This window comes from Mytilus trossulus, chromosome 7 (genome assembly GCF_036588685.1).
Source record: "Mytilus trossulus isolate FHL-02 chromosome 7, PNRI_Mtr1.1.1.hap1, whole genome shotgun sequence".
NCBI lineage: Eukaryota > Metazoa > Mollusca > Bivalvia > Mytilida > Mytilidae > Mytilus > Mytilus trossulus.
Genome location: NC_086379.1, coordinates 38,480,961 through 38,552,085, shown reverse-complemented (window position 1 = coordinate 38,552,085; position 71,125 = coordinate 38,480,961). Strand labels below are relative to the sequence as shown.

Genomic DNA, 71,125 nt, shown 5'->3' with positions numbered 1-71,125 from the left:
GTTCTGCCTTGTAGCGGCATTAGTCTACTCTTTTTCGAAATCTACACGGGTGTCTTTAACGTGCAAGAGATATGGCTCTCTCTTCACACGGGTCAGCCATGTATCGTCCCCTTCCGACGGACTATCATTGTGTCCTCGAGACCATACTCGCAAATGGTGTCGAGGGAGAGCCAAAAATTGAGCTCCTGAAATTTTCATCCCAAACGGGAATCGAACCAGGAACCTTTGTGTTAGTAGACCGATGCACTAACCACTACACCACGGCTCTCTTAACTCATGCAATAACTCATGCAATAAATGAAAATAACACCATATAAATTTAATGAGTTCAAAGTATTTTCTAGAGTTATCTTCATCAGCATCACTCAAAGCCGAAAACATGAAGACAATGATGTTTAAGTGAAAAACACGTTAAGATCGATACGACCAAAATATATCTACACAGCCGAGCCAAATTAATCTAAGGTCAACTTTTCACGACGGAGTTGGAACCATAGTTTCATAATAATAATGATCATCACTGGAAAATTTAATAAAAGTATAAATAGTATGTTATAAATCAGGTCCGTACCTCAAGTACTTACTACTGATCAGAGCTGATTATAAAAAAAAAGGTAATTAAGAAAGGGAATCAATTGAATAAGTATTGGTAAAATACATTAATCCATAATGCGCTCCATAACAGTGGTATATTCATCTCTTGAAGTTTACCAAAGCACCTTACCTGATTGTTGTTTGGGGTTTGTCCGAACAAAGGGGCAAACAGATTTATAAGAACTAATTAACAGGTCAATTGACTTGCTTCATGAACATACAAACATTTAAATATTCTTTCGCACTTTATATCTATATTTCCTCCTCAGCGACTGTAGAACAGATGTATTATCGAAAATGCGCATATTTCCATGGACGAAATGTACATCGTCTTATTTGACCTATCGAATAGTCAATGGAAATGCAATCATATTGTCCAGTATTAGCCAATCAAACTTTGAAGATTTTTATCACTTTTTCCTATAACAATACATGTACGTGAAGTGTGGTAATACGAAAATTATCAATTCATGCAAGAAACAGAAAACAGGCCAAACCCATAAGAGAAAATATAATTAGGATTACTATTTGTATTTCAATGAAAACTACTGCTTGTCGTTATCATACATTTACAGTTTAAATTTGTTTGTTTTTTACATAAACTAATGCAATATTTATGACGTAAGAATAAATATTGAACGTAAAACAACTTAAGAAAAAAAGAAAAAAAATCTATATTATCTTATTGTGATCAGATCTGCAATAGAAATGAGACAGATTTATCAGATCTGAAGTGAAAATACGCCTTCAATTTATGGATTGTAAAATAAAAAGAATCCATTCAAGAAAATACAAAGGCAATGTTTGTCATACAGTTCAAAACTTCCGTACAAAGTATTGTTAATGGATAAATGGGATGTTAATTAATTTATCAATTATCCTAAATACATAAAAAAAAAAAAAAAAAAATGACAGAAATTATTAAATTATTAAATACCGGTTTTACTGACACTCCATCAACGGGCCTAACCAAAAACGTGCAACCACCAACAACTGAATCCTTAAGACTTAATGATTCAGGAAATCAAAACTAAAATGACCACCTTTCCCCATTGCCTCTGAGCGGCAGCCAATTTTAAAACTTTAAACAGTTGATAAAATTGAGAATTGAAATGGGGAATGTGTCAAAGAGACAACAACCCGGGCAAAGAGCAGATAACAGCAGAAGCCCACCAATGGGTCTTCGATGCACCTAGAAACTCCCTCCCCCGGAGGCGAATACACACATATAAGTTTAATATACATCTTTCTGTAAATTTTCAGAACATTTAGAGAATTTGGATTTTCTCACATTTCTGGTATTTCTATAGAAACAGCAGGCATTTAACAATCATATAAAGCTTCATCAAGTTGGAAGCATTTTGAAATTTTGGAATATGTCTTAAACATGAAAATAAAAATGTGCACCATCCAGCTATAACCACCTGATAAAAAATCACTTAAACAATGATATAAAAGACAATTCAGTTTTGAAATCAGGGTCAAAATATGCTGGAAACTGCAGGACGCTTGCTTTGTTAAATAGGCAAATAATGTAGCCCAATGAAAATAAAATGCAAAAATAAAAAAAAAAACACTCCTTGATAATTTCATAGTCTCATTTAAAAAAAAACTGAAATAGGCAATATTTGAGAGTATTCAAAACGTCAGATAATTGATAGAAAGGACCCCATTAGTTAGTGTATTATATATGATGTGACTGTCGATGAGACAAACCTCCACATAAGCAAGCATTCTGAGAGTATTGCATGTTAATACATACATTTGTAGTTTCCTACCGGTTAAAAATTCATTGTACTGGAACAAAATGATAACTTGACCTGTACCTTGTCATGGTGTAAACTATATAACAAACAACAAGTTATAAATTAATACGTTCAAACATAATGAAAAAATGTATGGAAAACTGATTATTTGATTGGATATTTTCAAGTCCAAGGACCACAATTTGGCACAAAATCATTTAGACCGGAACAAAATTCTATCCGTTGACCTGTTACTTACCATGATAAAACTATATACTACTTATTAAAATCAATATCTTCAAGCATGAAGAACGATCGAAATGTGGAAAACTCATTTTCTGGACTGATGGACAGACAAATAGACGGACGGAGTGCATACCTAAAGATCCCTTCGGCATCGTCGGTAGTGGACTAATAATCTAAATTTTCAATGTGATAGTTTTATCTACGACATTACAATAGGTCGCTGGATGAGAAATGCTGTCTGTGTGGATTTTTTTTTAAATCAATTAGATTTACATCACTCTACGGACTATAAACTTCATTATCAATGGTATTTTATTAAACGCCTATTGTATTTTCGTTAACCTTAAGTACTTGTTCGCATTATATATCAAAGACATTTCTACCTAAAACTGCATCCGTGAAATTGCATATAATAATCTTTTAAATCGGTAATCTCTGATTGTGCATCTTATGCTATTATTTTGTTTCAAATGTGTTTATTAATTACATTTTTGACAGAAAAACTAATTTATTGTGTGTTGGGATGATAGAAACATAAGATACTGATTTTTATTAGATCATATTTAGTAATTTGCAATGTTTTATAGGGATTTGTCATGCACATATGTGAAACAATGCAGATATGTTGTAATTTAGATGGAAGGAGATAGACTTACAATAAAAATGTGTTATTTATGAGGGTTTAGATGGGGTTTGCAGAATAGAGAATAATAGACCAAATATGCAGAACAAATGTAAAAAAAAATAAAGCATACAGGAAAACAGGACAAAAATGAAAAAAAGAGAAGAAAAGGATGCTTGAATATAACGAATAGAGAACACAAAGGTTCTCAAATTTAAAAAAAGTAAAGAATACTGGACAAGACATATAAGGAATTAAAAACGTGACCTAACAAAATAAAGAATGCAGAACTGAAGGACCCCAAAAGTCCAGACCCTCGTTTATACGGTGCATTGTATAAGTCAGTCAAATTTTCAAGGTATCGTGATTTTTAATTGAAGGGTCTTAACAAATTTATATCCAAACATTATTTTTTTTGTCTCAGGAAAACAAAAATTGAAACATCTTAAAGTGCGGCGATAGATACCAGAGGGACTGTCAAACTTTTAGATCAAAAATAAACTGGTAACGCCATGGCTAAAAACTAAAAAGACGAAGACTAATAGACAAATAATAGTTAACCAGACACAAAATAGAAAACTAAAGACTAAGCAACGTAAACTCCACCATATGCGATTTAATTATTTTTTATTCGGATTTTAATTGTGGATGGGCTAAAAGCTTGAACTTGCAAAAACGAATAATAATATATATACTGTCATTTATTATTCTTAAGCACAAAAGGGGGGTGCATGTATCAATCTACTCTAAGAGACAAAACCAGGACATGCACACGAAAAAAAGGCAAAGGAACAGCTACAGTATGGGAACAACTACCGTATGCAGCTGTTCAATTCCGCAACCCAACCTCTTCATGATCATTTAATATACCCATAACATATGTACAACTTGCTAACGGAAGAGGTCAAACATGAACAATAGAACACGATTTAATATTGTATTGGCATATATGGGCGTTTTTCAATAAAAGCGTAAATTTCAGAAATTTTCTTTTAAAATGATGTTATTTTCATAATTTGTGAACTGTTTCGTAGGGGACTTTTGACCCCTACGAAACTTCTTCTAAACACACATATTTTTTGCAATTTTAAATGTTTCCTATAGACATTCCAGTTTGTTTACTTTAAATACTAGAAAAATATTAATTTTTTTCTGAATTGGAAAACCGTTTTTATCGATAAAGTAAATACAGTACCTCACATATGAAGTTTCAACTCATGTTACGTAGTGGACATTTTGATGCGTTTCGTAGTGGACAAAACCGTTTCGAAGTGGACAAAAAGTTTCGTAGTTGACATTAACCCTATCATATGTTAATAAAAATATAATAAAAATTACATGAAACTAACCCTTGTTATTTGTTTTGCACGAATATGATTAAAAAAAGATTTTAAAAAGACTGCATGGTAGTGGTAGTGTCCACTACGAAACGTTTTCTCCCATACTTGTTTCGTAGGGGACCGTTTCGTAAGGGACGTATTCGCATGTTTTATTTTTTTCCCACAATCCCTATATTGCAATAGTAACAAGACTGATTGTATTTATCAAAGTATTTATCAAGCTGTACACTGATATTTTTTTCATAATTTTAAAACCAGATACTGAAGGAGATTTGACCCGTTTCGTAGTGGACATTAATTATCAAAATACGGTATCACTGAGCTCAGTAACGCTGATTTCAAGCAAACAAACCACAGATGACTAATACACAACTAAGGAGCGTCGCCTTTGGTAACAATATAAATTATGACGTCCCTTGACAGGAGACATATGATCGCGGTGCCCAAGGCCAAGTATAACCTTTGTAAATCAATTGACATCGGTGATGAAGAGCACTACATCATGTCGTGTAGTAACTTCTTAACTGTGTGTAGTCTGGGTTCCTGACACAATACTCTCAATTCCGTAAGCCTGAGAAATCGAAAATATCAAGAAAAATCCAGCACTCCAGGTTAAAATATGCTTTGGATATGTTGTCATAAAAATGAAAAACAATTATGAAGGAACACATTTCTTTATTGCTGGTTTTTTTCCAAACGTATGATAGCCTATAAATTAAGTTGCTTTATTCTATGTCATTTGATGTCTGGTGGACAGTTGTTCCATCTACAGCCCTACCACATTTTCTCATTTTGTATGAATTAACAAGATGTTAATATCTAAGCTTTATTAAATGAATTTCGTTCCTCCTTAGACAATTGATTTTTTGTATCTTTGTAACATTTTTGTCTAAGAGAATAAAAAAAGATGCAGAAGACACCAAGTGGATATTGTTAACTATTATTCGAAGAAAATAGCACAACACCATATATGGGCGTTTTTCAATAAAAACGTATTTTCTTGTCCCAGCCACTTTAAAATAAAAATGTGTTTGATCTTTGCAAGTATATTTTTGTGCAGTCAGTACATTGAATTAGATTTTACATTTTCAGCAAAGAAACAGTTTATTTTTAGAGGGATTGATAAGATATTGGCTCCTGAATGGTCCAAAACAACCAAAATGGCATGTCCATAGACCGCCTGTTCAACATTCATCCTCTAAAATATCGTAAAAAAATGAAAAAAATAAATGTTTTTTTTTTATTTTACATAAATTCTTTAATAATTCAAAAGTATGTTCAGAGCCAAAATATTTTAATAAACAGCTTTCAATATAGGTTTTTGAATTTCAGAAGGTGTGTCCTTCACAAAATGTCCACTACGAAACGAAGTCATTAAAATTTGCCAATAAGCAGTTTTATAAAATCAATGTAATTTTTGTTTGCAAGAGATATAAACATTAGGGTCTTACAAAAGAAGTGATGCTTTTATAACGACAATTAAATAGTTGGTAGGAAAAATTGAGCACATCAAATGGACCAGAGTGATACCGTATTTTGATAATTAATGTCCACTACGAAACGGGTCAAATCTCCTTCAGTATCTGGTTTTAAAATTATGAAAAAAATATCAGTGTACAGCTTGATAAATACTTTGATAAATACAATCAGTCTTGTTACTATTGCAATATAGGGATTGTGGGAAAAAAATAAAACATGCGAATACGTCCCTTACGAAACGGTCCCCTACGAAACAAGTATGGGAGAAAACATTTCGTAGTGGACACTACCACTACCATGCAGTCTTTTTAAAATCTTTTTTCAATCATATTCGTGCAAAACAAATAACAAGGGTTAGTTTCATGTAATTTTTATTATATTTTTATTAACATATGATAGGGTTAATGTCAACTACGAAACTTTTTGTCCACTTCGAAACGGTTTTGTTATATCTTTGTTCCAGAGTTTGCTACTATTTCTTAAACGAAATTTCGTCAACGTGAGTATAGTTTTTCGATGCAGTTCATAATATAAAATCAAATTAATAACTGCATAAAAATAAAATTAACGCGCAAACAATTATTTTCTTCTAAGACTAAGTACAGAAATGTATAAAGTCATGAGAAAAACGTGGTTTATGCCTTTGTGTGACTGAACCTTTTCAATACTGAAACCAATGATTTTACTTTTGAATTGTCACTTTTACAAAAATCATGAATGTTGTTAATGTTTATGTCATTAGGTTCTGGTTTTTTTCTTCTTCAAAAACGGGAAAAATTTGTCATATTTCAATATTGCTGGTTAATGCTTATTACTAGTTTAAGTAAGGGAGAACAGTTACATGTATAGATTACTGTAGATACAATTTATATTCCTGTCCTTGAATTTCTATGGTTGGAAAGTCAAATTATGTTTTTATTTTCAGATGATTGTACTTGCTATGCAGATTTTCGTAGGAGCTATGGAGATGTTCAAATGGCTTAACACAGAAGGTATTTAAAAATGTTATCTTTTTTTTTATAATCAAATTGTTAGTATAACCAGGAAAGACAAAAATTAGACACGTTTGATTCCGAGTGAGAGGAAAAATACACTCAGAGTATCGTACAGTCAAGAGAGATAGTTTTGCCTTATAAGAATTTAAAACCGCTATATTTAATTTGTCCAATTTGTTAATATTTCAATTGATGTGGTATATCACTGATGTTTAACTGATCACCGTAATTGCAGTTACGGTGATCCCAACATATATAGAGTTCCAAAAATCTTTTTGATTTTTGAGGTTTTACAAATTTCAGGACAGGCGATGGCAACTTTTACGGTAACCTCATATTCATATACGTATATATGTTGTGGTCTAATACGAACCAATATAACTTCAGAAATAAAAAAAATGTTCAAGAATCCAATCATTTTTCAGTGTAGACGACAACTAATTAGCCAATTTTTTTTCCAGAACCAGCTACCGTTGGTAATAAGACGAAAGATGAGAATCATAACACAACTACCATCAGCACTGAAGCCGAGCAGAACCTTCTTTCGACATCCAGGGACACGAATGACACGGGTGTCAAATCTAATTAAGAGAAGGCCAATAAATCTGCACCGAAAACCAATCAAAGTAACGGCTTTGGTGGAATGAAGAAAGGGTTTCTTCTATAAAATTAAGGTATGATCGGTAAAATTCGAATATTCTTTAAAAATTTAAAATATTTTGCCATAATATGTTTTTTCAACATGATGATATTTAATTGCAAAGCGTTAAATTGTGAATACATTAAAAACTCTATCATGATAGTAACCGTAAGGTATTTTCTTAATAGTTTGCTCAAAGCGTATTTGTGAATTTAAAATTTTCAGCAAAAGTGTACTTGAAAAGATTTGTGTGTTTTTTTTTGTGTTTTAATATATTCTTATTTTATGTTCAACAGGTCTCAGATTTGATACACATAATGTATCGAGTTGCTTGATGTGAAAGCATATATACATGGTGAACAGACATTTCCAGTGATTGTGTTGTACAGGCGCCAGGCAGTAGAATGAAGCTACTTTATGAACGAGTTTACATGGAACCGGTTACTTAGTTATCTAGACTGTCACTTCTCTTTAAGGTGTAGATAAATAATAATTTGATTTTTAAAAATAAAAGATAACAAAATATGATTTCTTGTAATTTATCTGTATTGATTACAATTTATTTAAGTATGTAAGATTGTTATTCAATTTGGGTTTTTTTTTGCCTGAGTATGTTTCCTCTACTTTGTCGCTAAAATTTTATCTGCTGGAATCAGCCAATTAAATACATTACGACTTAATGTAAATATCTCTGTCGTGGTATTTTAAAAATGAAGATTCTATTTCATTCCAAGATCTTCTGCCTGCAAGAACAATACATAATTTATATACTAGTACACCTTTGTTTTAAGAAACTTGATTAATTAGTCAAAGTACTGACGTACTGTTAACTCGAATGAACACAAGATCTGATAGCTGGCGAATAAATCATAGATTCAAATCAGCCTAAATACTACCAAAATGAAATTGCTGTTGCTTTCTCAAGTCGATTAGACGAAGGTTGTTTTAGCTTTTCAAGTCGAGTACCAAACATTTTAGTCGCATTTAAAAAAAAATTAGCATATATTAGTATTTTACATCAAATCAAATGGCGATGTTTTGCGTATAGAGGATAAAAAGGGACATCTGAAAAAAAGTTAAATGTGTTTTACACTGTCTGAATATTGGGTAATGCATTCAATGAATGTTTGCGTTTCGATCAGACGTAATTGTGTATTAAACAGACACCATATATACTGTAGCTATTTAATACAAGATTAGTAGTTTAAGTGATAAGTATTATATAGTCACTAGTCCCTTGCTTGTGTTAACGGAATACGTTGGTTGTCAACATTACAGCATAGACCTTTCTTATGTTCAGCATCGTACATTTTTTATTTTGGTTTCGTTTAAAATTGTTAAATTTTTATAAACAAAACCTCTTTTATTTTCATACCCATGCAATGATCGCACAAATGCATAACTATTAGATTCATGTAGTTTATACAGTATTTACTATAACAATTGTTTTATTTGTCTTGGTGAATTTTTCTAACGGGAGAGGTTAATTACATAAGTCTACTTAGGTTTTTTTTAGAGAATCAAGGATCTACTGAAAAGGGAGAGGTGGTTACAATTTAATAAACAGAGGAGGAAGGAGCCAACATTATTTTATACTCACTTTCTCAAGATATGAATGAGGATAGCATCAGTAAAAGACAGCTAGTCAGCTACCAAACACAAAAAAGAAGACATGCAGATTGGCGCCAACAATCATTTTTACCCTGCCATGCATATTGTATATGAGCTTGACCAAGTCACAATCATGTAGCTCAGTGGTTGCATGTCGTTTGTTCATGTCTGTCATATTTGTTTTTCTTCAATTTTTCTTGTTATGAAGTTTCCTCGATTGAATTGTTTCATATTTTTCATGTCGGTGCCTTTTACATCCGCGGTATTTGGTTTTCTCATTGTCGAAGACAGTACGATTGCCTGTAATTAGCTAACATTCACTTCATTTGAACTTTGGAGGGCAGTTGTCTCATTTGGCAATCATACCACACCTCCTTATTTCTATGGACATCTATTGACTTTTTACGATATTCAAATTAAAAGTCAAAAGGGAGCATTGTTTTGAATACTTGAAATCAGAAATTTGAATAACGTGCCCGCTAAAATTCAGAGACATAGGAAACGGTGACAACAAATGACGTATTGTCAGTCTTATCCTTCGATAGGAAATTGAAAATGTTCACAAACACTCGATTGCACGAAAATGTATATGACCTACCCTTTTTTTATATTAAGTTACTAAAAAATAAAAATTCAAAAAAAAAAGTCCAAAATCAAAAGGCAAAATCAAAATTCCAAACACATCAAACGAATCAGTGGATAAAAACTGTCATAATCCTGACTTGGTACAGGCATTTTCAAATGTAGAAAATTGTGGATTGAACCTGGTTTAATAGCTAGCTAACCCTCTCACTTGTATGACAGTCGCATTAAATTCCATTACATTGTCAACGATGCGTGAACAAAACAAACATACTCAAAGAGTAAAAATGTCAAAAATAGGGGTACAGCAGTCAACATTGTGTTATCATCTTAATCACTATTAAAACAACAAATGTAACGAAGAAGCACAAAAAGGCATACATCAAATTTAACATCCACAAAGTATTATTGGTTAGCATCTACATCATGTGGTATGGCATTAATATCCCACGGCTGAACTGAACCCATTTCAATGTTTCGGCCTCTTTTTTGTTTATTTTTGATGAATTAAATTAAAGAAAAGTCATATATATATCTATTAACAGATACGGAAGATACCATTGCTACATTCAAAACTCATAAGACTGAGAGAAAATGACAAAGTAATGGTTAAAAAAACTAAAAGACTCAGAAAACCAAGTTCCTCTTCCGACTAAGCAACGCTAATCCATCCGAAAATGCATGAGCTCATGTGTTTTGTAATTGTGAACAAATCGTTCTACACTATATGCTTAACAATCTTTGATGTATTGAGAACTAAAATTTACATTTTAGTTTATAGCATAGTTCTTTATCACAATGGTCGTTTCCAAGTAGTTGCCTACGTTGGGAGCGGTGATCAAATGACTCTTTTCAAAGGACGTCACAATTCCTTATTGTTACCAAGGACGACGTTTCTTAGTTCTGAGAGTCATTTGGATATAGTTTGCTTGACATCAGCGTGACTGAGCTTTAATTGTTGTATCTTTGCCTAACACTTGTTTATATTTTTAAACTAGAATTACGTCAAAGTAAGTACCGTCTCGAATACTCAAAGCATCACTTTTTTAAATTACTGTCAACTACTTAGTATAAATTTTTTAAAGATTTTAATGCTGCAGTAGATTACTCCATTAAGATCCTATGTTCTTGGTTTTCTTTTAGGTTTTAGATTTTTTTATGTCAGTAGGCAATTTCCATAAAGGTGAAATGTATGCTGTTTTGATATATTTCACCTTTAACTTGTCCACCAATTGGTGGACAAGAGTTTAAAAAGGAGGAAACATACATGTATAATAGTCCATCACTCTTTTATTTCTATGGTTTGAATGTCTTATGTTTTCTTTGTTTTCAGATGATTGTACTTGCTATGCAGATGTTTGCTGGAGCCATGGAGATATATAAATGGCTCAACACAGAAGGTATTAAAATGTCTGGGTTTTTTTTATCAATATCAAAAATTCAATAACTTAAAGTAAATAATATGATAATTTTGATTAAAACATATTGATTCCTTTATTTTTTTTAAGAGATAAGGCCATTCTATCGTACAGTCACAGAGGTAACTAGGTCTGCCTCAAATGAGTTGAAGCATTGTTCAACTTGTCAATCATTTTTGTGCTCCATTTACGGGCTTATGTTTTCTGGTCTGTGCGTCCGTTCGTCTATCCCGCCGGAAAGTAAACGACAGTACGTTGATGGTTTTCTGTAACAAAAGAAGAAGAAGAGATTTCTTGTTTATTTATCACATAATCCAACAATTTCAAGACGAGGTAAAGAAAATTTCTACAGAGGCAGACTGAATGATTTAAACGGTGGCAAACCCTATGTAGTTACAAATATTCTGATGTTATTACTTTTAATAAAGATAACAAAATTTAAAAAAAAAATCATATTCCGGTGTAAATAACAACGGTGAATTTTACCAATACATTTTTTTTTGCAGAACCAGTTACCGTTGTAAACGAAACAAAAGCTGGAAATCATGACACAAAAGCTGAAAATCATGACATAAAAGCTGAGAATCATGACACAAAAGCTGATAATCATGACACAAAAGCTGAGAATCATAACACAAAAGCTGATAATCATATAAATTCTAACAGCACCAAAGAGCTAAATGTTCCTTCTACATCCACGACTGGCACGGAGAAGGCCAATAAAGCTGACCCTAAAAGTAATGGTTTTGGTGGGATGAAGAAAGGATTTCTTCTTTAAAGTTTAGGTATGCATGGGTTTTAATTCTAACTTCTTTTTTTAAACAGTATTGTTAATAAGAGTTTCAGTAAAATTCTTTTGAAACAATTTATTATTTATTTGAATAGAGTTTTATCTAGAGCTGTAAAGAAATATAAAACTGTATACAGATCTGTAACAATGAGAGTAACGATACTACAAAGGACTGTAATTTGAGGTGCGGTTTTTTTCAAAGCGTATTTCTGAATTTAAAATGTTTAGTAATGGTGTACTTTAATACATTTGTTTGCTTCTTTAGTATATTCCTATTTTTATGTTCAACAGGTCTTAGCTTTGATGTAATGTACCAAGTTGGCATGTGTGAATGCTTACATGATGAACGGACATTTCCTGCGATTGTTTTGGGGAACAGACACCAAAAGAATAAAGCTATTTGTGGCTGCGGGCTTGCCAAGTTGATGCATAGAAATGGTTAATGGCATCTGTGTTTTAAGTATATATATTATATTATCTTATTTATTTGAATAAAAGACGTAACCCAATATGATTTCTTGTAATTTGTCTGTAATATATGTATATAATGTTTTGTTCTTTTGGGTTTTTCTTCTGTATGGTGTATTGTAAAATTATTATGTTGATTTAAGTACAAATGATAAAATTGAGAATGGAAATGGGGAATGTGTCAAAGAGACAACAACCCGACCAAATAAAAAAACAACAGCAGAAGGTCACCAACAGGTCTTCAATGTAGCGAGAAATTCCCGCACCCGCAGGCGTCCTTCAGCTGGCCCCTAAACAAATATACACTAGTTCAGTGATAATGAACGCCATACTAATTTCCAAATTGTACACAAGAAACTAAAATTAAAATAATACAAAACTAACAAAGGCCAGAGGCTCCTGACTTGTGACAGGGATGTATGCCTTCAACCCATATGGGTAAAATTGTGCATTTATATTCAATAAAGTATGTAATATGTGTATGCCTGATTATTATTGGTTGGTGGTTGGTATATATATTTTTTAATTTTGACGTTTTTATTTAGTGCTACTCAATCAGGCATGTTTTTGCACGGCTTTCTCTGAATATGTCTGAAACTATTTTGTTGCATCATTCGTTTCCTTAATCAGTGTAAGACAGACAAAAGATATCCCTATTCAAACGCATAAGTCAAAAATAAACTGACAACACCAAACAAGTGAAACTGCGAACTGATGATACTCCCGTCGCAAGTGGATAATATTAATAGTGTAAAAATATGCAAGTGTTCGGTAAACAGGAAGTTGTCGAGTGATGAATCTGAAAACGCATCACACGGTATAGCTGACTTATATAAATCCTGAAACCAAATTTCAGAAATCCTTGTATTGTAGTTCCTGAGAAAAATGCGACGAAAAATATTCATGGGACGGACGGACTGACTGACGGACTGACGGACTGACGGAAGGACAGACAGAGGTAAAACAGTATACCCCCCTTTTTTTAAAGCGGGGGTATAAAAATACCAAAATACAAACAACAGTATACTATTCACAACATGGAAAACTTAAGACTGAGCAACCCAAACCAATTAAAGAGGGTTTGGATGAGGATAAATGATTAAAGAGTAATGCCCTTAAAAATGAAGATTAGAGAATAACGGGCAAAAAAATGAAGAATAGAGAAAAAAAGGGGTTAATTTTTTGAAGATTAGAGAAAAAAGGGGTGAAAAATAAATGTTTATAGAATAACAGACCCAAAAAAATCAAATGAATGAATAGAAACGGTTAATGGCATCTGTGTTTTAAGTATATATATTATGTTATGGGCCCCATCCAGACCCTCATTAAAAAATCGGTGTTGATCTTAGTTGCTCCTGTAAGGTAAAAATATCCTACTCCACATACTCCACATTAGGCAGCTGTCGTATGGCTCATGTAAGAAAAAATCCAATGATTTGTCTAATTTAGTATAGGTAACATTCAGGGACAAGAAGACGGGCTTCTATTTACGACAATTGGGTCATATATAGATATAGGAAGATGTGGTGTGAGTGCCAATGAGACAACTCTCCATCCAAATATACATGAATGTCGTCATCTGTGAAACAGATACTCTAAATGGTTGTAACTTGAACTTGTACCAAAACTGTAACTTGGCATAAACATATAAAAAGAAGATGTGGTATGATTGCCAATGAGACAACTCTCCACAAGTCTGAGACCAAAATGACAAATAAATTAACAACTTTAGGTCACCGTACGGCCTTCAAAAATGAGCAAAGCCCATATCACAAAGTCAGCTATAAAAGGCCCCGAAATGAAAAGTTCTTTGTATTTTGTAAAAAATATTGCTGCCACTATTTCTTTTTATTGTAATATTGAATATATATAATGAGGCCCTCTGCTCTAGTTTTGCGCAAAATGAAGTTATTCAACTTTCATATCTTTTGCATATAACCGCACCCTTACGTTTAGGTACTTAACAACGATCTTTTATTTGAAAAGTGTTCCTGCTGTTGATGAGAAAAAAGTGCTGGTGAGGAAAAAATTGTCATGGTTCTACGCTTTGAGTAAAAATGGTACATATTCGAGATCATTTTGATAAGGAATGATGAATGACCACGTGCAACTTTATAAAGTTTTGCATGCAACTGAACTGATGTATACGTCGAAAATGGATTAATTTTTTTAAAACTTTCTCAAATATGACAAATTCAATTTCCGAAAAAGAGAATACACAAGTATATATAATAAGTATCACAAAAAGGTTTAGTTTCTTGTGTACAATTTTGAGTTTAGTATGGAGTTCATTATCACTGAACTAGTATATATTTGTTTAGAGGCCAGCTGAAGGATGCGGGAATTTCTCGTTACATTGAAGACCTGTTGGTGACCTTCCGCTATTGTTTTTTTCTATGGTGGGTTTGATGTCTCTTTGATACATTCCCCATTTCCATTCTTAATTATTAGAAGTATTAGAAGTTTTGATTTCTTATTGCTACTGAAATCACCAGCACAGCATTTGTTTTCGAAGTTAAATATACTGAGCCAACAAAGTTTAGACTTATTTCCAATGAGTGCCTTCTTATCCTTTTAGATTCGTTTTTGTTTTTTGGCTACATAATCTTGAAAAATATTAATTAAAATTGAGAATGGAAATATGGAAAGTGTCAAAGAGACAGCAACCCGACCATGGAAAAAAACAACAGCAGAAGGTCACCAACAGGTCTTCAATGTAGCGAGAAATTCCCGCACACGGAGGGCTCAGGCGTCCTTCAACTGGCCCTAAACAAATATTTACTAGTTTAATGATAATGAACGCCATACTTAACTCCAAATTGTACACAAGAAACTTAAATTAAAATAATACAAGACTAACAAAGACCAGAGGCTCCTGACTTGGGACAGGCGCAAAAACGCGGCGGGGTTAATCATCTTTTATGAGATCTCAACCCTCCCCCTATATCTCTAGCCAATGTAGAAAAGTAATCGCACAACAATACGCACATTATAATTCAGTTCAAGAGAAGTCCGAGTTTGATGTCAGAAGATGTAACCAAAGAAAATAAACAAAATGACATTCTAATATGACGTCCTTATTACGCTTTGTAATCAAAGCCGTGTTCTAACGAGAACAAAATATGTTTGAAGCATGCGCACAAATTTATGTTTATATTAAAGTTATTTCCATCGTTATCCTATAAAACATATACATTCAAGTAGCATACATAAACTTTTATAATAAATGTTATATCGAACAACATATATTTACCCTGCTCGTATTTTTTAAACTTATCAAATATGGAATGTAATGTACAGAGTCCTCGGGGAGGAAACGGGAACAGCAAAACATTTTTACGTTTTTTTCGTACGCTTCTACCTATAAAAATGCTGTATTTGTCCTATTAGAATCGAAATAGTCCCTTCATGTCATGCTCTATGCTCATTTTAACATGGGTATGCATTATATTTGATCACATTTTACACCTCGCTAACGCTCAGTGTAAAATATCGACAAATATAATGCCTACCCATATTAAAATGTGTAAAATATCGACAAATATAATGCCTACCCATGTTAAAATGAGCATAGAGCATGACATGAAGGAATTATTTCTTAAATAATACATAAAAACCAACAGACTGCTAGCAGTTAACTGCCATGCCAGCTCCAGATTTCAATTAAACTGACTGAAAGATTATGATTTCATCATAATTATGAATATCAGGCACAATCCTTCCCGTTAGGGGTTTAGTATCATACCATCATAACATGTATAAAAAGTACTTAACCCGTGTCATGCCAACAACTGGTTTTTGAATAAATGTGTTTAGATCCGATGCAAAGTGAGTCAATATTAACGCCAAAATATGCAATCTTTAATAACCTGACAACAGTATCGTGACTATATCCCTTCTTCATAAGTCTATTTAAAGGTTTTGTTAGTTTTGAGATGAGTACTGACATTTTTGTGCTTTATAAAGAACAATATTGGACGTATAAGAATGAATTATCTAGAAACAGCAAAAACAAATTATGAGTAAGACAGTGTCAAGATCTACAAATAAGCCAATATGTCCAAAAATCATTAGTCTACTCCCTTTGACGTGAATGATAGACCGAAAACTTCATATTCCTTGTGGTTACTTTTCAACTGTGATGCTTGGGTGGGTGATCAAATGACTCTTGTCAAAGAACGTCACAATTTCTTATTGTTACCAAGGACGACGTTTCTTAGTTTTGAGAGTCATTTGGATTGTTTGCTTGACACCAACGTGACTAAGCTCAGTTAATTGCTGTATCTTTGTTCCAGAATTTTCTGCTATCTTTAACCGGAATTACGTCAATGTAAGTAAAAGCTTGACAAAACATCATGACAAAATTTCAGAAATACTGTAGGAGTTTGGGAACATCAACTTTTTCATTTCCAAAGTTCTTCAATGCCTGCATATGCCAATCTATTATATTCCTACAGTTTTGGTTGTATATATCGGTTCGGATTTTAATTTATATGTTTCTTTTAAAACAACAGGAATGTGGTCTGTTGTATGAAATTCAGTATTAATATAGTGGGGTCAGTAGGCTGCGATTTTTTTCTTTAAAAACGGTATCATAAATTTTATTTCAGTATATTTGGTAAACAATATAAGAAAAGACGACTTCTATAGTTTTATCTTTCTATTTCTTAGGTTGTAATGTTTTATGTTTTCAGATGATTATTTTTGCTATGCAGCTTTTTGCAGGAGCAATTGAGATGTATAATTGGCTCAGTACAGAAGGTAATTTTTTTTCTTTTATTGTTGAAAGGGTCAAAGTTTTAACGTAAAAAAAAATCTTATTCAGAATGATTTTCAATTCCTATCAAGTTTTAAGAATGTAATTCGTCAAAAGAAAGCTGATAGTCCCCGGCATACTAGAATAAGTTTAAACTTTACTTAATCACGTCGAACTATTCATGTATTGCAGATGGTTTTGGGGCGTCTGTTTGGGTGTTGGGTTCTCATTCTTAAATCTTATTAAATAGGAAAACATTAACAACCATTTCCAGAGATTTAAAAAAAAATCAAGAATTATATGCCTGTGTGGACAACTTATAAAACATCGTTATCCATTTTTTAAGAACCAGTTGTCGTGGTGAATGACAGCAAAGATGAGCATCATGCCGCTTCCAACAGCCCTGAAGAGCAGAACCTTCCATCAACATCCACAGCTGATGCGGTTGTCAAATCAGACACTGAAAATTCTAACAAAACTGCACCTAAAACCAATCAAAACAATGGATTTGGTGGAATGAAGAAAGGGTTTCTTCTTTAAAATTGAGGTATGGACTCTAATATTCTTTAAATGGTGTCATATGAATTTCGTTTTTAACATTTCCATATGAAAGTTTTTGATTCAGTAGAGTAAAGATTTGAAGAAATAGAATTTGCATACCAATGATAATTACTATAATCTTAAGGTTTTAACATTTTTATTCGAAGCGTATTCAAATTTGTGTTAGGCAAGTGTATAATTAAATGGATTTGAATTGTGTTTTAATATATTTCTATTTAATGTTCAACAGGTCTGATAGTTGATTTATATAACGAACCAAGTTGCCATATGTGTAAGCATGTAGAATGAAGAGACATTTCCTGTTCCTGTGATTTGTTTGGGTAAACAGGGGCCAGTAGATTGAAGCTACTCCATGACAGGGCATACCAAGTTTTGGTGTACAGGCGCCAGTAAATTAAAGTTACTTCGCGACAGGGCTTGCCAAGTGGAACTGGTTAATCTAGACTGTCATTTTTCTACAAAGTCTAAGAGTGTAAATATCTTTTAAATAAATGATGAAAACAACTATGATTTCTTATATATAATATGTTATACCGACAACCGTGCAGATGTCTATTATTATTCCAACTTGTATGGTTATGCTAAATTGTTACTGGTTGATGTCCAGTGTATTTCTCTTACAATTTTAACGTTCGTCTAAAAGTTCTGTTCCAATGTGACTTGGGACAGGCATATACGCAGAATGTGTTGGGGTTTAAAAAGGTATGTGCTACCTCAGTCAACCTTCCACAACTTAGGACCGTGGTTGAACAGCTTACCATAAGAACAAACTATAAAAAGCAGTTGCAATTGGCTTAGTCCAAGCGATCGGTAAAAGGAACAAAAACAACGAATATAAAAACAATAGACACAAAGCACCAATATGAAAGTCTTTGTAGTTAGTTTACTTAAAGCTATTTCATGCAAAGCCAATAAAATCTTATAAAAAAGATGTTCTCCCAGACTAATGAACCATTTGTACTGGAGTTGTGGGACTATTACCATTTCATTCAATATTTCAATATGGTATCACAGTGTGACACACACATTAATTCTTCATTTATATATGCAGCGGTGACCGACTTATCAGTCTTGTTGAATCAATATCTTCTGAAATGACAAAGTTATACATATTTGGATATGGCCACGCCAAATTTTTCAGAATTAGACTGTTCTTATACCTGAACTGCAAATATCTGTTATGAAAACCCCAATATAATATATGTATTTTTAAAATATTATTCAAAATTGGAAATATGTAAAAGAAGATCATGTGGTATGATTGCCAATGAGACAACTAGCCACAACAGACCAAAATGACACAGACATTAACAACTATAGGTCACCGTACGGCCTTCAACAATAAGCAAAGCCCATACTGCATATTCAGCTATAAAAGGCCCCGATAAGACAATCATCTTCCACAAATAAATTAAAGCAAAACCTAAGTCAGGAACCTGATGTTGAGTGGTTGTCGTTTGTAGATGTGGTTCAAAAGTTGTTCTTTTTTTTTTATAAATTAGACCGGCGGGTTTCCCGTTTGAATGGTCAGTTTACACTAGTATTTTTTTGGGGTCCTTTATAGCTCGATATGCGGTGTGAGTCGATGCTCCATGTGAAAGACAGAAAATTGACCGATACTGGTTTACTTTTTACTAATTGTGACTTGGAAGGAGAGTTGTCTCATTGGCACTCATACCACATCTTCTTTTATCTATTGAACCAAAGAAAGTGGTAAACAAATCTGTCACATGTGTCCTCTTTTCCGCGATTGTGACATAACTGCGTGGGGCTTATAGTCAAATTTGTATAATTTCCGTGACTGAGCAACATGAAGAATGTCACCAGTGGCGTAGGATCTTCTTATCCGAAGCCGTGTTAGAATGGACACATTACATATGATGCTTTGTGTAGAGAGTACTACACTTCCTACACATTAACCGCAGTCCTTGTAACCACTATTTGAGGGGTCGGTAGGTAACCTGTTGCAAGGCCAAATTTATGTCCATATCCAATATAAAAATGGCAGTCCAAATTTCCCGACGTCTATTACAGAATTTAACTATTGTATATATTGTCAATTTTTATCATCCCGAACATTCATAAAATATTTGCCATTGGACCTCTAGCAATAATCAATCTTTTTTTTTGGTCCTCAGTTTTGTGTTCTTGTTGCTCAGTCTCAAGTTTTCTAGATCATATCGTATGTATAATAATTTTGTAGACTGTTTCGTCTATTTATTGTCTATCTGTTTTGTTGTCTCAACTGCCATATTAGTAGTAGAATGCGATTCATCGGGAATAAATCCGGCAGGCGCGTAAACTATTTGTATATTAAGCCACAGTAGGTATAAAAGACCTAGATGCTGTATACAAGGTATGCAGATACCTTATAAGTACTACGAAGTTGTCAATTGTAGTCCTTGGACCTCATTTTCATTCCAACAGGGACTGTTTGCATGAAAAAATTTAATATGTGTTAGCTATGAGAAATATTACATGTAGGAGTAGGACAACTATGGGTTCCCGACATGTCTGTAAGAAAGGGTCAACCTGAACTGTCTCATTTTATGGAAAAGTGATCGTTGTCAAGTCCTTATTTCAGATTTTATTACAAATAGGTAAACTATAATTGGTATATGGAATGATTGTAAGATGTACATGTCTGACAGTCAGATTTCATCTGCCCTTGACGTCAATTTGATGGTTTATTAGACACTGTTTCGTTTTTATTGGTAGGTCTATTTCTCAAATAATTTACTGAATATAAGAACCACTGTATTGTGTGTACATGTATGTGGTAGATGTTACTTGACAGTGACCTAATTTAGATAGTTCATTTGTCAATGATAAGTTTTCTTGGGTTTATCAGTTCATCAGTCAAGGTTCACTGGTATAAAGCTAATATTTTTTCATTTGATCTGTGCCTCAGGAACTATAAGCGACAGGACCTCTTTATTTGTTGAATGGAATGATAGTTAGGTGTGCATGTCTGTCAGGCAAAGTTCATTTGTTTTTGTGAATCGCTGACATTGTTCAAGATTATGTAAAACCTTCATATTAAAACTTTCAACACAAATTCTATCATACGTAAAGCAGGAGAGACAATTCAGGATGTGCACTCTGATTTACTATGGTGTTATCAATTTCCTTTTGACTTGTGAGTTTTGAATATCTCTTTGATAGTATCAGAGATGGCTTATTCTGTTGTTTTTTTTTTTTTTTTTTTTTTTTTTTAATTCAATCTAGAATTTTCTGTACATTATTATCCATTGTTCTTGTGACTTAAGACTTTCTTGTTTTGTTTTTGACAATGATGTTTCAAACAAGTGTCTTTGAAATAAGCTCTGTGGTCTATTTCTATCATTATGATGCCTACAACCCTTTGATGTCATACAATGGAAGATGTCTTGTATTGCTGTTGACCTTAAACCATATTGAACCAGATGCTCCGCAGGGCGTAGCTTTATACGACCGCAGAGGTTGAACCCTGAACCATTGGGGCAAGTATGGACACAACATTCAAGCTGGATTCAGCTCTAAATTTGGATTGTGTTTAAATAGTTGACACAGCATAGGTTTCTGACACAGAATGAATGTGTTCTAATGAACTTAAAATTTTTGTTTTCTCTTAGAGCAATTCACTATGCTGTTGAATATTAATCCTTTCAAAAAAATGTTTGAAGAAATTTTCTTTTTATTTATGAAATTTAAAATGAGAAAAATTGAACCCAATTTTTTTAATCACATCCCCCTTTCCCTTATTCCAAAACTAATCTCAATTAAAATTTCTAATGGAGTTTGCAAAAAAACTGCTTGTTATCACTGAATGGTAAAGATTATTTTAATTTATCAGTTGGAAGTAAAAAGTGAATATACATTGTAAATTGTATATAACAAAGACTTAAGTTGATTCTGGACAAAGAAAGATAACTCCAATTAAAAAAAAAAATCTTGCTATTGCACAATATTGTGTAATTAGATATTTCTTGCTTACCATTCTGGACAAAGAAAGATAACCCTTATTAAAAAAAAATTGCTATTTCACAATATTGTGCAATTAGATATTTCTTGCCATTGCGCAATACTGTGCAATTGAAAAGACTTGCTATTGCACAATACTTAATATAATAATTTTAGATCCTGATTTGGACCAACTTGAAAACTGGGTCCATAATCAAAAATCTAAGTACATGTTTGGATTCAGCATATCAAAGAACCCCAAGATTTCAATTTTTGTTAAAATCAAACTAAGTTTAATTTTGGACCCTTTGGACTTTAATGTAGACCAATTTGAAAACAGGACCAAAAATGAAGAATCTACATACACAGTTAGATTTGGCATATCAAAGAACCCCATTTATTCAATTTTTGATGAAATCAAACAAAGTTTAATTTTGGACCCCGATTTGGACCAACTTGAAAACTGGGCCAATAATCAAGAATCTAAGTACATTTCTAGATTCAGCATATCAAAGAACCCAACCGATTCATTTTTTGTCAAAATCAAACTAAGTTTAATTTTGGATCCTTTGGACCTTAGCACTCCACAGTTAGGTGTGTAGTTTCGCATTTTGGCCCCTGTGGATTTTTTAAATATGAGAGCTAGTGTGCAATAAAATTCATTTTTGGATAGCTGAGTATTAAAATAGCCTTTGTATTGGGTTTATATGAACATCAAGGTTATGTAATGTATGTAATATAGGCTGTTTTCTGTATGACAGTCCGTATTTGCATGTCCATACCATACATTGGTCCGGCAATTATTGTAATGTTTTTTTCCAACTTTTTATCGCACGAACTTTGTGAATGGATTTTACGAAAAAATGAGGCGAAAGACACCCATTTTTTATTTGATCATTAGGAAGATTTAAGAAAACAGTTTCTAAAAAGGTATCACTCAAAGGCATTGAAATTCTAGTTTGATCCAAATTTTGGGGGGATATATGACAGGTTCACCCCCCTTTTTGCAATATTTTATAGTAAATGAATGCTGAATGTTGCCATGGATACACATAAAAGGAATTAATTTTCACCCTTTTAACTTTGGAAAATTGAATCTATGGAAGATACTGATTACATACATATGCACATGTACAACACAAACAGTAAGGTTAATGTATTAGAAATCCAGGAATAGGAGATGATAAAACATTTTGGGGCTCATTTTTAATTTTATTTTCTAACTGTGGAGTGCTACCTTAAGGTAGACCAATTTGAAAACCGGACCAAAAGTTAAGAATCTACATACACAGTTAGATTGGGCATATCAAAGAACCCCAATTATTCAATTTTGATGAAATCAAACAAAGTTTAATTGTGGACCCTTTGGGCCCCTTATTCCTAAACTGTTGGGACCAAAACTCCCAAAATCAATACCAACCTTCCTTTTATGGTCATAAATCTTGTGTTTAACTTTCATAGATTTCTATTTACTTATACTAACGTTATGGTGCGAAAACCAAGAAAATGCTTATTTGGGTCCCTTTTTGGCCCCTTATTCCTAAACTGTTGGGACATAAACTCCCAAAATCAATACCAACCTTCCTTTTGTGGTCATAAACATTGTGTTTAAATTTCATTTATTTCTATTCACTTAAACTAAAGTTATTGTGCGAAAACCAAGAATAATGCTTATTTGGACCCTTTTTTGGCCTCTAATTCCTAAACTGTTAAAACCAAAACTCCCAAAATCAATACCAACCTTCCTTTTATGGTCATAAACCTTGTGTTAAAATTTCATAGATTTCTATTCTCTTTTACTAAAGTAAGAGTGCTAAAACTAAAAGTATTCGGACGACGACTACGATGCAGACGACGACGCCAACGTGATAGCAAAATACGACGAAAATTTTTTCAAATTTTGCGATCGTATAAAAAGCAAATGCAAATAAAAGAACCTTGTATGTTCGACTTATTTCCCTAAAAAATCACAGCAGTAAAATAAAATAACCGATGCAAGAATTGAAATTTTAAAAACAAATTCAAAAATAAAATACTTTAGAAAAAAACAACTTTATTTTGTTGGTCACCTTCTCACTGTTGGATTATTATTCCTGAGAGATAAATTAGATTGGTTTTGTCGATTTTTCATTTCATCTTGAAATACTAAAAATCCAAGCTGCGGATGTGATGCTTCTGATAATGCTTTTGATCTAATACATCCCTCATAATGTTCCGTAGGCAACTTAGGGTCACAATATTTTTCATGCCACAAATGGAAAATGCCTGGATCTGTGGCTCGCATTACCATGTAGTGGCTGCGGACATATTTTTTATATAAGGCGACATCTTCACCACCCCATCCATTAAAAGTTTCATCAAATCCTTTGGTCGTGAGAAAATCAGATCTATACTGGCAAGTCATTCCATAACCGAAATCTCGCCAAAATCCAGTTTGTTTTGAAATAACAAGTTGGTCTTTTTCTTGTGGAATAGGATATCCCTGCAATGTGTAAACTACTTTTGGGTTATATAGACTGAACACAATTGGGTAATAAACTTTTTTTGTTCTTTCTGTGTTGAGACGGCAACGTTCTAAAAATTCTAATGAGAAAACAATGTCAACATCACAAAGGAATAATATTACATCCCCATTCTTCCAGTTCTGAACACCAACTTGCAATCCCCGACCTCTGGAGAAATCTTCATTTAAATTTACCAGTCGTAAATGTTTATATCCTGTTTTTTTTGCTGTCGCAGACATGATATTTTTAGCTCCCATTAATCCTTCATTCCCAAAATATACAACAGTTAAGAAAACTCTTTTATCTTTTGCAATAACTGTTTCTTCAAATCTTGTCATGAATTGCATAAAAGAATCTAGGCGATTTTTAAGCGGCAAAATTAAATTTATCCATTCTTGTCCAGTATTAACTTGCGTTGTGGAAACCGAAAACAGTGGTCCAAATGGTCTCATTATAACAACTTTTGTATATCTACTTTTATCAGTCAAAAAATCTAAATTTCGGAAAAATAACTCATAATGAGTCCCTGAGGTCGAATGTGTCCTATAAATACCCTCAACAAAATCACTAAAGCTAAATTGTTTAGACTCCATTGGTCTCTGTTTGTTTAAAATATTTATAGCAAATGTCAAGACTTCATGTAAATCCCTCCTTTTTAGACCTATGGGTTTTTCCACGACCCTTTTTCCTAATCCTGGGTCAACAAGATAAATACGGTTTATAGTAAATCTATTAAATGCTGTTATTTCATATTCTGATTTCATTTCAACGCCATGTAAAATCTCAGCTGCTTTTAATTTTCCTTCAAAATACTGTTGCATTTCATTTGAAACATTCACCTGATTAAAGGTCACATCGCTAACACCTTCAATTATTATTTCGGACGGACTAGGTTTCGGACTTGAGACATTTTGCATTTTTGTAGTTTGATCTTTGATAGATTTTTCCAATGCAGTTATTTTTTCTTGAAGTTCATCAATTTTATTTTGGTACTTTTTTTCAGTTTCGTCTATAATGTCACTAAATAATCCCCTAGATTTGATATGATCGTGGTCAGGTATTGGCAGACCAGTTTGACTCGATTCTAGGTCAATATGTAGGCCACACTTGGCAACAAATAACATGGTCAGTGCTGATAGCAAAAATAGCAGAAGTAGAAATCTTGGCATTAACTTCATCTCATAAGCTGTAGATATTTAACTCGTCTTTTAATATCTTCACAATCATCTTTTATATACATGTACCATTGTAAAGTCTGAAATAAAAGAAAAATTGATGATTAATTTTAACATCCTGCCTGAAATGATTTCGCCCATATATTTTACAGATAAAATCTCAAAACATATTAGGTTTGCTATTTTATTTTGCCTAGGTTCACCAAAGTCATCCTGGCATAAAGGAAGGATAGGGTTTAACCATCAAAGGACTAAAATATAACAGAATTAAAACAACTTCTAACTTTTCTTGAAGATAGTGTTGTCTTAAAAAGTTAGAACTTATCATTATACACCAGGGCGGATCCAGGATTTATTACAGGAGGGGGAAGGATGTAATTCAAGAAATTAGTTGATAAATAATGAATTTTTTTTGGGGGGGAGGGACAATTTTATCATATCAATTGTGAGAAACAGGAGATTTTGTTTGGTCATGAATAGTGGGAATATACTCTCCACACCCTTCCCTTGATCAACCACAGATACACTTTCTAAAATTCAGCTTCAGATATACATAGATACATTGTGTATAAGAAGATGTGGTATGAGTGCCAATGAGACAAATCTGCATCCAAGTCACATTTCAACAAAACAATTAGACATGCAGGTACAATTCTTATGTAATTTGCAAGTCCAAACAAAACATCGAACCATATGTTAGTCATAAGCACTATTGTACAAAAATTCAGATCTATTATCTACAGTGATTAAGGAAACAACCTAGACAACTGTTTGATTTCAGAGGAATGGTATGACATAAGAAACAATGACATATGGTCAGATCATGTTTTTCCTACGTCATATGAATTAGTACTATGCATGCTTTTAATTTTCAAAGGAAATTGTAACGTCACAATGCATATTTAAAAGCATGAAATCCCATGAGAAGAAGATACATGAGTTACACCAGAAGTCCATTTCTAGAATATAATCATTTTAACAAATTTTCCACAAAAAGTCTTTATTATCATGGTAGATATAACATAGATATACATACAAATATTTTATAATTCAAATGAAAGGTTAAAGAATAATATAAGTATTCCTGTTTTACACATTGTAATTTCAGACATTTCATTTTGTAGAATAAAGTAAAGGAAAAAAAATGCATAAGAAATATAATTTTTTTCCATGACAATGGCAATGCTTTCAAAAAACTCAAAGTATTTTTTGTCTCTCTCAAAACTCATGGAATTGTAATCTAATCAAAATTCAGAAAAAACAATCAGTGAAGCATTACATATAGGTCCCAGCAGTGAGTAGAAGAATCCTAACAGTAGACCATAAGCACTTGTCTCAAAAAAATATTAAGGTATATAGGAATTTATTTTCTGAGACAAGTGCCTGAGCGGTTGACCACCTGAATGACCAAAATTATAGTTTTATTTCAACAAAAGGGGAAATGAAGAACTGAATAAGATAGAGAAATGATCTTTTTATTGTCTCAGAAAGCTTATTGAATTAATGATCATTAATGTATACATCCAAAAAAAATTTGATCCAATAGATCTACAGGTGTGAGTTCAATATCAAAGCAGCTTGAAGTACGTAGCTGCTATCAATATCTATGTAGTAGCTATAGTCTATAGCTACATGTTCAATAGTCAAAATCTATGTAGCAGCTACAATATTGAACGCAGGCCAGTATTCAAACAGTCATGTAAGAGTAAGAAGGGGATGACATACATTTTTAGTGTTGGATAATGGGGATAAGAATTTGAAATCTTGCATGGAAAAAAAATAAAATTGGGAAGTTGGAAAAAATACAAAAACAGCAGTGTTTGAGAAATAAGCACATCCCCTTTATGTAAGAAAAGAATGAAAGTATACTGCAAAGAAACTCCAATAAGGTAAACAAACTGGATTTCAAATGAAAACATTACTTCCAAAGAAATAGGTAAATAAATTACATAAAACAACATAAAAAAAATGCATATTAAAATATTAAAGTAATACATAATACTTTTCAAAAGCAATAAAATTAAGATAATGTTCATCTTAACAGTCAATATTAACAGTCCTTACCCATTTAAAATCTGTAGATATAATCCCACAAATGAGTCATAAAATATATAGTTAATTTGAATGTACTAGATTTTTTCATAACACATTTCATGTTCGTTTAGCATATGTTTCTATTACGATCTCAAGAGATTTGCAATATTAGCAAATCAATTTACCATTCAAAACAAATTCTGTTTTTCACCGCCAGTGTTACAATTTTTATAGATAGATGATATCAAAGTCATGATTACATGAAACGATAACATTTTAAAAACAAAGCTAACGCACTGCACTTTAAGTTGCGCAATGATTTAAATCTATGACATAATACTTCACACACAAGACTTGACTTGGTGTTTTAGACTTAACAACAAAGCTTTCCATGTCTTCAAAGGCTGTGCTTGTTTATCTTATATAATTAGGATGTTTATACAGGAACTAAAAACCTGCTCTATCTCTTATAAGCCAGGAATATCTTTGATGAGTTTTTTCCTGTCTAAATCTTCAAAACTTAATTTTTATACTGACAGAGATTTGTTAATCAGCGATGAAAGATTTGGCATCTGATAAAAATTTGAAGAAACCTGTTGAACAAACCTACTGCACTTGGTTTATTCTTGTTTGGAAAAATTGCCAAGAACATAAAAAATTCTTCAAGTTAAAAAAACTAGAGGCTCTAAAGAGCCTGTGTCGCTCACCTTGGTATATGTGAATATTCAACAAAGGACACAGATGGATTCGTGACAAAATTGTGTTTTGGTGATGGTGATGTGTTTGTAGATCGAACTTTACTGAACATTCTTGCTGCGTACATATATCCCCATCTATAATGATTGGCCCAGTAGTTTCAGTTGAAAGTGTTAGTAAAAGTTTACAAATTTTATGAAAATTGTTAAAAATTGACTATCAATTTGTCTGAAATTTTCAGGGCAGATAGATCTTGACCTGATAAACAATTTAACCCCATGCCAGTTTTGCTCAATGCTTTTGTTTTTGAGTTATAAGCCAAAAACTGCATTTTACCCCTATGTTCTATTTTTAGCCATGGTGGCCATTTTGGTTGGTTGACCGGGTCACCTGACACAATTTTAAAACAAGATACCCCAATGATGATTGTGGCCAAATTTGGTTTAATTTGGCCCAGTAGTTTCAGAGGAGAAGATTTTTGTAACAGATTACTAAGATTTACGAAAAATGGTTAAAAATTGACTATAAAGGGCAATAACTCCTAAAGGGGTCATTTGACCATTTCGGTCATGTTGACTTATTTGTAAGTCTTATTTTGCTGAACATTATTGCTGTTTACAGTTTATCTCTATCTATAAAATTATTCAAGATAATAACCAAAAACAGCAAAATTTCCTTAAAATTACCAATTTGATGAGAAAAGCACACTTGGCCCTGTGGGCCAGGTGAGCTAAAAAGGAACTTAAAGGAACACTAAAATACTTTTGACCCCAGGAATAGATAGCTCAGCCTATTTGGCAAAACCTTTCAGAATTTTTGGTCCTTTATGCTTTTCCACTTCATCATTTATTTGGCTTTTTATTTTTTATCTTTTCTGGATCACTACTGAGTCTTTTGTAGAGGAAACAAGCCTATGGTATACAAAATAATAAGCCAGGTATTATTGATGAGTTATGCCCCTTTCTATATTTGTTGATGGTATAAGTCCACATGAAACTAAATTAGGGGCAGATCCAGCCATTTAAAAAAAGGGGGGGGGGGGGTCCCAACCCAGGACAAAGGGGGGTTCCAACTTATGTCCCCATTCAAATGCATTGATTTCCCCAAAACATGGAGGTTCCAACCCCAGGAACCCTCCCCCTAAATCCGCCACTGCTGCTAAATGGTACTTTCAAACTTTTTGATTGTCCATAAAACTTTATGGTACTTTCAAACTGGGTGTAGACTATAAAGTTGTATGGGTTTTATCTGATGGACTCAAACTTATATAATACAGCTAATTCGACATTTTGTATCATCAAATCAATCTAATGACGAATAAACATCAAGTGCCTACTCTGAAATCAAGTAGATAATTTCTGATTTGGAATTCTCCCATTGATTCAGAAATAAGATTTGATGAACATCTTCTTTTATAAGTACTTGATACTTCCCAAAAAACTAAGTGTAACTGCTAAAATTATTGCAATCTATTAATTTAGCCTGTTTGGGGTATTTAAACTTAAAAGACCTCCCCCTTTCTTAAAATTATATTCTTAAATTTTCTTTTAAATAAAAATACTAAACATTGAGCTACTTAATTTAAAGCAATAGGAAATTAAAAAAATAATTGATTAAAAATTAATTGAATAAGTATTTTGAATTCATTGAAAAATGCTGTACGCTAATAAATTCAGCTCAGTATATCGATCTCCAACAAAAATAAATTTGCCAAAAAACAATTAATTCATTTATGAAAACCAAATCAATCAGTTTACAACAAATAATTTAGTTACAAAACCAAATAATTCAGCTACAAAACCAAATAAATCAGTTACAAAACCAAATGAATCAGTTACAAAACGAAATGAATCAGTTACAAAACCAAATAATTCAGTTACAAAACCAATGAATCAGTTACAAAACCAAATGAATCAGTTACAAAACCAAATGAATCAGTTATAAAACCAAATGAATCAGTTACAAAACCAAATAATTCAGTTACAAAACCAATGAATCAGTTACAAAACCAAATGAATCAGTTATAAAACCAAATGAATCAGTTACAAAACCAAATAATTCAGTTACAAAACCAATGAATCAGTTACAAAACCAAATGAATCAGTTATAAAACCAAATGAATCAGTTATAAAACCAAATGAATCAGTTACAAAACCAAATAATTCAGTTACAAAACCAATGAATCAGTTATAAAACCCAATGAATCAGTTACAAACAAATACTTCAGTTATAAAACCAAATGAATCAGTTAAAAACAAATAATTCAGTTATAAAACCAAATAATTCAGTTATAAAACCAAATAATTCAGTTATAAAACCAAATAATTCAGTTATAAAACCAAATGAATCAGTTATAAAACCAAATGAATCTCTTAACAAACAAATAATTCAGTTACAAAACCAAATGAATCAGTTTGCAAACAAATGAATCAAAAACAATGGAATCAGTTAACAAACAATTGAATCAGTTTACAAACAATTGAATCAACTTACAAAACCTAAATGGAATCAGTAAACTAATAATCTTACCAACTGGTATCCTTTTTACTTATTTGCTTATAAGGTCAACCAGACAAATATAACAAAGGAAAAAGTGTAGGCTAATACCAGTAATCTATTTTCCTATCTGACTTTTCTGATTTTATTTTAGTTAAAATTCTCAGTAATCAAGGGGTTAATCAAGTAGCATTAAAACGCCCACTCATCTGTATAATAATTAGGTCAAAACACTTTAATAGCATGCCTTGCAATTACTTTTAAACATAAAACTGACATAACATTAAGAATAAATTACTGCTTTTTTTTCCTTTGAATTTGTAGATGATATTCACAACCCCTCACCTTCAGATCTTTTAATTTTTTTTTATAGTAAATATTGTGAAATGTGTAAGACTTGATATCCATATTAAACCAGACCAGTAGCCAGGAATTTCCAAGGGAGGGTGGAGTTCGTTAGATTCACAAATTCGACTCAATCACAGTTACAATTCCAACAGAGCATTGACTTTAACAGTGCTTATTTGTTTTCAAGGGGAGGTTCGTCCAAACCCCCAAAAGAACCCTGGCTACGGGTATGTAAACTATATCTTTTTCATCTTCAACTTTATGAAAATATTTTTCTGATTTGATATTTTCTCATTTCTTAGCTAATGTTCTGTTTACAAATGTAAAAAAATGTGATATAAAATGCATGTGGACCATTTGTTAGCTTTTCATCTTCATTTAATATGTTTTATTTGGCAAAATTAACATGTGGCTGATCATATTTAAAAAAAATCCTCTTCAAACACACATTAAAGTTTGTTTACAAGATATGTATAGCACTTGTTAACTTTCTTAGAACTTTGTTTACATAATGAAGTCTGGTAAGATGGTTTATGCATTATATTAAATATGTTCGTGATATTTCAGACAAAAACTGAATGTATCATAGAGAACAAAAGAGTCAAGCTTTACCACAAATAAATTGGGGAGTTTTTTTTCTAGAAACCATCAAATCTGCCTAAACTACACATTCAGCTGGTCAACCTTTCAACCTCCAAAGTTAGAGAGCTCCTTCTAGGGACAATTTTCTGAGATGAGATTTACAAAAGAACCTTTTAACCTAGTTTATGATACAGCATTTAATATTACTTTTTACTGGTTAAATTTATAACCTAAATTTCTCCCCCTTTTTTCAAAAGCTATAGAGAATGCATACATGTATATGGCAGAAGTTAATCTAGCAGAAAACAAAACATCATAAACTACTTACAATCATTATATATTCCACACGTAAAATCACTTGAGCTACAAAAACATGCTCTAGCTCTTAAAACATGCACATTCCAACGATTATCTTTCGTGTAGGAACACTAACCAGTAACACAACATTGATTCTTATCCTGGATGTTCTATAGAAAGATCATAAACTTTACTACTTATAAATAGAATCAACACTGTCAAGTTTAACTTGAAAATTACAAAAGACTATAATACTTAAAATACTTATCACAGAGAACATGGAATGACAGATGTTACAAAGTGCAGTAGCCAAGTAACCCATTTATTCCACTTTCAAAATGAAAGAAATTTTAATATAAATTTGATGGGACCTTTTTCCTCTCCCCATTCTCCACTTTAATTCATCATTCCCCAAAAACAATAATCAGTGGCAGATCTAGAAAATTTCATAAGTGGGGGGCCCACTGACTGACCTAAGAGGGGACCCACTCCAGTCAAGCTTCAGTGATTCCCTATATAAGCAACCAAATTTTATTCGCCTCTGATAATTTCACACTATCTCAAGATCATGAAGAAGCTTCTTTCCAAATTTCAACTGGAATAAATTTTCACCAAAAAATTATGAAACCTACATTCTTTTAAATTTGCTTGAAATTAAACTGGTGATCTGAGGCAATTTCAATAGCATGATTGACTGTGACCTCAAATGAAGGGGTGTTGATTCACTTCTGGATTCAAAGTTAATCCATAGTCAATATGCAGCACCCTAGTCCAGTCAAACTAAGATTTAACTAATTGCAACATAAAATGTTTTAGTTCTAATCTATAGCATTAATGCCCTTTATTTACACAGAAAAAGTCCCGGCCATACCATCTAACTTGAGGAAAACATCAAATCAGCATTTTTAATTTCCTATGCTATGGAAATTAACATTGGTAGGGGAGATAACTCTTGTAAAAAAATAGTCTTTTTTGATCATTTTTTGGTTTTTTTTTTTAAATTTATGTAAAGTATGATACTTTGATGGGGCTATAAGTTTGTATTTGACTAAATTATATAATCTTCTGTTCATGATATTTCCAATACCTAAGTGTTATGGGTAGTATAAATATTTTCATGTATTTTTCATTAAAGAAATTTCAAATTTGAAATTTTGTGACCATTTTGAAAAAGTAATGCGAAATTTTCTTTTACTTCTGGCCCATTATCATTGTGTTAGTGTCTCATTTAGAGTAAACTTTCAGAATTACACTTTATCATATGTTTTGGATAATTATATCCTTCAATTCAAGAGGTTTTAAGTTTATATTGCCCCTATACAAATAATAAATGTTTTTCTACTTTGCTTTTTCTTGAGATAAAACATATATCATCTGATATCAATTTACCTATGTACATAAAATAACAAATTGATTAGCGGTGATTGACTGGTCACCTGTTACAACAGACGTAAGACATTTGGCAAGGGGAATAATCTAACCTGGAAAAAAGCCTTTGCATAATGGACATCCCTTTCATCCATGTCTGTAATTATTAAAGTTCTTAATACTTTTTTATCTTTCGATATGAAAATAAGAACAATTATTTCCTCCTTTCAATCATATCATATTTTACTGAACGCAATTCAAAAGTTCAACCACGTACCTGTATCACTTTTTCTATCGATTGATACCCAGATTTGGTAAAAAGAAAATATTTGCTTATTCCTCTACCATAACATAATCACTAAACCCACCATGAAATATCACTATAGGCTGAGTGATTCAAATCTAAATATTAACCCCAAATTAAGATTTATCTCCCTTTGGCACAATGAAGTGTATACCTTAATTATTTTCAATAAAATTCCTGTAAAGTCTGCCTTGTAGATAATTAAGATCAAAGAATAAATTATGTAATATGTCTGGTTCTAACAAGTAAATAAGCTGGTTCCTGGGATCAAATTTCACTTTTAAAGTACAATTTTTATTTTTATACCAAAACATATCTCACAGGGCAGATAGAATTTTCTGATAACATAATACTTGTTTTGTTAGTTAAATATATAAAACAAAGGTGAATTCAAACAAAAAACAAAGATTATTATATTGAAACGTTTTTTTTTAATTTGCGCTAAAATAAAGAACGCGAAAATCAAAAAATAGTCTCCATTATTCAACTAGGACAGAATTATTGACACAAAATGTACCTATTAATCCTTTAATAACAATTGAAATGGTCATTATTCTACCTAATACTGTTGTCCTACCTATAAACAAACTTGGCGTCTAACTTATTTCGTCTGAGGATTAAAGATTTTCCAATATCTATAATCTAAAATCCCTTTAACGCAACTTTTTTATTTGTCAAACATATTTAATCTGTCTTGTAATCAATGATTCCACCTAATACTAATTGTTACCTGGTATATCAGGCGATATGCTGATATAAATCGTACGATTGGTTCAGGATGTTTGTGGTTACATTAAGTTATCACCCTACCACCCACCCCTTTCAGATCTCAAAAGTAAAATTCATTCATAATTTTTATTTACAAACAAGTTACCTCAACCTTAGCATCATTAATCATAGTGACACTCTTGAATACATCGAACATTTGATTTTGAATGAATACTTTACTCAGGAGTCAAAATGTTGAACTTTTCATTCATTTTTCATACACTTTTTTTTTTCTTCTTGATGTGAATATATTTAAATTCTGATCGATATATTTGAATTTTATATTTTCATTTAACAACATTTTACTTTTCTCCTTTTATTTTATTAAACGTGTTTTTACTGATGGACCAAAACGCTTACATGATATACATGACAGTTTTCCTTCATTACAAACTGAGTGCCAAATGAGTACAATAATATGGATTCCAATATAACAAAAAAGTAATGAAAAGGGACATTAGTCTTGGAGATTTGTTAAAAAAGCATAATCTATACACGTATATTCACTTCAGAAAATTTCATCATTTACATGCATTTTAATTCGAACTATTTTAGTTGTGCCTTTAGGATTAACTGCATGATCCCCTGGCAAAGAACTTTATTTCAGTTCAAGGTCACCTTAATCAACAGTAAGTTACTACCTGTATAATATTACATAACACTAAAAACTTTATTTTATTATACTGATCAAAATCAAGGGTGGAAAGATAATGGAAGAGTTGTGTAAAATTTCATACCATCCTTATATAATTAGTCTTCAATTGAGATAAGGCGGTGAGGGAAAATATTGATACAGCACCATTGAATTATACTATTAGTCTAATTTCTGCAGTTCTTTAGAAAGATTATCTATTTCACAGTACATAAATGAGATAAATAAATGGGCATTAATGTCAGTGGGGCACTAAATTTGCATAATAAACTCTTTTAAATTGAAATTTATTACTTTTATGAGATCTTGTTACATTTTCAAGTTTTTCATTTCTCATTTTTTGAAACAGAAGAAATTACCAAATATATTAAGATTCTTCTCAATATGATTAATCCTTTTGTTCCTCCTGTCAACGTATATTTGTTTCGCCAGAAGTTCCACTGGAAACTTTGTTATAAACATTGTCATAACGCCTATTCCTGTTAGAACAAATATTCTATCCCATTTATTCCGTTAGGAACATATACTGTAATATTTATTCCGGTGGAAATAATATTCCAGACTATAGTTTCCTTTTGGAACTTATGTTATGAAGGAAATTCTATTCCGTGACACCTGCACTATTACAAAAAAAAATAAGAGTTTTAAAATTAAGATCTTCGGTCTCACAAAATTTACACTTAAGGTCTACCAAGATTATCCAGTTTGGAGGACTTACAAATGTTACATAAGAAAATCTAAAAACACACACCTGCATGAATGAAAAATCATTTAAACGAATTTATCACCTTAGCTAACCCAGGTGTAATTCTCTTAAATCCATGCTAATTTGACAAGAGAGGTAAATTGTTTAAACTCTAAAATACAGTAATTAATTAATTGAAAACACATCATTGTTATCTACAAATTTAAATGTTTCAATGATAAACTATCTACTTCAAAGATTATATAGGTCTTTGGTGAAGATAATCCTTGAGGTAATTCATTATATATAGTTAGTATTAAGTTTTAAAAGTACATCGTTTTGTGCTTTTCTTTAGTTCCTTTCCAACTATAACCTGGCAAGAAGATTTGGCAAGGAGAACTTAATAATATTAATTTAAAAAATATCAAGGCAAAATAAATATCTAACTGGCATCTTAATTGTATCATACTTATTCACAGGCACTGTCTCAAAATTCTGAGACAAATGCCTGTGTACTTATTCATTGCTTTGCCACTGGGGAAAGCTTTAATGTTAAAGGTCGAGGGGTCAAAATCGCCATGACTTGGATGGACAAAATTTTCCAGGTACCATTTGAAGTTTCAGTTGCCTTCCCACCTTCATCATCATGTGAAATTCTTGTCTTGTACAGAGTTTGAATGCTATTTTATTTCAAGGTCATGAGTCTAATGTCAAGGTCACATCATGAATAAAAAGATTAAAACAAATACATCTGAATTTTAGCAAAAATCTTCCAATATCAATCCTTTAGGAGGGATGGAATAAGTAGGCAAGAATGACAAAATTTGTCAGTTTCCAATTTACTTCATATTGAGAACAATACTAATAGAAATGTTTTAGATACTACAAGTAAATCTTACTCCAAATCCTTGAACGTGGCCATTTTATGTCATCTAGATTTAGAGAAAACATTTCTATAAATATGCCAACATCCTTGAATGCCAAAAATTATAAAAAATTGTGCAAACAATTTTACAGATATATCCTGGGAATTTATAAATGGAATAATTTTTACATGTTATCTGTAACAGGTTAAGGTCTGAGGTTATGGATTGATTACATGAAATGTAAACTTGTTTATAAGCAAATGTTTTGTCAATCAAAATTCAAAATAATCCAAATGATTGACATAAGCTTGATATTCAATCAAAAGTTCAAGGTTAGTATTGACCATGACCATTTAAGGAGAAAAAATTCTTATAAATAAGCCTTTGTTTGTCTTGTATGATTTTTAATTTTAGTTTCTTGTGTATAATTTGAAGTGAAGTATGACGTCCATTATCACTGTACTAGTATAAATTTAATTTAAGATTAATTAATTTAAAAGTTAAGGGGCCAGCTGAAGGACGACTCCGTTTGCAGGAGTTTCTCGCTACATTGAAGAACCCTTGGTGGCCTTCCGCTGTTGTCTGCTCTATGGTCAGGTTGTTGTCGCTTTGACACACTCCCCATTTCCTCACTCAATTTTATTGATAGCCTTCTCTATTATCTGCTTTTCAATAGGGTTGTTGTTTCTTTGACACATTCCCCATTTTCATTCTGAGTTTTATGTCAACACCCTAGAAAGCAAAATTGGCAAAAATTGTGTAAATATTTTTACAGACAGATGTCATGGGAAATGTATAAATAAAATATTTTACATAAGAATAAGAATAAGAATAAGAATTTTATTAGTTTGAAATTCTTATTCTTATTCTTATGTAAAATAACATGTTATCTGTTACAGGTTATAGATTTTGGTTATGTGAAATGTAAACTTGTTTATAAACAAATGTTTTGTCAATCAAAAATCAAAATAATCCAAATAATTGACAGAAGCTTGATATTCAATCAACAAACAAAAGTTCAAGGTTTTCAATGTGTGTGAAGCAAATTTGAAGGGAGGTCTAATGCAATATATTTAGGTTTGGGACAAGGCCATTATATGTAAAATAAAATTCTAGCAGTTAATTTGGACCTCTTATATTTTTGGGAAGAAGTCATTCAACTGAGGTAAAATCAAAAATTAGGTTGAGAATGGAAATGGGGAATGTGTCAAAGAGACAATAACTAACCAAAGAGTAGATAACAGCTAAAGGCCACCAATGAGAATGGAAATGGTGAATGTGCCAAAGAGACAACAACCCAACCAAAAAGCAGATAACAGCTGAAGGCCACCAATGGGTCTTCAAATTGGATCAATTGTTTTCAACTATATAGATGAGATTTCAGCAATGGGATAATTGGTCTTTCATGCTTTATAATTGTAAAATATTAGAATAGTTTTATGAAACATACCAACTTATGAAGAAGAAGAAAAGATGAGTTCATAGTGAAGTATTAGTAGAATTTTTATAATAGCTTCATTTATTTGTTTATTAATAATTTCATCCTCTCTTATCATGATCATATACATTTGTAATAGAGTAAAAGTTGTAAGGATAATTCATAGCACTTTTACAGGATGTCCTGATTAAAGTGTCAAGATATATTTGTTTTTTTAACAGAACTTCCGCTGGAAATTTTTTAACATAATAAAGTATTTGTTTCAAGAATTTTCTACCCTCTCTCTTCTGCAATAACTCCTTTAACCAGATGCTCCGCAGGGCGTAGCTTTATACGACCGCAGAGGTTGAACCCTGAAGGGTTGGGGCAAGTATGGACACAACATTCAAGCTGGATTCAGCTCTAAATTTGGATTGTGATTAAATAGTTGACACAGCATAGGTTTCTGACACAGAATGAATGTGTTCTAATGAACTTAAAATTTTTGTTTTCTCTTAGAGCAATTCACTATGCTGTTGAATATTAATCCTCTCAAAAAATGTTTGAAGAAATTTTCATTTTATTTATGAAATTTCATTTCAAATGAGACCAGATGCTCCGCAGGGCGTAGCTTTATACGACCGCAGAAGTTGAACCCTGAACGGTTGGGGCAAGTATGGACACAACATACAAGCTGGATTCCGCTCTAAATTTGGATTGTGATTAAATAGTTGACACAGCATAGGTTTCTGACACAGAATAAATGTGTTCTAATGAACTGAATTTTTTTGTTTTCTCTTAGAGCAATTCACTATGCTGTTGAATATTAATCCTCTCAAAAAAATGTTTGAAGAAATTTTCTTTTTATTTATGAAATTTCAAATGAGAAAAATTGAACCCAATTTTTTATTCACATCCCCTTTCCCTTATTCCAAAACTAATTTCAATTAAAATATTCTAATGAAGTTTGCAACAATTACTACTCATTTAAATACATCATAAAATATTAAGATGTAAAAAAACTGCTTGTTATCACTGAATGGTAAAGATTATTTAAATTTATCAGTTGGTAGTAAAAAGTGAATATACATTGTATATTGTATATAACAAAGATTTAAGTTGATTCTGGACAAAGAAAGATAACTCCAATTAAAAAAAATTCTTGCAGATATTTCTTGCTTACTATACTGGACAAAGAAAGATAACTCTTAATTAAAAAAAAATTTGCTATTTCACAATATTGTGAAATTAGATATTTCTTGCCATTGCACAATATTGTGCAATTGAAAAGACTTGCTATTGCACAATACTTAATATATTAATTTTAGATCCTGATTTGGACCAACTTGAAAACTGGGCCCATAATCAAAAATCTAAGTACATGTTTAGATTCAGCATATCAAAGAGGCCCAAGAATTTAATTTTTGTTAAAATCAAACTTAGTTTAATTTTGGACCCTTTGCACTTTAATTTAGACCAATTTTAAAACTGGACCAAAAATTAAGAATCTACATACACAGTTAGATTTGGCATATCAAAGAACCCCAATTATTCAATTTTTGATGAAATCAAACAATGTTTAATTTTGGACCTCGATTTGGGCCAACTTGAAAACTGGGCCAATAATCAAAAATATAAGTACATTTTTAGATTCAGCATTTCAAAGAACCCCAAGGTTTCAATTTTTGTTAAAATCAAACGAAGTTTAATTTTGGACCCTTTGGACCTTAATGTTGACCAATTTGAAAACGGGACCAAAAATTAAGAATCTACATACACAGTTAAATTCGGCATATTAAAGAACCCCAATTATTCAATTTTGATGAAATCAAACAAAGTTTAATTTTGGACCCTTTGGGCCCCTTTTTCCTTAACTGTTGGGACCAAAACTCCCAAAATCAATACCAACCTTCCTTTTATAGTCATAAACCTTGTGTTTAAATTTCATAGATTTCTATTTACTTTAACTAAAGTTATTGTGCGAAAACCAAGAATAATGCTTATTTGGGCCCTTTTTTGGCCCCTTATTCCTTAACTGTTGAAACCAAAACTCCCAAAATCAATACCAACCTTTCTTTTGTGGTCATAAACCTTGTGTCAAAATTTCATAGATTTCTATTAACTTAAACTAAAGTTATAGTGCGAAAACCAAGAAAATGCTTATTTGGGCCCTTTTTGGCCCCTAATTCCTAAAATGATGGGACCAAAACTCCCAAAATCAATACCAGCCTTCCTTTTATGGTCATAAACCTTGTGTTAAAATTTCATAGATTTCTATTCACTTTTACTAAAGTTAGAGTGTGAAAACTAAAAGTATTCGGACGACGACGACGACGACGACGACGACGCCAACGTGATAGCAATATACGACGAAAATTTTTTCAAAATTTGCGGTCGTATAAAAATTGAACCCATTTTTTTTATTACATCCCCCTTTCCCTTATTCCAAATTAATCTGAATTAAATTTCTAATGGAGTTTGCAACAATAACTACTCATTTAAATACATCATAAAATATTAAGATGAAAAAAAACTGTTTGTTATCACTGAATGGTAAAGATTATTTTAATTTATCAGTTGGTAGTAAAAAGTGAATATACATTGTATATAACAAAGATTTGAGTTGATTCTGGACAAAGAAAGATAACTCCAATTAAAAAAATATATTGCTATTTCACAATATTGTGCAATTAGATATTTCTTGCTTACTATTCTGGACAAAGAAAGATAACTCTTATTAAAAAAAATATTGCTATTTCACAATATTGTGCAATTAGATATGTCTTGCCATTGTGCAATACTGTGCAATTGAAAAGACTTGCTATTGCACAATACTTAATATAATATTTTAGATCCTGATTTGGACCAACTTGAAAACTGGGCCCATAATCAAAAATCTAAGTACATGTTTGGATTCAGCATATCAAAGAACCCCAAGATTTCAATTTTTGTTAAAATCAAACTAAGTTTAATTTTGGACCCTTTGGACTTTAATGTAGACCAATTTGAAAACAGGACCAAAAATGAAGAATCTACATACACAGTTAGATTTGGCATATCAAAGAACCCCATTTATTCAATTTTTAATGAAATCAAACAAAGTTTAATTTTGGACCCCGATTTGGACCAACTTGAAAACTGGGCCAATAATCAAGAATCTAAATACATTTTTAGATTCAGCATATCAAAGAACCCAACCGATTAATTTTTTGTCAAAATCAAACAAAAGTTTAATTTTGGACCCTTTGGACCTTAATGTAGACCAATTTGAAAATGGACCAAAAATTAAGAATCTACATACACAGTTAGATTCCACATATCAAAGAACCCCAATTATTCAATTCTTGATGAAATCAAACAAAGTTTAATTTTGGACCCTTTGGGCCCCTTTTTCCTAAACTGTTAGGACCAAAACTCCCAAAATCATTACCAACCTTCCTTTTATGGTCATAAAACTTGTGTTTAAATTTCATAGATTTCTATTTACTTGTACTAAAGTTATGGTGTGAAAACCAAGAAAAATGCTTATTTGGGTCCCTTTTTGGCCCCTAATTCCTAAACTGTTGGGACCTAAACTCCCAAAATCAATATCAACCTTCCTTTTGTGGTCATAAACATTGTGTATAAATTTCATTGATTTCTATAAACTTAAACTAAAGTAATTGTGCGAAAACCAAGAATAATGCTTATTTGGGCCCTTTTTTGGCCCCTAATTCCTAAACTGTGGAAACCAAAACTCCCAAAATCAATCCCAACCTTTCTTTTGTGGTCATAAACCTTTTGTCAAAATTTCATAGATTTCTATAAACTAAAACTAAAGTTATAGCGCGAAAACCAAGAAAATGCTTATTTGGGCCCTTTTTGGCCCCTAATTCCTAAAATGTTTGGACCAAAACTCCCAAAATCAATACCAACCTTCCTTTTGTGGTCATAAACCTTGTGTTAAAATTTCATAGATTTCTATTCACTTTTACTAAAGTTAGAGTGTGAAAACTAAAAGTATTCGGACGACGACGACGACGACAACGACGACGCAGACGACGACGCCAACGTGATAGCAATATACGACGAATTTTTTTTCAAAATTTGCGGTCGTATAAAAACTTGTTTTATACAGGAATTGACTAGTTCCTTGACAGCAAGTTAATTGACCTTTTTCTTTAAAACAAATGTTACAGTGACCCAGACTGAATACTTAGGTATGGAGACAGGACATAAAAAACAGTAAAGTGTTAATTAAAAAAATCTAAAACAACAATACTTTGTACATATCAGATCAATAAATAAAACATAAAAAAATACCACTGTGACCCAGACTGATTACTTGCATATGGAGACTGAGAACTTAGAGATGGTAAAGTGTTAATTAAAAAATCAGAAATTGAAAAAAATGAAAAAGAAAAGAAAGAATATTGAAGATCAAAGATTATCTTGCATTATTTCAGATAATAAAAATATCTTTGACAAATCTACATAAGTACTTACCATTAGTTTGAAGTGTCCATGAATAAGTGATAGATTCTACAACTTTCACATCTTCCCATGTAAATATGCCTCTTCCTGAAATATAAACACAACCACTTGATCTGGTCTGATCTATACTGTGAATATCATGTATTCTGGCATATAATGAAGAGTTTAAGATAATATAACTGGCAACAGCCAGCTGTCATGCATGAGTAGCACTGGATTAGAGGGTTTCTATAGCTTATGAACCCCTTTTAAATCACAGATTTAGGTTTTGAATGGTGTAGATCACTTTGCACCCTATAATCAGGAGATGAAAGGTAACATAGACTGTGAAAGTTGTTGATTTACATCTGTAAAAATCATTATATGCTGGGGAGATTATAGGACAGACATATAAATTCACTGTTGTGTCGTTTTTTTCACCTTAGTTTTTAAAAACTTTTAGAGCATATAGTAAGATTAGAATCATACTCTTTGGACTGGCTCTTCTGTAATTCAAACTTATTATTAATATGTGCTAAGATTATTTATCTCCTTAAGCTTCTTCATTCCATCACTGTTGTGTTGTTTTTTTCACCTAAGTTTTTTAAACTTTGAGAGCATATAGTAAGATTAGAGTCATACTCTTTTGACTGGCTCTGCTATAATTTAAATTTAAATTGTGCGCTAAGATTAATTCTATCAATAAACCTTCCGTCCATTTACCAAACTTTGCTTATATTTTTGAATTTTTCAATGAAAAGATGGAAAGCATTATACAAAGAATTTGTATCGAACTCTCCACAAAAGATCAAATGACACAGAAATTTACAACTATAGGTCACTGTACAGTCTTCAACAATGAGCAAAGCCCATACCACATACATTGTAGTCAGCTTACTTACTATACAAATCCTTGATTCAACTAATATTTTAATAATGAAAAAGTCCTTAAAGAATTAGTCTTGTTCAAGATTTTGCTTTAGACTGAAGAGTTGATGCAGTGTGCAGTAACTTAACAAATTTCAATGGTTTATTTTATGTTTTTGCATTTATATTTGAACAATATAAAACTTCTGAAGTCACTAATGCAGTGCACATGCTTGAAAATAAAATTAATGAGTAATGCTAAGCTTAAATCAAAACTAAATGGTCTGTTGTATATAAAGTACTTTTTCACAAACACATTAATTTGATGAAAAACTAAACATTTGGACAATGTAAAATTTTACTAACAATCACATAACAAGACTGTGCAATGGACAGAAGCTTTACATATATATGCAAATTAGTGGAAAAATGAAGGCGGTTCCAGTGGGAGGGTTTCACCCACTTTTTTTTGGATGCTCAATGCATTTAAATGGAGACATATAGTTAGAACCCCCACCCCCTTTTTTTAAAATGGCTGGATCCGCCCCTCAAAAGTTCCAGTCTAGGATTGGGAGAAATTAAAGCATCAAATCTACTCTAATTATATATATTCCAAAACAACTTACCATATATCAATGGCCCATCATATGTTCTATTCCAGAACTTACTATTTGAACAATGTAAAGTTTCAAAAGTCAATAAAGAAATGGGTGTTGGGATGGGCATCATAAACGCCTAATGTTATGAAGTTGAGATGCATGAATGCTTAACCAACTACTATAGATTTAATATTATTTGTGGGGTACTGGTTAATAAAGGTGAACCACAAGTTTAAATATACAGTGAAGTACAAATTTTCAATAAGCTTATATGCAGACTTTGGCAAAACCATTAAATCAAATATCCTCAAAATACAATTTTGCCTCAATCTACCATAATTGGTACCTACGAAAATAAATGAATGCATGGTATATGTACCAATTATATCAATATTAAAAGTTGATATTGTTTAAACTTACTGCAAGCATACAATATGATTGATTGATTGCTGTTTGCTAAACTTCCAGTGGTATGTTCACTAAGCTTTTATCAAGTAGTTCTATAATGCTGATATTTATTGTACATTTTCTCCTTTATTTTTTTCGACTCTTCTGACTGCTTTCATATTAGGGGTGAATTTACTCTTTACAAAACTTTAACCCTGTAATACATGAATGTGCCTGTCAGCTGAGAACAAGAATCTGTCATTCATTGTTATTTCAATATCAGTTGTCCATTTCAAATTTGGTGTTGATGTAAAACTATACTTATGGTCCCTGTTAAATTCATTTGTAGCTTGTTGACATGCAGAACTATTTAGACACTGACACATTGCAAAGGTGCTTGTCCATCATGATAAACCCAATTATTGACCCCTAGACACATTCTTTAAATTGCTGTTGTTGATGGCAACTGAAGAAAGTTCATCTATGTCTGGTCTCCATTTACATTGTTTGTGCATTTTCATTAATATTTCAATAGGTAAGGAAGGCAGAAATGTCTCTAGGAGTAAAGAGGAAAAAAAAGGGGGGGAATTGGGCTCATGAAACTATTTTAATATTAAACCTCAATTAAAATACACATCTCGTTTGTAATAGTCTTTTATTATTTGTTTTTTATTTTCAGATGGGGGTCTGCACCAACCTCTTCAAGGACTGTGGGTATTTAATAAAATATTTTTTTTATTAAAAAAAAAATAATTAACAAAATGTCTGGACTGAATTTTGCAGTATACCAAATGTATAGGTGGTATATTATCTATTTATCTAGTCATAATTAATGATGTTTACTTTCAATTTCATTGATCAGCCTTAAGAAAAATGATGTGTTAATTTTGTAGTCTAATCCATCAAACCTCATCTAAAAGCAGTCAATCAACCCATCAAACACTTCATATGAGTCTCATCACTATAGAATACTCAACTAGTGTTTCTCAAAATATGCTTTAAAAGAATAAAGAAGCTTTGATTCATAGGTTTAACAGATTTATCATGTCTAAACATGCTTTCTGTAGGTACATCAATCAACAACTGATCTTTCAAAGTAAAAGATAGCTTTGATGGATTTTTCAGAACTGGTATCATCAAGTAAAAGCCGGTTTGCGATGCAAAATTATTTCAACCTTGAGTATCTTTTCCAGAGTGTTTTAGTATAATTTTTTTAGCCTAATGCTAGTAGAAATCATTGGCTAGAGGTATAGGGGGTGGGTTGAGATCTCATAAACATGTTTAACCCGGCCGCATGTTTGTGCCTGTCCCAAGTCAGGAGCCTCTGGCCTTTGTTAGTCTTGTATTTTTTTAATTTTAGTTTCTTGTGTACAATTTGGAAGTGAGTATGGCGTTCATTATCACTGAACTAGTATATATTTGTTAAGGGGCCAGCTGAAGGACGCCTCCGGGGTCAGGAATTTCTCACTACATTGAAGACCATTGGTGACCTTCTGCTGTTGTTTTTTTTATGGTTGGGTTGTTGTCTCTTTGACACATTCCCCCTTTCCATTCTCAATTTTATCTGGGTATAAACATTAGTTAGTCAATAACCTTTAAAAGGTTAATTTCTGTCAAGATTAGTTGCAATAGTCTAATCAGTTGGCTTAAGAAATATTGACCACTTCTTGACCTCTTGGAAGAATGCCAGCGAGTGATTGCAATAGCTTATGTGCCTTCTTTAAAGTGGGTTTAAGGTCAAAAGCAACAATTGTGTCAGCTGGTCCAAACAGGTTTTGCAAAACCTTGAGCTAAGACAGGTACTTTAGGTCAAAACACTCTCTACAGTAAAAGGGCAACACATAAAGATGTAGTCTAGTTTGAATCAAAGCACTCATAGTATCTGTTACCTAAATGTAGTTTGCAAGGGTAGAAATTGAATAATAATTGTATGAATTTAATTACAAAAATTCATATCACAAAGCAATGGCAATTTTGTATCTTTAGTCTTTCAAAATTTAAAAGTTGTCTTTCTTTGACCATACAGACACGACTTTCATTTTGTTATAGTGATGTTTTTTCAAAAACTTTAGAAAAGGCAAACCAGTGCATCTTCAAAGAAGTACTTAATCCATTTGTATATTGAAAGGGATGCACAAACACAGATAAATTATTATCATATTGCATATTTTCAATTTAATAATATAAATCCCATTCAATATTTCCATTTAACATACTAGACTGTCTATAATCTTTTTCTCCTTTTTTCTTCCACATGTTGGGTTGGTTAGAGAGTATATCAACCAAACTGATTTCATTATTCATCAAAAAGCTCAGTAATCAAAAACATAAATATTCGTAAGTGTTAAACATCAAATACCAGGAAACAGTTGTTAATTTGGCATTAAACTTTATTTACATCTGGAAGATGCATTTATCATGTGTATTGCATTTTCATAATGAGATTATGTAACCGCAGAATGATATCTCCATTGTTAAATCTATTCTTCCAGCAAAGCACTGTTACATATGTTTTCAATATGCCAGACAAAAAATATCAATGATATTGATTTAGGACAAAAATAACATTTAGACTGCAGAAACAGATTAAAGTAAATGATTTTATATTCGTAAGCGGATATGTATACACCAGTGTTGAATGTATGTTGGTTTGAATTGGAAGATTTTATCAATTACATCTTAGTTTATAGGAATAAAAGGTGATGAGAGTTACATATTGGCAAAAAAGCAACCAAACCCCACCTAAAAACACATGTAGACACCTTGTCTTTTGTCTGTCTCAAGTCTAGAACCTTAAGTCAGTAGTTCTCTTTTTTCATATCATAATAAAAACATTGCATGTATGTTTCATTTGAATCTTTAATTTTGATTGGCTGACAACAATCGTGAGACAATCTGATGCCATATTTTATTTCGATAAAAAATACAAAAGCAGTGACTGCACATGCAATCGTGACAATGTTAAACTAAAACAAAAAGAAAAGCATGATATAACTCTTAATTTCATGGTTGTAGCATAAAAATGTAGAAAGCTACTTTATAATTTTATAGGGTTGCAAAAGCTTTGATTGTTGCACTTTTTAAATGAAGCAAGTGCTAACACCCTGATAAAATGATAAAAAGAAGCATCAGTTCTTAAGTATTTTTCTTATATTTAGAATTGAATGTTTATTGCAGATATTTAATTGCTTTAGTTGAATCTTTGCATCTATTTGCTGAGATATAGCCTTTTTGTGCTGATAAAGTGTAAAGCCATCACTAATCAATCAAGCTTAAAGACACAGAGCTTGACATATTGTAGTTTAAACATATTTATTTATAGTGGATTGGGAAACAAGTTTTGCAACTTATATTAATCCCTTTCCACTTTGCAGGTGCGAGTGCTGCCTTGTAAGTTGTAGTGGCATTAGCCTACTCTTTTTCAAAATCTACATGGGTATGTGTATTTAACATGCAAGAGATATGGCTCTCACTTAACACGGGTCAGCCATTTATCATTCCCTTCCCATGGACTATCATCGTTTCCTCAAGACCAAACTTGCAAATGGTGTCAAGGGAGAGCCGAAAATTGAGTTCCTGAAATTTTCAACCCAAACCAGAATCAAAACCAGGAACCATATTGTATGGTCATCTATCTATTGTAGAAGACTGTATGTTGCCATTTATATGTCTTTGGTTTCTTTTTTTTATCATTTTGGTTGTTGTCTAATTAACATATCACCCACATTTCCTTTCATTCTATAAATGTTTTCATTGTTTTGATTTTCAATTAATTTATTGCATGATTATTGCTTTAAAGAATTCCATCAGCATGGAACTGCTCTCATCATTTCTGTACCAAATGTCATATGAAAGTCTTACTAAGTTTCTATATATCTGGTTATATCTGGTTCATATGGGATCATTACATTTGAAGCACATACACTAGAGAAAGAGATATGATCTCCATCATTACACAGGATACAAGATAAGTCTGTTGATTCAATGACAACGTATTGTCAAACTGACATATAATTAAGAACATACTAAGTATGGTGTTGGGGAGATCACTTAAGACACTTGAAATGTATAAATATCAGTCTGTATAAAAAACACATTAACTCAAATCATTTAGAACTTTTCCTTACAAATTAATTCTGTATTTTGATACAAATTTTACAATGATATACCAGTAATATGAAACTAAAGGTTCCAAATAACTTGTTTTGCTCACCTGGCTAAGAAAGAGGACAATGCCAATTGAGGTTAAAATGGACAGGCAGGCAGGATAAATTAGGCAGTAGACATATTTGTTTACATACCACAACAGTGGTGGTTCCAGAACTTTTCTTAAGGGGGAGGGGGCGCTGACTGACCTTAAAGGGGGGGGCTCTCCAGTAATGCTTCAGTGATTCCCTATATAATCAACCTTTTATACCTACGAAAGGGAGGGGGCACCTGGTCCCCCTGGATACGCCTATGCACAAGGATGATTATGGTCAAGTTTATAAAAAAGAAGATGTGGTATGATTGCCAATGAGACAACTGTCCACAAGAGACCAAAATGACACAGACATTAACAACTATAGGTCACCGTACGGCTTTCAACAATGAGCAAAGCCCATACTTCATGTTCAGCTACAAAAGGCCCTGATAAGACATTGTCTGTTCCTAATAGCCCAAGTTATTGGATGACAGATAACAGATGACAAAAGGGTAATGAGAGGACCAACAGAAAAACACTTCTTCTATGTAAATGTACGATACATTTGTAAATGGTATGGTGACATTAAGAAACATGTTAACCATGCTTTAAGGTTTGGGTTCTTTAAGAAAAATCCTTTTTTTAATGTTAAGGTCGCTATATTAAGGAACAGAAATAAAAAAAAAAGCCAAAAAGCAGAAAACACCCCAAAGACACTACATCAAAAAAATCCTGCACCCAAATGCAACTTCAGTTAGCTCCTAAACAAAATTGGTACTACTTCAGTGAAAATGAATGTCATACTAAACTCTTAAACTAATATCAAAAATTCAAATCCAAATTAAAATTAAAAAAAAATAATTCAAAGAATTGCTATAAATGATGAAAAAATGTTGGGAAAATGATTCATTTTAAAGCATTTTCATCTCAATATATCAAAATCAATTTAAATGTACAAAAAAATTTACAATGGAAAGCACTGACCTCTCAGAAAAAGTAATTCTACAATATTTTCACCAATACAAATCATGTCAATGCATGTGGAAGGTTTCCAGCAAAGGTCAAAAATATGAACTGAACCAGAATACGCAATGGTACATTATCACTTAAACAATTAAGAAACAATTACACATAAATCTAGAAAGACAATAAGTCCACTTAAAATGTCAAGTTTATAGCTTAATGTATGCATGGACATAATAAGAGACAAATTTAAATACATTTTCTATTTCAATAATTTTAATTAAATTTATGTAAGTCTTATTTTCTAGCTAGTTTAAGTTCATTAATTCACATCTGACCTCCATTTAGTCCATTATAAAATATTCTAATTTTGGTACAACTCAATTGACCCTAAGTATCTTATTTAAGGAGATGGACTGTGAAGTTCATTGTCCCAGTTTCCCTCACCTCTCAGCCCAAAGACTGCTAAAATTACATACAGACTATATTGCATTCATGATTGGAAAAAAGTAAAATCACAAAAATACTGAACTGAGAGGAAAATCAATTTGGAAAGTCCATAATCACATGGCAAAATCAAAAAACAAAATGCATCAAAAACGAATGGACAAGAACTGTCATATTCCTGACTTGGTACAGGCATTTTCAAATGTAGAAAATGGTGGATTAAACCTGGTTCTATAGCGCTAACCCTCTCACTTTAATAACAGTCTCATCAAATTCCGTTACATTTACATGATGCGTTAAATAAACAGTCACAATCAATAAAATGGTCAAAATATGGGAACATCAGTCATCATCGTATAACAATTTAACAGGACACAACAACATCTACTATCTACGAACACATGGATTGATTTGAGTGTCTGACGTCAGAAAAATTATATACGTCACATAAATTTGTAGAGTAACATTACATGCACACAGTCAAAATGTATAACTGTTTTTTCTTTGTTCTATGGTCATGATGGTATTGGAGAAAATGATACTCTTATTCTTTGCTTCATGTATTATCTTATTTTTTTCTTTAAGTGAAATTAATGAAACTTGAAACTATATTCTGTAGTTTTAGTGCTCTTATAACGGGCAATTGTATAAGATGTGCATTTGTGAGGAAAGTAACTTTCCATTCCCTGAACTAATTACCTACATGAATATAGTTAACCCCACACTTTTAGATGCATTTCATTTTATTTACTTAGTCTTTGGTTTTCTTTCATTTTGTATAGTTGTTTTAAAAACTGTTTTATTCCTTTTTCATTGTATTCACTGTATTACTTTAACTTCTATATTTTATAACTCAATCCGTTTGTAATTTTTCCCTTTTTCTAAGTCCATATTTTATCTCTTTTTGTGATTTTTTTTTTTCATTTTGAAATTGCAATCTTAGATTATGGATGATGGTTGTATACCTTAGAATGGGGTCAACATCTTATTGCCAAATATGTGTTTTCAGTTAACCTATATTGTTGGGTTGCTGTCTCTTGATATATATCTCATCTCTTTTTTAGTCACATTAGGACAATTTTCTTTTTTTAAAGCCAACAGTCATTAAATTTGTATTTGGAAAGGAAAATATTATATGTATAGTATTTTCCTGCTATTCAAATCCATTAAAAGATCCAGTCATAACATTGGTTATGTCATCTAAGTGAACTGAGAATAAATCCCAAAGGACAAAACCCTTTGAATAAATCTAAAGTTTAATAAAAATTTACTTTAAAAAGGAGGTCACCAAGAGATGTTTTTTTTCAAATTTTCAAATTCAAATTAACCACTATACACCAAGGCTTCAAGTGTAACCACTATACACCAAGGCTTCAAGTATAACCACTATACATCAGGGCTTCAAGTGTAACCACTATACATCAAGGCTTCAAGTGTAACCACTATACACCAAGGTTTCAAGTATAACCACTATACACCAAGGCTTCAAGTGTAACCACTATACACCAATGCTTCAAGTGTAACCACTATACATCAAGGCTTCAAGTGTAACCACTATACACCAAGGCTTCAAGTATAACCACTATACACCAAGGCTTCAAGTGTAACCACTATACACCAAGGCTTCAAGTGTAACCACTATACACCAAGGCTTCAAGTATAACCACTATACATCAAGGCTTCAAGTGTATAACCACTATACACCAAGGCTTCAAGTATAACCACTATACACCAAGGCTTCAAGTGTAATCACTATACATCAAGGCTTCAAGTGTATAACCACTATACACCAAGGCTTCAAGTATAACCACTATACATCAGAGCTTCAAGTGTAATCACTATACATCAAGGCTTCAAGTATAACCACTATACATCAAGGCTTCAAGTATAACCACTATACATCAAGGCTTCAAGTGTAACCACTATACATCAGGGCTTCAAGTGTAACCACTATACATCAGGGCTTCAAGTGTAACCACTATACACCAATGCTTCAATTGTAATCACTATACATCAAGGCTTCAAGTATAACCACTATACATCAAGGCTTCAAGTATAACCACTATACAACAAGGCTTCAAGTATAACCACTATACACCAAGGCTTCAAGTGTAACCACTATACACCAAGGCTTCAAGTATAACCACTATACATCAGGGCTTCAAGTATTACCACTATCAAGGCTTCAAGTGTAACCACTATACATCAGGGCTTCAAGCATAATCACTATACATCAAGGCTTCAAGTGTAACCACTATACATCAAGGCTTCAAGTGTAACCACTATACATCAAGGCTTCAAGTGTAACCACTATACATCAAGGCTTCAAGTGTAACCACTATACATCAGGGCTTCAAGTGTAATCACTATACATCAAGGATTCAAGTATAACCACTATACATCAAGGCTTCAAGTGTAACCACTATACATCAAGGCTTCAAGTGTAACCACTATACATCAGAGCTTCAAGTGTAATCACTATACATCAAGGATTCAAGTATAACCACTATACATCAAGGCTTCAAGTATAACCACTATACATCAAGGCTTCAAGTGTAACCACTATACATCAGGGCTTCAAGTGTAACCACTATACATCAAGGCTTCAAGTGTATAACCACTATACATCAAGGCTTCAAGTGTGACCACTATACACCAAGGCTTCAAGTATAACCACTATACACCAAGGCTTCAAGTGTATAACCACTATACATCAAGGCTTCAAGTGTGACCACTATACATCAAGGCTTCAAGTGTAACCACTATACATCAAGGCTTCACGTGTATTACCACTATACACCAAGGCTTCAAGTGTAATCACTATACATCAAGGATTCAAGTATAACCACTATACATCAAGGCTTCAAGTATAACCACTATACACCAAGGCTTCAAGTATAACCACTATACACCAAGGCTTCAAGTATTACCACTATACACCAAGGCTTCAATTGTAATCACTATACATCAAGGATTCAAGTATAACCACTATACATCAAGGCTTCAAGTATAACCACTATACAACAAGGCTTCAAGTATAACCACTATACACCAAGGCTTCAAGTGTAACCACTATACACCAAGGCTTCAAGTATAACCACTATACATCAGGGCTTCAAGTATTACCACTACCAAGGCTTCAAGTGTAACCACTATACATCAGGGCTTCAAGTATAATCACTATACATCAAGGCTTCAAGTGTAACCACTTTACATCAAGGCTTCAAGTGTAACCACTATACATCAAGGCTTCAAGTGTAACCACTATACATCAAGGCTTCAAGTGTAACCACTATACATCAGGGCTTCAAGTGTAATCACTATACATCAAGGATTCAAGTATAACCACTATACATCAAGGCTTCAAGTGTAACCACTATACATCAAGGCTTCAAGTGTAACCACTATACATCAGAGCTTCAAGTGTAATCACTATACATCAAGGATTCAAGTATAACCACTATACATCAAGGCTTCAAGTATAACCACTATACATCAAGGCTTCAAGTGTAACCACTATACATCAGGGCTTCAAGTGTAACCACTATACATCAGGGCTTCAAGTGTAACCACTATACATCAAGGCTTCAAGTGTATAACCACTATACATCAAGGCTTCAAGTGTGACCACTATACACCAAGGCTTCAAGTATAACCACTATACACCAATGATCCCACATGTTTAGGGTGTGTTTGGTTCAAGTCTTAAATGCTAAAGTTACCCCAATAGATCATCTCACCCCAAGTTAAATCAATTACAAGGGTGTGTTTGATTCATGTCTAAAAATGCTATAGTTGCCCCAATAGATCATCTCACCCCACTGACCCCAGGCCAAGATTAACTCAATTACAAGGGTGTGTTTGATTCATGTCTTTAAATGTTGAAGTCAATCAAAATTCTTAATAACTCTAAAATGTCAAAGGACCTGGAGCCACTTATGTTCACTGCACCAATTACAATATTAACACCTGACATGATAGCAAAGGGGGCCAATACACCTCTCAATCACTTAATAACTTATTATTAAGTAGACAATGTTAACCAGTCCAATATATGTGACAATATTTGGTGTGAGAATGTAAAAGTAATTGCAACCTTTTCATTCCTTTTTTATTTCATAATGCAATAAATATTACCTAACAAAGCTATTACAATGCCAAATATTATAATTTTCCTCTTACAAAAAATATGCACTGTCTTCATCTCACTCATAATAAAATTTTATTATTCTTTTTCAAAACCTAAATTGTTATGACACTGTAAACATGTTTTTTTTAAAATTAATACCAGTCAGCAATATGAACTCGTACTGAACTTAAATTACATTTCATTGTGGTATATTGGATTGGCAATAGTTCTCTATATAATCTGCTTAGAAAAAAATCTATTGTTGAACATATTTTTTTTGTAATATTTTGTTTATCCTCTAAGCATTTAAACTTCAACTGACACTGCAAACAATTGATTGGATTTTTTTTTTCAAAAGCTCCAACCCCATGTTTTCTGTGTCATGACCAGCTAGGGAAGGTTTGGGGAGAACTATATGGAGGGGGATATGACCTTTATTGTGAATCCGGGAACAGGTGTTTATAAGCTCAGGATTTTGGGATTTATTTTTTTTAAATTCAGAACCTCGTGATTTCATGTTTTTATGGCCAGGATTTCGAGATCAGGACCCCTCTGACCCCCCTCTATAGGGGAAGGAGGAGAATAGTTAATATCAATTTATTTTATTCATGAGTTATAGTCAACCTATGTAGAAAAAAAAAATCTCATCTTATTGTCTACCACTATGCTCACCCTCCCCCTTTTTACCAATCTAATGAATTATATGTTTTTGCTGCGTTCTTGCATTTAAGTGGTGTAAAATTTGTTTTTTACAAGTACACTTAATTTCTAGGTCATTTGGTCTCTTGTGAAGAGTGGTCTCATTTGCAATCGTACCACATTTTCATTTTTATATGATGGCTTAGTAAATAATAATCTCATTCAAGAAAAGTAAAAGTTTCCCACCTTGCTTAGCTATATAGACAAAAGGTATAGTTGTTTATTTCTGTGTTATTTGACATCTTGTGAAGAGTTATCTCATTGACAATTATACCACATCTTCTTTTTCATAAAAAACATCTATACAAAAACAGTATTAAGATGAAGAAAAAAATCTGTGTCACTGCCATTTGTATGATTACTGATTGAATATATATTGACAAAATTAAATTATAAGGTTAACTTTTTATCCTTCTCTTATATGCTCGAGTAAAGTACATCAAACAATCACGGCAAACAGATTCTCACACAAAACTTAATAATAAAACTTTAAAATCGACACTTCTGTGTAAAGTATATCTGTGAATAAAATACAAATTTAAAATCAACTCATAAAATTTTATGCTAATACCATTGACGATTCTGACTAAGATGTAGTTAATACTATTAAGCTATTGTATGAAAGAGAATATTCAAACTTCTAGCTTACCTTGCAGTCCAGGCTTATTGTGCGTGGCTTATTTGTCTAGACCAGGTCCACTAATTCATCCTGTGGAATTACGAAATCTGAGTGGTCAGCAGGTATATGGTCAGTTGTAACTATTGACCTCTATTTACACAAGATCTTGTTAGTCCATTGTGTACATTTTATCGCTTCAACAACACTCTGATAAAATATAAATGAAGCAAGAGTTTAAATCCCTTCTCAAGTCAACCTTAACTAAATTGAAATGGTCAACTTCTTTCTCATTCAAGAACTGAAAGTTTCACCGGTAGTATATGATGTTTTTCTCTCACATGGGTAACTCTTACAAAACCAGATTATATTTAAACTGAGAGACAACAATAGAATTTTATTCCCTTTTTGCAGATAAATTTTATTTACACGTCACACTATGGGTTATACAGTTTAATTATTTTTATAAGTCCATTTACTAATAATCCATATGAATGGAGATATTTAAGAATTTTAATTAAGTTATTAAATAAGTAATTTAAAAACTTCAAAAACTTAGTTTGAATACGTAGTTTCTCAGTTTTATTTAAAAAGCCATATAAATTTACCTATAAATTTTCTTTTTTGCTAGTTTTATGAATTGTGCATAGTTATGCATCTAAGGCTCACTCCAATAGCAATTCTATAACAGTTCACCGTATTATAAATGTAGGCTAAGATATGCAAGCAGTCACTTAGCTACTTTCAGTTTTGAACAATGGCATTTCTATGACACTCACTGAATGGCTTATTGCATAAATCAAAAATAAAGCATGCATTAAGTGCCAGTCTATGTAAGAAACAGGCAATTTAGGTAAAAATCAAAACATGATCAGAAAAAACCCACTGAGCTTATCATGCTATTTAACATGTTTAATATTAACCATCATCCTGAATTAAAAATTATTAGTCTTTCGTTTGTGTGTGTCTGGTAATATCAAATAACTTGGTTAGAACATTGGTTAGAATGATAGCAAATTGCAGAGTTATCTGCCCTTATTCGTTAATTTCTAATGCATTTCAACCAAATTGTATCTTCTATAACCAGAACAGAAAATGGAAATGAATGTTATTTTTGTGCATAACTACATATTATGAACCGAAATCAATGTCAAACTGGGTGGGTTTTTTTTGGGTCATGTTTTCACCCCTGCCTGATTCTTAGGCAGACTGGCACTTTAAAATTCAAAGAAATGCATGCCTATATAATACATGTAGCATACAGTAAACTGTATAAGAAAGAATTGACAATAAACCCCAAACCTGTCTTTACAAAGTTGTAATGTGCACTTGTACACTGAATCATAGTCTTTTAAGTACAATATTTATTTTACATTTAATTGTCCTTTACATACCATATCTATTTTTAAAAGAAATTCAATTTGGAAGGATTACACTCCATTCGAAATATGAATACATGTACAAGCAGATGCAGGGTATAAACCAATAAGACAACATCCCAACAAAACTAATCAGGACAGCCAACATCCCAACAAAACTAATCAGGACAGACAACATCCCAACAAAACTAATCAGGACAGACAACAGACATTTTTTCAAAGTTTTTTTTTTTATTGAGAATTATTTATGTGGTACATTTCTTCATTCAAAGATAACAAATGTTGGCCTTATTAGAGAAGAGATCCTAATTTTCAAGTAAAAAACATAGACAAAAATCATTACAATTCTTAAAAAAATAAAAAAAATATAAATGTCTGATGAAAATCATTTGGAAATGAATGAGTTTATGAAAATATTAGGCATAAACCTAATAAAAGGTGCCAAAAGGCTAAATACAGAAAACCTTTGTAATCTTTTAAATTACTCAAATTACTTCCTTATCTATTAAAAATCTTTAAAAAAAAATTGTCCTAAAATATTAATAAACAAAATTGCAATGTCATTACTCAATATAAATGGAAATGATAAAGTTTTGTTCAATAACATAAAAATAAGATTACCAGTGACCTAAACGAACACCAGAAACCAAGAGAAAAAGAAAGTGAACAATCATTTACAGATCAGATGTCCATGTAACTGAAATATAAATCTTTTTCAGTGATTGTTAAAATTTCAGCACGTTTGTGCATATTTGTGCACATTTAAAAGTGTCATTTATTTCATTTAGAACAACATATTTTATCAGATTCTAAAAGCTTTTTATTGTAACTGTCTCTAATTTTAAAAAAGAATCAATCAATTGTAACATAATGACGCCTTTCCCAGTTGCTTGGTAAAGAAAATATTTGTTTCATTTCTCCAGTAAAAACATTCATTTATTTCTTTTTTCTGCTACGATTTTAACACAATACATCAAATAGGCTTAAGACATTATAATACTTCCCTTTTACATTTTTCAAGATTAAATTGTTTCTTTTGTTGCCTTTGCAAATCCTTGATGTCTAGTCAGTTCAAACGCATAATACTAATTGCCTTTCTTCTCTAGAGTGTATGTTTCCCCCCTTATCAAGTTTCAAAACAACTTTCAGTTTTTTTTAAATATAGAAAGTACAATATCAAAGTAAAATTTTGAAATATTTAAATAATTGAATTCAAATATTGTACTCAAAGAGCTTATTAATTTTACCTCCATAAGGTATACAGAATCAAGTATTGGAAAGACAAAGATGCATAAAAAGTACACCAAAAAAAGGCCGACTATTTTCCAAAAAAAAATGGAAATGTATAATATTCTGAACAAATGCAATTGTATTTTTTTTACAATGAATATAAAGTGATATTTAGACTGAATGACTGATTGATTGCTGTTCCAGCAGCAAATATTACATGCATAAATTCCAGGCATCTGTTGGGAAAGAAATCAAGAAAAACCCATCAAGAAAAAAACATTATGAAAAGAATGTACCAACATTAAATAATGCCTACATGGTTGAATACAATTTATTTATTTAAATTGTCCACATAGAATTCAAATTCACATAGAAGACCTGTTAGTGACCTTCTGCTGTTGTTTTTTTATTTGGTCGGGTTGTTGTCTCTTTGACACATTCCCCATTTCCATTCTCAATTTTAAATTTAATATTTTCTACCAAACATATTTTAAAAGAAAAATAGAGAAACATTTTCACTTAGAACAGTTGTCAGATTTGCAGTATAAAGAGAACAATCAAACATTGTCTGAAAAAAAAATCAGTTTTATTTGTATTTCAGGCTGGAGGCTGGAATACGAGGAGAAATGCTTGGCAAAGGCCACACATTCTAACTGTTTCTAAGCCTTGTACAAACATTATTATTTGTATTTTAGGCTAGAGGCTGGAATACGAAGAGAAATGCTTGGCAAAGGCCACACATTCTAACTGTATCTAAGCCTTGTACAAACATTATTATTTGTATTTCAGGCTGGAGGCTGGAATACGAAGAGAAATGCTTGGCAAAGGCCACACATTCTAACTGTTTCTAAGCCTTATACAAACATTACAAAAACATTTTATATTTCTAGACAATGCATGGTTATTCTATATGTTATACAGATTAAGAAAATTTAACTTACTTTGTTTAAAGAAAATTAATCTGTTTCCAAATTGACTGGTTTTAACATTTGGTACCACCTGCAAGCGTGGTATTATCATTAAAAGGTTAAACCCAGTCTAATCTAGGTATAGTATAAGTATTTGATACTTGCAGGTGCTGTTTTGAATAACAGAACTAATTTTAGAATTCACTGTTTCCAAAACTGATTTCAATATCTAAATAAACGTGATTTACCTGATGCATGTATAATAACAACAAATTATGTACATTTAATAGGATAAATTAAGCTACTTTCATAACTGAAAATCTGTAAAAATAAATATTCCTAACAAAGTGAAAAAAGAAAAAGAAAAAATCTATGACACTGACCTATAATACTAAAAGTTAACAAAAATCACTGAAGCATGAAATGTAGGTCATGACTTAGTATCAAATACATATTCCAATCTATGTTATAAGGAGAAGAAATACAATGGTAACATTTACTGACTGAACTGACCAATGAAGTTCTTAAATGTGGTCCTCAGTGTAAAACAGATGATAGTTGCTCATGCGAAGAAAGTAGGGCATGGTACCTAAAATTTTGCTTTATGACATACATTATGATAGCAGAATTTAAATTTATCCAAAAGATTCTGAGATATCAATACACCTTATTGCTATTTATCCGTTATTACTGGATATCACACAGGTTCCTGTAAATTTTTGACGTCCCAAAACAAAATATCTGACGCCACAATTGATTGTTGTATGCGTCAAAAGTTCAAGTGGCCAGGTCAGCTGGGATAAGCGATAAGGTCTAGCTATCTTATATACAACATCCCTCACTCATATAATAAAAGTTTTGAAAACTCTAATGAAATCAAAGAAAAAACGACTTTTGCTGTGTATCATCTTAGGTTGCTATTAGACAGAGTGAATTTCAACAAATCCAGACTCTAAAGTTCTGCAGTAACACCTATTTACTAAGGATAAGTTTTATAGTATAAAATATTTCAATCGGGTCAACTAGAGGAAGGTAGTTGTTCAGATGCCATTTCAGATTGTTTCCAAATTTGATAGAAATGTGTACTTTTCCATGCTTTAAAAATAAAGTTTGCCCACTTCATATCAAACTGCCCACTTCAAAATATCTAGTTCTCCTGGTTGCAACACTGTTTTCAATTTTATGTATATTTTTCGAGCTTTGATCATGGACCACATGCATTGTTAGAAGTGGCTTTATGCATTTTGAGAGTAATTCCTTCTGTTCAACTTTTAATCTGAATAAAAACTGCCCTATTATTAAACTTCAAAACACAAGTATCAAGATTTCATTCAACTTTTAAAATCTGAATAAAAATTAAACTGCACTATAACTTCAAAATACAAGTAGCAAGAAGCATTTAATTCAAATTTAAAGAAAAAAAAAACCTCATATAAATTTAATAGTGTGATAAATTTACAAGTCAACATAATGATGAGGGTCGTAAAGGTCAACCATTACAAATTTATAACAGAAATGAGAATCAAAGACACCTGGGTACTTCACACTTATAACATCTACTTTTACCCATACTTATATAACATTATATGGCCTTTCAATCTTTCCATATTGCAATTTTAAACCATTTTCTATTATATATGCAAATATTAGCATAGGATTAAATTTTAAATCTTTCAATATCTTGCAAGACCAGTAAAGTCACTATTGTGATTAAATATCTTATGTTTTTAAAGGGACTTTTAACTTGAAGGTATAATAGTACAGTCTGGTAGAGCATTTAAGCGTGTTAAAATTGTCTAGATTACTTAAATACTGTGAGAATAAAATCTGTGCTGATTTTCAACCAGAAGTTAGTCTACTCGCAGTAACATAACAAATCCCATATTAAGCAGAGTACACACTTTGCACCAATTTTTTTGTAAAAAACAATGGATATATAGGTTTTCTCAGAGATTTTTTTGTATTTTTATTACTTTTTATTTTGCACGTCTTTCAAAATAGCTCAATTATCTTATAAATACACAAAATGGTCACATTATGTATCAATATATGAAATCTAAAGATTTCTGTAAAGGGAAGTAAAATTTACAGAAAATTTGCATGCAACGTCTACAAAAAGTAAACTTGTAAAATTGAAACATTTCAAACATGTCTCAGACAACCATTCATACATAGCAAGCATGGACAATTGTTTAACTAACAAGAATCAAAGAAATATAATAAACAAGAATGTGTCCAAAGTACACGGATGCCCCACTCGCACTATCATTTTCTATGTCCAGTGGACCGTGAAATTGGGGTCAAAACTTTAATTTGGAATTAAAATTAGAAAGATCATATCGTAAGGAACATGTGTACTAAGTTTCAAGTTGATTGGAGTTCAACTTCTTCAAAAACTACCTTGACCAAAAACTTTAAACTGAAGCGAACAGACACACGGACGAATGGACGCACAGACAGACAAACGAATGGAGGCACAGACCAGAAAACATAATGCCCCTCTACTATCGTAGGTTGGGCATTAACACATTTGTTATTTAATTTTTTACTTTTGTCTTTTTCTTTGAAGGTGAAAAAACTGTGAAAATAGGTGCAATATGTGTACCCTTACATTATCTTGACCACTAAAGTTTTAATGGTTGTTTTTTTCTGTTCCAAATCTCTATGTACCTCATAGGTTTTTTTAATTGGTGTCAGAAGAAATAAATTTAAATACAAAAGGATGTTAGTTGCTTACATTTAAGTCATTTGACTTCTAGCATTTCTAGTTGTCATTGGCAATCCTTTTTTTTTAAACTTTATTTATTACATGTATGGAGAGTATCATTATCTTCCATAGACCAATATTTTCAAAATAAAGCAACAAAGAAATCTTAAGCCTCGCCAATACATTCTGCCCCATGAACAAAGAATTAGACATCAGAAACTCAAAAAAAAAGGAAGTATATATACACAATGTAGATGTATAACAAGTTTCTTAGACCCTATGTATTTAAATACAAATATTAAATATCCAGATTATTTTAGACTATATATTTCCTAATAAACCTGAATTTCAATTTTAACCATGGCATACTGCCCATAAATTATCCTTATCCTGTTAAAATGCCTACTTTTAACAGATATGTTTCTGATGGCATTTGTATGAAATTTACTTAATATAATATTATCCTTAAAAATGTAAACAAACAAATCAATTTTGCTGCAGTTTATGGTCAAAATGTGTGTTCTGTTTTGTTCAGAATCAATGAAAACAGCTGCAGACTTGCTTAAATATAGGTGGTCTACATGAAATTTTACACCCTATCAGAATATGATGTGACATTCACTGCTTTTTACACACCAATCAGAATATAAGGTTACATTAACTGCTGGTTATCAAATAAAAACCACTTAGTTTTCTACTGGTTATCATATAAAAACCACTGGTTTAATGCTGGTTTAATCCAATTAAAACTAGTCAAATTATTTAGATATATTAGTGCTGCAAATGTTGTATTGGACCAGACTATAGCTATTTATGCTTTTAATGTTAGCTGTTGCTGAACTATGGTTAATTTTTGTTGTTTAACACCACTTCCAGCATTCTTAGCATTATATTGGAAAACAAAATATAGGGTATTAAAGTTCTATTTTCAAGAAACTACAAAACTTCCTTAAATTGAGAGCACCCATAATTTCATTTAAATCACTATATATTATCTGACTTAAAATTTAGAAAAAAACATGTAGTAATGCAGATCGAGATTTCATATAAGCTGAATCTCTGCTTTCATTGATTTGACACTGGCAAAGAAAACCGTCAATGATAACATCATGGGCATTCTAAAATTTCAATTCTAATTTGACATTTAAGTGTTTAATTTGTCTTTACTTTTCACATTAATTTGAAATTTTTAGACTCTTGAATGAAAGTGCTTTGTGAACTGACCATGTATTGACCCTTTTCTTTTTAATTGGATCGTTCAGGACCATTTAGAAAACTGATATTCAATTGTGACCTCATATTTCTCAAATAATCACTTCAACATATCAAAAGCAATTACTAGTAGATAAAAAAAGTTATGAGAAAATATCAAAATGCATTAAAAATTTTCTTTGATTAATAATATTGATAATAGTTTCGATTTTTCTACAGAAAGAAAATTATTATTAGATTTTATCAATAAAATGCTTAAAAATTGAAATAACTATTTATGCTTCTAAAACATGAAAGACTTATGTCATGATCTTCTGATCTTATTTACCTGGTGCTAATGTAATTTTTATCAATTTACGTTTTTAATATCATACCTTCATCAAATAGGATTTTCTGTAGACATTAAGTAGAAAGCTTTTTGATCTTTTTAAAGAACAGATTTTTTATAATGAACAAAAAAACGTTTTTTTTCTACCCTTACATTGGTATGATTCAATACTAAAGATTTTAAATTTTTTTTTATGTGAAAATCATTTGATGTTTACCTATATTGTGTATAAAATATACTGAAAACTAGTAAAGCACTAAATTAAGTGGGACAGATGATTTTCTAACCCTATTGTAAACAAGGGGCTTTCCTTTTGCTGCAAATTTGGATTTTCAAAAGTTTAAAAAGTTTCATTTTCAAAGCAAGTAAGGGAGATAACTCTGAAAATAAAAATGAGAAAAGCCCCAATCCCCACCCCTTTCCCCCCATGAATTACATTTTGTCATAAAAAAAACCAACATATTAAATTTGAAATGAATGTGGTCAAACATTACAAATTATTGCATGGAACCTACATAAAATGAGCAATGTCCAACTAAAACAAGAACCATAACTTTAGGACAGTAAAAGTGAAAATCATCAATATTGAATTAGACCTTCATTTTGACATCAGTACCATTATTTAAAATTCATGGCAATATTATGTTCAAATTAAATTAAAACATTATAACATAATGGAGCCATATTTTCAGTCAAAATGAAAACATTATAAATGCAGAAGTGGTGATTTACTTATAAAGATAAAAGTTTAATTCAGGGGAGATAATCAAACTGGATAATTTCAAATCTATTTTAATAAATTTAGCAGAAGCCTACTAAAATAAAGTTCAATTAGCTTGTTAATACTAAAGGAATATTACATTTTTTACTTAAGAAAGACTTGACAAATCAAGAAACTTATTTTTTTCTTGCAGTCTTTCAAACATGACACTGATGTCAAGGAAAACAGACATATGTCGCTCTTAAGACAGCTGTATTCAAGATATAAAGCATCCCGGTTATCTTCTGATATATACAGATTTATGCAGAACCTGAAAATGTCAGTGTTATATTGTACCCAAATTTCCAACAAATCTTTGATTGCCTCTATAGGCTATTGGCTGCTAGAGGAAGCAAAAGCATCTGAGCTACTTTATGCAGAGTTAACACTGCATCACCACTGCCTTTGAAAATGTCATTTCTATACCGAAACACCATTTGAAGTCCCAAGACCCACAGCTTTTACGTAGTATTCCTAATGTTTGCTCACCAAATTATTAAAGAAAAATGTATTCTGTAACTATCAATTTATCTACCATGATTATATTTTTGTTGTTCAATCCATAATTGAGTTACAAAGATTTTCTATAAGACCCCGTTTACACCACCAAATAATTGAATCAATCTTTATTTGAAGGGATCATAAAAAGACCAGTTTGTGTTAACATTGCTCATGCAAGATCACTACAACAAAAAAAGAACCAATCTGACCTTTATTTTTTTATCTAAATATAACATTCACCCGAAAAAAGTAGATCGTGATCGACCTAAGCGTTAACACCAGAATAAAGATCGATCTTTTTAAAACCACCTCTAGAGGTAGACTTTTTAAGTCCAATTGAAGATCGATCTTACCTGTTTACACTGGACCAAAGATGGATGTAAACAGGGTCTAATTATTCAATTTATCATACTTAATTATCTCCTACCCCCTTTTGAATTTAAATTCTGAAAGATGTTTTTTCTTATGTCTAAATTCATGTACTTGTGTGCTACATATTCATTATTACTAACCTTTGTGTTCGTAAGATATCTTTATTAGTCTGGAGTCTCTGGACTAAATGTAGAATTATATCTGCAATAATAAGGGCATTTTTATAAAAATTAATTTACATAAAAGTAAAAAATGACATAAGGTGTATGTGGAAATCTGCAATAAAAAAAAGACATTCTCATAATATGTACTAAAAAAAGATATTAAAAGTAAAATTTTGACATCAGGTAGCAGTATCGTGACAGAGTAACCATTCATTTAATTTAATTTTCTAATATGGAATGCTTTGGGAAAACTACTTAATCTAACATAATATTGAAAAAGAAGTTTCTTTTGGGGGGAAATATCATCTACCAGTAGTTCATATTCATGATATTAACATTTTTAATTTGTGTCTTTTTCACACCCCAAAAAAAGGAATAATAAAAAAAAGTTTCAAATTCTGAACATGATGAACACAAAAATTTAAAATATATTATCTTGTAAAAGAATTCTGAACATTTGAAAAGTAAGATACAGTTAGAGTCAATAAAAATCAAAGTATGTTTTATATGTTTTTAAAAGCCAGAAATAAAAATTTAATGAAAACTTCTGACATTTTAGTATGTGACACTAAATGATAGTGGGTTACATCAAATATAATAGATAACTTAACCTTTTAACCTTAATTTTCACCTATGAAATACCTGTCCCTACTCATTAGATCTTATCTAATTATGGTAATTGTAAGAGGTGACAAATTTTCTGGCCAAAGTAATTTATCACAGTCATACCACTGACATAATAGCAAAATAACATTGAATAGACCCCTGATCAAAGATTGTAAACATCATGTAACATTATGTAGTATGGAGTTTAATTTATCAAAATATCTCACAATGTTGACATGTACCTGGTCAAAGTACCTTTAAATTGTAGTGTATTGTAAAACCACCTATGGTGTTAATTTCATTGTCTGGTGTCATAACAAATAAATGTTAAAATAAAAAAATAATCTTACAGATTGAAGATTTTTTGGGCTGTAAATATTTTAAAATATGTATTAGGGGAAACTGAAAGTTTTATCAATTTTGAATGAAGAGCAGGAATATTTGAATGCCATCCAAACTTTTGCACAGTGAATACCAATTTTGAGAAGATTTTCTTGAGGTGAATACCCTGTTTAATTTTGGGATAAACTGTTTTAAAAAGTGTATTTTTATTGGAGAAATTATTAAATGGAATAAATCTTCTAGCACCCTAAAGAATTTGCAATTAATAAAATTCTACACAAGTACTAATAGAATGTACTATAGTCTTAGGTCTACTACTATAACAGAACATAATAGGTGAGGTGATTTCCGACTGTAACTTAAAAAAATCAGGATACCATATTTTTATATTCAAATTTTGCATTTTTCAATCTTAATGCATTTTATAAAATCATACCAAGGGAGATAATTCTATGTGAATCAACCAAATTGTATTCACATGTCAAATTTCACATTTTTGGGATTTGAAGTATGTTAGTAATATTATCAACAGCTATCATGAAATATTTACAAAAAAAATTGACAGCATATCGTAACATGATTGTATTTTACAATATTAAATTATAACTATCATAAGTCCAATTTTGTGAAGATAGTCTTCTCAAAATGAAATAAAAGTTCTCACAAAATATTTTTACGCCCTTTATATTCCATGTATATTAGTAATAAATAATAATTCAACTTGTTAAATTTATCAAATAATTATCTTTCTTACATGCAAAAGTGTAACAAGACCTATTCTGAGTACATCAGATACAGGAAGTACCAGTAAGACTTCACGTAAAACATATTTAGCGTACAAATAAAGATAATAATACTATAGTATTTCCATATCTTCTGACCACACAGTGATAATAATTATTACTTTTAAACACTTCAAAGCCGATGTTCGTTTTTTTCAAACAAAAGAATAAAATATAAATCTTCATCTATGACGACAAAAACTAATTAAAACTATAAAAACATCTTACCGAGATCAAATTATCTTCACTGTCCTGTTTTTTTTGTGTTCAAATTACAATATCCTATTTCCGATAGACACCGATTATTCTATCAAGCAATTTACGAAATTATTCTTGAACAGGCAACGTAGCTTAAGGTTTATCAAAACCAGTTAATTAAGAAGGTGGCTGGTTTATTAAAGCTATAAACTGTATTATGTCAAACCTAATAAATATTTTGACTAAAGTATACACAAAGGAAATGGCTCATTAATCCTTATTACAAGTGTATGGAAGTCCGACCCCCACTTCATAAATCAACACATTAAAATTATAACTGAATCGGCTATCAAATATTGTGGATAATTAGTAAAACAAAACCATACATTACTAGGGTTAAGAGTTCATGAGAATATATGATACTGGATTACTTTTATTAAAAAAATTGACCTTTTCAGGGTCGTTTCTGAAATAGTAAACTTATGATTCTCATAAAAATTAACTTTCAGGGAAATTGGAGAACATTTTATAAGAATAGGAAATGTTGAGTGTATATGTAAATGAGAAAGCAATCTACAATAAAATATCCCAATACTTAGGCTAATAACATGCTTTTGTCTAAAAAAAATACCTTGCTTTGACCTAGACATGCTAATAGATATAAGAAGATGTGGTATGAGTGCCAATGAGACGACTCTCCATCCAAGTCACAATATGATAAAGTAAACCATAATAGGTCAAAGTACAGCCTTCAACATGGAGCCTTGGCTCACACTGAATAAGTTTGGTCTTATACATGGTTTTTGATAAGGTTAATTATGTTAATGGACCCCATGAACCCTTCTGGCTATGATAGTTGGCAACACCATACTGGGAAAAATTATTCTGATTTGTAAGGGGTAAGTTATGCTTGGCAGAGATGCAGCAAATAACGATATCAATGATTTTTTTTGGACCACTAAGGACCAAACTCAGTAGCCCAACACTCCAGACAAGCAAGCTACTACATAGTCTGTTTCACAGCCGTTATTGGCAATTCTTGACAATTGTTACTATATGTATATTCCAAAGGCATACTGAATGTATTACGGAGAGGACCAACCTAGATACCACAAGACCAGACATAACTGCAGGTGCGGATCCAGAGGGGGGTCCAGGGGTTGGAACCCCCCTTTTTTTGGCTGATCAATGCATTTGAATGGGGACATGTAGTTGGAACACACCCCCCCCCCCCTTTTTAAAATTGCTGGATCACCCTCTGAACTGAGACTGAGTTAATTACTATAATGTGGCTAATAGAGAAAAGGATTAATATTTTTTACTTTCACTTTCTATTGATATGAGAAAAAATATAGTAAATAACTCAATTATAAAGTGCATATATCATAACATTTAAGTGTTATGGATTGAGTGACCTCAATGCACATGGGTTTTTTTAAAATTACAATGTACTTGTAAACTAGAGTGTTAACATATTTGCCTGGGACTTTCGAAAAGTCTTATAAGATTCAAATAAACATATTGTACAACGTCAGAGCACGCTTACATTTGAAAACAACTGATGTTTCTTAGGGTTTTCATAGGAATTCAAAATTTCATATCTAATGACTAACTTTTGAGACCCTAAAATTTTTTTTACATTGAATTAAAATATTAATTGTTCAAATGGTTATAAACCTACATATATTTCTTAATAAAAAATGTTTCATTTCTATCTTATTCCAGGAAAAACCAGAACCATAAAAATGTTAAAATAATCATGATTATTAAATATAATTGATATAAAAAATACATGTACCTTTCAATATGAATATATAACCTATCCAATTACAATAAATACATCATGTAATATGTAAATTCTGTCAATATATAGAGAAAGGTGATTTGAACTTGTCAGATTTGTAAATATTTATGAACTCTGATAATTTATTGTAAATTTAAATCTACATTGTGTCAATATCTCAAATAGAGAAACAGGGTTACAATTGTAAAATTTCCCCCTTATTTAATGAAATTTGTTCAACCTCGTGTGACACCTGATAAAAGTTATTCAAATTCATTTATTGAAATTAAATTTATTAGAAATAAATATGACATTTTGTCATTTGCTATTTGAAATGAAAAAAGTTATTTTCTCATAATTAAATTTTATTATGTGATAAATGATTGACAAATATAGAATTAAATAAAAAATGTTTGCCGAAAGAAATTAACGACATGTGTAAAAAAAGATGAATAACCCTGTCATGACATGCAACTGGTAGTACTAATTACATTAATGTTAGTGAAATAATCTTAAAAGATACAATCAAGTGGTACAGTAAGTCCGTGCATTTTTATTGCGTAATTTTAATTTGAGGGACATATGGCACGAATGAACTTACATGCCAGAGGTTTGTACCCAGAACTGTCATTAACAATACTAAGAAAGTTATATAATTTGTTATCTGGGATGAAATCTTCCTCTATTTACATGAATTCTCTATTTACACGAAGTTGTCATTATATGTAATTTGATAGTCCTCAATTATCATGCTTTACACAAAAATAAGATTAAATTGCTGAAAGACCCTCCGCAAAAATTACTGAAAGCTTTTTGGGGGCCATTCACCCTAATGTCCCTAATGTCTTGGTGAAAATAAGATAAACACATTATCAGGGCCTTTTATAGCTGACTATGCGGTATGGGCTTTGCTCATTGTTGAGGGCCGAATGGTGACCTATAGTTGTTAATGTCTGTGTCATTTTAGTCTTCTGTGGATAGTTGTCTCATTGGCAATAATACAACATCTTCTTTTTTATACAATCAGACTATTTAAACCCTTTCATTTGTGTATCAAATACTTATCAATATTTGAATAAGTTCATTTTTTTTTTTCCACATCAGTCTCAAAGGGAGATTTAAGCATATTAACTGTTGACAGGAAAAAATTCCATATATCTTTCTTAAAGTGCTTAATTTTTCGTTTTAATGTTTTGTAAAATTTACAAAAAAATTACTTACTATCCTAGAGTATCCAATCAACCTAAATATCACTTTAAGAATGATCAATATAAACAATAGATTCAGTAGGATAATTGTTCAATGTTTTAAAAACATTAATTTTTAAATGCTAGAAATAATAGTATTATCAAAAAGGTTATATCATAGCAAACCACCATTTAAAAATTTTCTACAAATGGGGCATCTCCCAGTTAGAATACACACATGTAAATGTTTACAAATATATTTACTTACACAATTATACACTTGTAGCACTTCTTCCTTGCCTGGTCAAGTGAGGTCTGACCAATCAAGTGTAACCATAAATTATCTCTCACCATATCAAATTTCTGATGATAACATAAGAACCTCATGTTTACACAGAGAGGGATAATCAGCTGGGATTATCTACAATGGAATAAAATATCAAGTCTATTTTACGTGTTCAATATAAACCACTTAAAACATTTAAAACAATGGTTTCAAGTTTTATTAGACTTTTAAACACTTTAAGTATAGGGTTATAATAAACATTCTTAAATTTGTTTTGAAACTGACACTTAAATAGTGTAAAACTATATGTTGAAATACATACAAAGTTATGGCTAGAAAACCAGACATGTATTTAGAAAGTCTTTATTTCGAAACACAGATTGTTTTTAGTAATTCATCAAATATATACTATACCTAATAAATTCAAGGCAATCCTTTCTTATCAGATATCAGTTACTAATGCCTGCTGACCAGACAAAACAAATTTTCTTTACAAAATAGATTTTTCAAGTTACTAAAAACATTATATAACAGAACTTAAAAGTGTAGAAGTTTTTTATAAAAAATCTGATAAAAATCAGAGAAAAAATATATTCAGTAATTTGAGAAAAAATATTTTATGAGGTACTTTTTTTAGGCAGTGATGAATTCACGAATATAAACCTGTCAATGACAGCATCAGGGGATTCATAAAATTAGCAACAGTAAAATATCAGCTGTTTTTCCATTCTATTTTTATCATTTCTCTTTTTTTTCTATTTAAAAAAAATATTTTCAGACAGACAATTCATGTACCTAGCTATTCTTCTATTTTAATAATTAAAAAAAAAAAAAAAAAAAAAAAAAACATAATGGGACTTGCAGAATGTGTAATTTATGATTTACAATTCAAATTACCTTAAAATACTGATGATAACTCTTTGGTAGGAAACTGACATATCAGATAACTTTTAGATACCAAGTAGAACAATCTTAGTATTTTAATCTTCACAGAAATTATTGTGTGAATTTTTTAAAAGTTCAGTTGAAATACCAGCTGGAATTTTCACATCAATGA

At 31.5% G+C, this 71,125-nt stretch overlaps 1 protein-coding gene and 2 long non-coding RNA genes across 7 annotated transcripts; 2 read left to right on the top strand and 1 right to left on the bottom strand.

The window, feature by feature from the left end:
- The first annotated feature begins 6,469 nt into the window (after positions 1-6,469).
- LOC134727013 (uncharacterized) lies at positions 6,470-7,625 on the top strand. Its single transcript, XR_010108702.1, has 3 exons — positions 6,470-6,525; positions 6,952-7,018; positions 7,483-7,625. It is a non-coding gene; the product is annotated as an uncharacterized LOC134727013 (long non-coding RNA).
- Positions 7,626-16,746: 9,121 nt separating this feature from the next.
- LOC134727012 (uncharacterized) lies at positions 16,747-18,310 on the top strand. The gene is made up of 4 exons (XR_010108701.1): positions 16,747-16,860; positions 17,225-17,291; positions 17,633-17,833; positions 18,077-18,310. It is a non-coding gene; the product is annotated as an uncharacterized LOC134727012 (long non-coding RNA).
- A 5,521-nt stretch (positions 18,311-23,831) lies between these two features.
- On the bottom strand, positions 23,832-70,223 carry LOC134725044 (chondroitin sulfate N-acetylgalactosaminyltransferase 2-like). Of its 5 annotated transcripts, none has more exons than XM_063588535.1 (5): positions 70,051-70,223; positions 64,861-64,921; positions 55,357-55,416; positions 42,467-42,541; positions 23,832-25,548 (listed from the first exon to the last, which is right to left on the bottom strand). In XM_063588535.1, exon 5 carries the CDS (start codon positions 25,469-25,471, stop codon positions 23,855-23,857), a length of 1,617 nt encoding a protein of 538 aa, XP_063444605.1. In that variant the 5' UTR covers positions 25,472-25,548; positions 42,467-42,541; positions 55,357-55,416; positions 64,861-64,921; positions 70,051-70,223; the 3' UTR covers positions 23,832-23,854. The 5 variants fall into 5 exon arrangements, with proteins under 5 accessions (XP_063444605.1, XP_063444604.1, XP_063444607.1 ...); XM_063588534.1 differs by lacking the exon at positions 70,051-70,223 and adding an exon at positions 66,843-67,279; XM_063588537.1 differs by lacking the exon at positions 55,357-55,416.
- Positions 70,224-71,125: the final 902 nt, after the last annotated feature.

Coding starts and splice junctions, on each gene's coding strand:
- LOC134725044 (XM_063588535.1), bottom strand. CDS start 25,471: ATGAAGTTAATGCCAAGATTTCTACTTCTGCTATTTTTGCTATCAGCA.